Source organism: Barbus barbus (genome assembly GCF_936440315.1).
Source record: "Barbus barbus genome assembly, chromosome: 13".
Classification (NCBI taxonomy): Eukaryota; Metazoa; Chordata; class Actinopteri; order Cypriniformes; family Cyprinidae; genus Barbus; species Barbus barbus.
In genome coordinates this window covers 10,318,182-10,379,129 of record NC_136741.1, presented here as the reverse complement: position 1 = coordinate 10,379,129, position 60,948 = coordinate 10,318,182, and the positions used below count along the sequence as shown (strand labels likewise).

The window sequence follows — 60,948 nt, the reverse complement described above, 5'->3', positions numbered from 1 at the left end:
TACACGGATAAAAGAACAAATTATTCCTTATAAGACCATTGAACTCCACGGCGTGTGTATTTAGTAACACAACATCTTTCCACAAATCCTCGGTCCCTTGTTTTGAGATTATCCATTTTAACTAGCTGTTAGTCTTCCAAATTTACAACTGCAGCCTCTCAACGCCATCTCACGCTGCAAACTGCTGACTAGAGGAGTGAGCCACCTCCAAAAAACAAGGCTCTGCCTCTTTTTCTGTCTACGACAACAGTTGATCCAACGGCATATGCGCGTTTCTGTTTGTTACAGCGATTGACACATTTCTATCCTATAGTATAGCAGCGGGCGCGGGCTGGGGCTGGACTCCGCCCTCGTAACGAACCCCTGCTCCGCTGTGGAGGAAACCCTGTGTTATGGTTGTGTGTAGCTTCGCTGGGAGCCGCGGTCGGTGCCGGTGTAGAGAGGGGGATGGGCAATACTGCAAATGTAAAGGACATGAGATTGAATCACAGTCTTGAATCACCAAGTGCTGTACATACCCATATAAATACCGACTATAATTTTGTAAAATAACATTGTATATTGATGTATTCTTTAGCAACTCAACGTGAACATTTGAAGACCGCACAGTGTCTTAAATGGGAGAAAATGTGAAACTTTCAACTCTTGCGTAAGGGACACTGAGAAGTTTGGAAGACAGCCTGAGAGCCTCGCGGGTTACAGTTCACAGGAAACACCGAGGTTGCAAGAGAAGGCCTGCTGTTCTGCCTCGCATCGATGTTGGCTTTTTTAAGAACAGTAAATACCTTTAATAGGCATTTGAATTTCAATTACGCTGGAAGGACGCTATAGGTAAGACATTTTGTTATTTCCACGAAGGTTTTGATGGCAATAGCTTATGTTTTTTATCAACTAGGTAAAGTTGATGCAGAAGTTGGGAGCTCAGTTCATCAGCTCTTGTTTATCAACACGCATTGTAGCTTTTCAGCTTCAACTGTTCTTGGTTGATTGTTTCTGCTGTCACGTTAATGAATCAAATCAAATAATTTTAATGATGTAACACCGTGTGTTGGTTGATCTGCATGTTAGCTTGATGTAGCATAATCACAATCACACTTTGCCAAGAACCTCGTGCTAAGAACTGTTTTTTTCGCTGTAAACATTCAGTGATCGGCCTACTGTTATGTTGTCTGTCTTATAGTTTGCACATTTATCACGTTCATATCATTCGTGCCACTCAACATAAATGATCTATCAAAGTGAGCAAAGGTATCATTTTAGTTAGCCGTTAGCTTAGCCGAGAGAGGTTGTCTTAAAAGCTAGTACGGGTTAAAGTAATGCATTAAAATGTTAAAAATTGTTCTTCGCCAGTGATCTTAATTTGAAAATAAAAGGAGAATAAACTGATAAGTGTTTTGTGGCAGAAACTGTGACTCAGGGCATTTTAGTGTTAGTTTACTTGTGCTTGTGTTAATCAAGTTTCTATGTGAAAACAGACATGGCAGAGTTTGTATTTATAACATCCGTGCTTGTCAAATTTTATCAACCGCATTTTCAGAGAACAGGGAATGGTGTATGAAGGCGCTTAATTGTGTGGCTTGGCTTCGTTTAACTTTTATGTAACGTTAGGCACTTTGTTGGACTTACAAAGTGCATTTATTTTTTGTCTGCTCTAAAAGAGGATAGTTTGTCGGGATAAGCAGATATCCTGTTGAGCAGTGCTCTCTGCTCTGAAATGTATATCTCTGTTTTTGATATAGATTGCCTTCATCTTGTTGACTGTGATGAAACTTTATGATGTGCTTATAATTTCTTGATCTGGTCTGTGTTTTCTTTTGGAAGCGAAAATGATGCGAACCCCGAGAACCGTGACTTGCTTTTCTCATTCTTCACCTCCGCCTCCCCCATCAACCAACCCCCAACTCCATCCATGAGAAATGGGTGGTATTTCTAAGGGGAACTCGCCTTTCCTTTTTTAGCCTCCATTTTTATTTCAACAACAAGTGAGTGGAAACGACAAGGAAGAGAAGGCAACAGAGAGCGAGTGGAACTCGACATGATTCGCTCACGTTACTGCGGACAGCACACACACACATATATATATAAGTTATATGCGTATATAATGTGTGTATATATGTGTATGTGACAGTTTTCGAAACGCTGTAAAATAACGTGTTGTTCGTGCAAAATGAACCATGAGGAAACGCCTGCTGTTGCAGGGCCGCGTACTCCAGGGTTACTTTTACGTATACACACATTACATTATTTCAGAGGTCCTCTGGCAGCATACTGTTCTGTCTGTCTGTTCGTTGATAAAATTTGAGGTCATCAGGACCCGAAACAAAGACTGTCCATAACAGTGCCTGATATAATTCACACATTCTTGAAATGGTATCCACCTGCTATTTGCATGGACTGGGTCAGATAATACATCACTGTAGTGTAAATGAAACTGTTAAAGAATTTGTATAAGAATAATGTTTGTGGGGAAACTGGTGGACATGTCTTATGTTGTTGTAAATGCTGGTCGAATGGAAGTCAAATTATGACTGGCCATGTACATAAACATTTTTAATCTTAAAAACAGTCAAACAGCTGTGTGTGTGTGTGTGTTTGGATCTATAGAAAGGAAATGTCTTTTTTTGTAGTTCTTGAAGAGCTTGCTGGCAACTGCAATCATATGATTGGGCCTGTCCAACATTTTCCTTGTATGTTTTCGGGTTTTATTTTCGTCCGCCTTGAACTATGTGAAACCTGATCTTTCTGTGACTCACCCAACTGGTTATCTAAAGTCAATGTGTGTCTTTGTCCAGAGACAAAGGACAAGCTTAGAAAGTCGAAACTTTTTTTTTTTTTTTAAAGTTTAGCATGTATGAAAATAGATTAAATGAACTGAAGCTTTTTAGTGTCAAAATGTAGAAAGCGGCGGAGTTTTAACTGAATATGTAAATTCAGCAAAACTGTACCACAAATCAAGACATAATGGCAAACATGTAAAGCATTTTTTTTCACAACTGTTTTGTGAACTGGTTAAGAGAGGTGATCTTATTGAATACTTTTTGATCGTGAAGATGACAGCAATAGTTCCAATGTTTTTATGACCTACATTGGTTGTAAAAGAATATTATGCAATCTACTGTTGTGATGCTTTTTTTTTTTTACAACATAGAATCAATATGCTTTGGCCAAATGTTTGTCATTTGCAGTTTTAGTTAATTAGATATTTCTTTTATACATAAGCTCTGTTGTGCTTCATTTTAGAGGTGGTTTCTATTCCCGAACCCATGCATACACACATTGGAGCTCATTGTGATCAATGCATTTTAAAAGGAAAATATTTGTGTATTGTTTTTTTTGTTCTTGTTGTTGTTTGTTTTTAATCTAAATGTAGACAATACAGAGAGAAAATACCATTTGCTTCCGGTTTTCTGTGGCCTTTAGCTCTTGTGCTATTATATGTACTGAGACTAAAAAACAGTTGCCGAGATGCCTGCTCCTCTACTGTTTCCTGATTGGGTGGTTTCAGTGACCCTCAGCGAATCAGATGCGTTTGAGTGTTGTTGGTCTCTCTCTCTCTCTCTCTCTCTCTCTCTCTCTCTCTCTCTCTCTCTCTCTCTCTCTCTCTCTCTCTCTCTCTCTCTCTCTCTCGTTTTCCTCCTCCCTAACCAGTGTTTTGGAACATCTAGAAGCACAATCTTAAAACAGCTTTTAGTAGCATGAACAATGTTTTCTTACTGAAAGGCAGCTGAATACAATTTGTTATCCGTACACACTTTGCCATTCGAGGTTCTTTTGCCTCGTTTCTGTGAGCCCTGTGCAGCCATTTTAGCTCATATAGTTTTTTTTTTTTTTTTTCTTCTTTTTTTCTCCAAGGTATTTGGAAAGGGTGGGTCAGTCATCTTGAAAAAAAGCTGGCAGAGAGAATGTAGTTAAAATACCATTCACAAGTGTCTCTGATGATACTAATCACAAATGGGCAGCAATGTTTATAGATGTAGAAGAAGGGTTTGTTTTTGTTATTGAATCATTGAACAAAATTATTTTACCCCTACTCACCCTTTTTTGCCGTTGCGTAAAAAAAGCCTTTTTAACTTTGTTGGGTACATGTGGCTTAAAAAAATTAATAAAATCATTCTATTGATAGTTTTCACGTGACGTCACAGTCTTATAGGAACGAAGCTTTGCTCCACTGACCGCCAGTTATTTTTACGCAGATTGTATCAAGTAATAATGTAGTAATACGCAGATATTAAAAGGCGAATTTCAGTAAACACCTTATTGATGATACATTTTGTACAGGCAAGCAGATGAAGCCAGAATATAAACACAATTTGCAAAGTTTCACATTAAATGGCTTCCCATAGAAAACCAGTAGAAGGAAAACACTGAACCGGTAAGCAGATTGCGTTCATATTCCGGCCTCATCTGCTTGCCTGTGTAAACTATGCATTATTAATGTGGTGATTACTGAATTTGATCTTTTAATATCACTGTTTTAAATATATTACGGCACTTTGTGTTTTTGCAATGTTTTGTCGCACTGTTTATGATTGAAATATTGGTGCTTAATATGGACTGCAAATAGCCAAAACTTGTTTTATTCTTTTGAGAGGTGATCTAAATATTTGCGGCTGGGAAGCAGATGAAAAATTGACACGCTTGCAGCAGTTCTGTGGATGTTTTGCCCTCCAGGTCTTTGAGCCGGTCACGTGACTGAAAACTATGACTTGCATTGCAACAAGTCTGTATGCTTAAACATGATGTCATGGGAATGGAATATTTCCAGTATTCCTGATATCAGGGTATTTCCTGCATTAAAAGTTTTAGCCTATGCCAAATTTAGTCATGCTCTCATGTCTGGTTTTGTGAATTCATATGGGCTCCCTTGCTTTTTTGTTTTCCTGTTATTATTAAGGAAGCGACAAGTGGTCAGTGGATGTAAGAGCCAATATTATCTTCCAGGTGAGTTAGACTTTGTGCTGTAAAAGAAGGTGAAATTGAGTTTTCACAAAATGTAACAAGCACAGTTTTTAAAAATTAAATATGGCATAAGTGTGGTACTTGTTTTTTTCTTCTCAGTGCATAACTTACATTTTACACTTCCATCGATACCAATTACCAGTATCATGCACGGTGTGTCTACAGTGTTTGTGTCTAGACAAAGAAACACAGACAATAGAACAAACAGAGAACAATGGATATATCAGATTAAGGATGTCTATGAAGTAAATTAATCTAATATATATATTTATAAATCTAATATATCTAATTAATAGAATATTTAACCCATTCAATATTCATGCATCATGTATAGCTGCAGTGTAAGAGCTGATAAGTAAAGAAAGCTGAAAGACACAGACACGTCCTTCTCTCACAGACATTGCTGAAAAGTTTGGAGTTTGGTCAGATATGTCAGTAACAAAGAAAGCAAAAGGATGCAAATATTAGTAATATTACTTGATGGTAAAGAGAAGAAGAGAGAGAGAAGTGTGTATTTCTGTAGAATTATTTTCAGTGCTGATTGCTCACTTAGCACACATGTCATTTTAATTCAAACGTATGTATATATGTAAGAAAAAAACATTAGCTGTTTTGTGATTTATGTATAACCTGTGCTTCTCTAAATTATTACAGGGAAACATATGTCACACTGGAGCAGCTCTAAATGTGTGCTGTGCTATTAAATGAGAGATAAAATAGGATAAAATATGAGTGATAGAATGAACATTGAAAGGAATACATTTTAACTGGCATAATTAAGTGTAAAAATAACTAAAGGAAACATCTGTTTGCAAAACAAATTAAGCTAACTAACGATTCATAGTCTTTTTGTTTCTATACCCAATATTAAAAAAAATAAAAAATCAAATGCAATAAAAATACAGGTATCTGTATCGGCAAGTAACAAAAGGAAAAGTATTGTACTTGTATATTGAAAAAGTGTTATTGGTGCATTGCTATTTTGTATCCTTAGTGTTAATGTTAAAAAGTCATGTAATTATTTTTATTTTGCATAAAGGCTCATCCTGACAGCAATCGAGCCTTTGTTAAATTTCACAGAGTGCCGAACAAGAAAATTGATCTGCTCGGTAGTTTGCTTAAGATGTTTTTTGTTCTGGTGAGCCAAAAATTAAAATGGTTCCACAAAAAGTTGCCCAACTCTTTTTCATTATTAGCTGTCATTTCTGTTGCATATGAGAAAAATCAAATGGCAAACGCTCAAAGTGTTACAAAACAGGCTAGCAGCACTTGTTTGAACCGCATGGTCTTGGCCCAAAAGACCGCACAGAAGTTTGAATTCAATGCCGAATTCTCTGCTAGAAAAGCCAGATGTCTCCGATTTTTGAAACGCTATCATTCTTTGCAGCATTGACAGGGAAAATGGTATAAACATTATGCTATTAATGATCCAGTTAGAAGGCTTTATAGTCCACAAGACTTAATAATATAACAGCAGTGACTGCAGCCATGTTATTTTGGCAGGAATGGGGAAGAAAATCTACTATACAATTAAATGTTTCTTTTCATTTAATTTGAACAGACAGTAGTACAAACTACATTTTCTTTTTTCTACCTAGATGTGAAAATACTAAATATTATTACATTGTTATATAAAATTTGCAGTACACACACACATATATATTTAGCAGACGCTTTTATCCAAAGCAACTTACAAATGAGGACAACAGAAGCAATCAATTGTAGTATTAAAACAACTAAAAACAGATCCAAAACTAAAAGCTAAAACTTTATAAATACTACCTATACACATTTTAAAAATAAAGAAATTAAATAAAAATGACAAATGCATACAACAAAATTGCCAGACAGAGACAATGGTAGCTTTAGCATCATTGGCCTTATAGAGTGCCAAGAAGCTCTTTCAGAAAGGCAATTTGGAAAACAAACGCGTGGTACTTACTTTGTCTGGAGCTGAATTTCGCACGAAGTGTTGGCTTTGATCCCTACATGTATTGGGGACTTTACCGATTTTTTCCGGGACATTTCCTTAGACAATGAAACTTAACCACAGTGTTCACAGCGGCTCAGATGGAGGGAGTCTATGGAGACTCCTATGTTCATTAGTGCATCCCAAAACACAACACTTGAAATGACTCTTTGGCGCTGACATCGTATATCTCCAACAGCTACAGCAAGTAATCAGTGATGGCGGAGTCGGACTGCAGCTTCTCTCTCAGGGCGGTGTTTATGCTTATAGGGCAGCGTCACAAATGGGCGGGTCTTTTTCCCCTTGATGACGTGAACCGAAGGAGAAACCGATCATTCTGAGAGACTGTTTATGATTTTTTTTTATAGATTATAAAAAAATGAGTGGGTGGATTTTTACCATTATAGGCTGGTTGTTTTCACACACTGCGGCCACAACTGTGTTCAAACACCTTATAAAAGTGATTTTTGCATAATAGGTCCCCTTTAAAGTATATTCCCTTGTCAGTGAGAGATGCATTCAGAATCAGCACATGGTCACTTTCTAGTGGGCTTTGTTTTCAAGAAAGTGTGCAACTCATGGGATTCGTTGTTCTTCTGATGGCGGTTATCAAACAACGTTGCATTACTGCGGGGTGCCCCCTTCTGGATTGGGGGTGAATTGCCTGTATTCGTTGTAAGGCCTCATGCACCGAACCGAGATGTCCGTACGAATCGGTACGAATACATGTATCGTGCCACCCCTAAAATAAATAAATAAATAATATATATATATACACACACACACAACCCGAATTCCGGAAATGTTGGGACATTTTTTAAAATTTGAATGAAAAATAAAATAATTTCTAGTCACATGACCCAATATTTTATTCACAATAGATCATAGATAACATAACAAATGTTTAAACTGAGAAATTTTACAATTTTATGCACAAAATGAGCTCATTTCAAATTTGCCTACTACAGGTCTTAAAATAGTTGGGACGGGGGCATGTTTACCATGGTGTAGCATCTCGTCGTCTTTTCAAAACAGTTTGAAAACGTCTGGGCATCGAGGTTATGAGCTTCTGGAGTTTTGGTGTTGGAATTTGGTCCCATTCTTGCCTGATATAGGTTTCCGCTGAAGAGTTCGTGACTTTGATGTATTTTTTGTTTAATGATGCACCAAATGTTCTCTATAAGTGAAAGATCTGGACTGCAGGCAGGCCAATTCAGCACCTGGACTCTTCTGCTACGAAGCCATACTGTTGTAATAGCTGCAGTATGTGGTTTTGCATTGTCCTGCTGAAATACACAAGGCCTTCCCTGAAATAGCTGTTGTCTGGAGGGGAGCAAATGTTGCTCTAAAACCTTTTATATACCTTTCAGCATTCATAGTGCCTTCCAAAACATGCAAGCTGCCCATACCGTATGCACTTATGCACCCCAATACCATCAGAGATGCTGTCTTTTGAACTGGATGCTGATGACACGCTGGAAGCTCTCCCTCCTCTTTAGCCCAGCGTCCGTGATTTCCAACAAGGATGTCAAATTTGGACTCGTCTGACCATAGAACACTTCCACTTTGAAACAGTCCATTTTAAAGGCCTTGGCCCACAGGAAACGACGGCGCTTCTGGACCATGTTCACATATGGCTTCCTTTTTGCATGCTAGAGCTTTAGTTGGCATCTGCAGATGGCACGGCGGATTGTGTTGGGCATCCATGGGCATCCAACAAAGGTCTTCGGCCTTATCCCTTACGCACAGAGATCTCTCCAGTTTCTCTGAATCTTTTGATGTTATGCACTGTAGATGATATTAATTGCGCCATCAGTTGTTGCCTTCTCACCAAGCTGTTTGCCTATTGTCCCTTAGCCCATCCCAGCCTTGTGCAGGTCTACAATTTTGTCCCTAGTGTCCTTAGACAGCTCTTTGGTCTTACCCATAGTGGAGAGGTTGGAGTCTGATTGTGTGAACAGGTGTCTTTTATACAGGTAACGAGTTCAAACGGGTGCAATTAATACAGGTAATGAGTGGAGGATAGGAGGGCTTCTTAAAGACAAACTAACAGGTCTGTGAGAGCCAGAATTCTTGCTGGTTGGTAGGTGATCAAATACTTATTTCATGCAATAAAATGGAAGTTAATTATTTAAAAATCATACAATGTGATTTTCTCACTGGACAAAAACATTGGGTATTTTTTAGCTTTATAAAACATTAACCATTAAAACAAAAGCACAAATAGCAGCACCTGAGTTTTTAAAAGGAGCCTACTGCTTGATACACAAGCACCAAACGATTTACTAAACAAACAGTTTAAAGGTCACACCCAGTCTGAAATTTTTGCATGTTAAAAAATAAATGTGACCTCACGTAAGGCTATGTCAATCACGTTTACACACTGCCTCCAAAAGTTTCGTCCATCATAAAAAAAAATCAGATCAGGTTCGAGTTTCTGCGGTTTTGCATCCGTAGCATGCATTTTGATGGGAAAGGATGAGGAATATGAAAAATGGGAAAAATGCACGTGAAAATTTCGAACTCCGTGTGCAATGACCTTAACTGTTAACAAACAGTTTAAGTAGGCTAAATAAGCCAAAGCAATATATGAAATAACTTAAGTAAATAAACACATAGAACTTAGAAAAATAGGTTTGTCACAGAGGTGCCAGATTTATGTCCTTGTGCATAATATTTATCGCAACTTACGAAGTTGAACTTTTTCCCATTTTTTTTTTTTTTAGTGACAATTGAGAATTGTTTCCAGATGTTTGACTTGACTTGCCTTGCTTTGCTTTTGTCAAGTGAACAGCCGCTTTAATTTTCTTCTCAACTTAATGTGTTGACTCCATTTCTATTACACACCAAATCCCACCGTTCCCAGCTGGTCTCCCGTGAAATTTTGGGGAACCTGTGTAAATTGTAGTCTCAGTGTCCTGTTCTTTGCTGACAGGAGTGCTCTTCTGCATACCTCGGTTGTAAAGAGTGGTTGTTTGAGGTACTGTTGCCTTTCTATCAGCTTGAACTAGTCTGGCCATTCTCCTCTGACCCCTAGCATCAATTCATTTTCACCCACAGAGCTACCGATCACTCATATTTTATTTTTTTTGACCATTCGCTGTAAACCCAACAGATGGTTGTGCGTGAAAATCCCAGTTTATCAGCAGTTCCTGAAATACTCTTACCAGCCCCTCTGGTACCAACAACCATGCAATGTTCAAAGTCACATCACCTTCCTTCCCCGTTCTGATGCTCGGTGTGAACTTTAGAAGATGGTGAGTGTCTGATTAGATATCCACGATAATGATCAGTTGATCAGATGTACCTAGCCACATTTTTATTTTGTTGTTTGATTAGCCTAAAATTAACAACATAAGGTGACAGCAGTGTAATATACCATCTGCTATCTGCGATCTAATGGATTATATCGCAGCTGTTTTCTTACTGCTTAAGATGCAACTGATTGCATTTACCTAAATACTACCAATATGGCATTGAGACATTTTTGTGTATATTTGATCATTTAGGCACACACCCTATGTTAAGCCTAACGTACGCTTTTTTTAGAGTGTGTGAGAATGCGAGTACCAAATTGAGATTTCTTTCATGTCTTATTGTGCTTTTACTAACTCATTTAATAACTAGCTTGTCGAACAGCTTAGCAACACATTTATGGTGATCATATCCACTTAATACAAAACCAGTATGAGAAGGTATCTGATCTATTGTGTTTAAATGGAAAAAAGTTCATATGAATAAAGACCCCATAAAAATGAAAAATTAGGAAAAGTGAGGATTTGGGAAGATAAATCAAATATTCCAAGTGATGTCTAGTTGAATTCATGAGATATTGTTTAATTTGTAGAAGACAATAATTTAAATTTGTCTTTTGATATTGAATGTTTTGTTAAAGACTTAGATATATATTGCATATACATTTCCTAATTCACATTCGTCAGTAAATGATGATATATATTTTTTTGAATATTCTGTAATGGATTATGTACAGACATCTAAAGACAAATAATGATTGTTTGTTGCGCAGCCTCTGGGTTAAAACAATCAGGCAAAATGGTCTGACTCTGAATTCTCAATAATGTTATGCATCTTTCAGTCTAAATCAATTAGAACCCAGGGAAGCTATAGACCTAAAATCAATGTGAATGCCATGTAAAATTTTACACAGATGAAAACAAGACTGTGAGGGACTTTGTCTTTATAATGGCATGCATTGTATAAAGGTCCTAGATCACGTCATCTTCAAAACTCACAATTTTTAAAACTCTTATGGAGATTGACAACTGAAAATGTTTCATCAGCTGAACAACTGGCTTGTTGTTAAACTATGTAAACCATTGAATGCACTGTACTTCTATCCCTCACAGCCTCATTTTCATCCCAGTCTAAGATTGAATATGACGCTGCCCTGACTAAAATCTATTAGTCTGTATAGGACTCGAGACCAACAGAGAACCACTACTTCGCCTCATGTACTTAAAGGGGTCATCAGATGCAAAATTCTCTTCAAGTTGTTTGAACATAAATGTGTGTTGGAAGTGTGTACACATCCATCCTATAATGATAAAAATCCACAGTGTTTTTTATTTTTATTTTAAAATCCTCCTCAAATCAGGCTGTTCTGAGATTCCTGTCAGAATGACGTAATTCTGCACAGGCCGCTCCCACGATAGTTGATTGGCAAGGCCGTCTCACCTTAGACCCGCCCTGAGTGAGCTGAGAGCTGTCCGCCATTGTGTCGACTCCGGTGCAGGGGAAGATAAGAATGTCTCCAATTAAGCGATTGAGGTGTTTTGTTGTTGGATGTAATAATAAATATACCAGTCATCATTTACTCCTGACATTTGAGCCACTGAAGATGCAGAGGATTAACGTTACTTTTGCTTTGAAGCAGAGGTGGGGGACTCGAGTCACATGACTTGACTCGAGTCTGACTCGAGTCACAATTTTCAGGACTTGCGACTTGCTTGATTAAAGTATGAAAATGACTTGACTTCACTTTGACTTGATAGCAAGTGACTTGAGACTTGACTTAACTTGAAGTGGAAGACTCGACAATGACTTGAATTTATAATAAACAAACAGCAATAAAATTCGTTTTAAAAAATAACTATTGTGACGTCAGCACCAATCAGCGTCTGTGCCTTTAACGCTGCACAATTGAAACTGCGCCAAACAGTAGTCGAGCTCCACAAATAGTCTCGTTTGGCTATAAGGACTTTGAACTGGACCGTGCCAATAAAAAAAGATTTGCCAGATGCAGAGTATGCAACGCAAGAATATCCGACACGACAACCACAACGTCAAATTTTATCCGACATTTCAAGAACCACAAGGAAAGTAATTTATTTTTAGTCAGTAACGATTCATCTAATGAATTAATAATTTATTTTTGTCATAATTTGGCCTTGGTTGCATATTATGTTTTATTTTTTCTTATTAGATGTGATCATTATCATCATTGATACGTCTTGTAGATGTGGGGAATTTGACTATAACAGTGGCGTAGCCTGAATTTTAATGTTGAGGGGCATCTTAAAATGAGCGGGCATGTAACGTAGGCTATAATTCAATATTAAATGTGCGCATTTTCAAGTGTTTGTGTGGACTGCGTGTGGAAGCTGAATAGCAGTGCGCTTATAGCCTACTGCATGACAGGCTAACATGGAGGCGCATTGGGTAGATTATCGGGTAGATTAATGTGTGCTGTCTGGGTTGCACTTAAAAAGTTTTTTTTTTTGGACCTACAGACAAGAATAATTACATCGTTCGAATCTATTAAGTGTCTACTTTGTGTGTGTGTGTGTGTGTGTGTGTGTGTACACTCACAATAACAACAAAATGTTGTGCACTGTAAAATAATGAAGATAAATATATAGACATTTACATTTATTCATTTAGCTGACGCTTTTATCCAAAGCGACTTACAATTGCTATATATGTCAGAGGTCATATGCCTCTGGAGCAACTAGGGGTTAAGTGTCTTGCTCAGGGACACATTGGTGTCTCACAGTGGATTCGAACTCGGGTCTCTCACACCAAAGGCATGTGTCTTATCCACTGCGCCATCACCACCCGCGTGAAATAGAACGTGAAATATTTTTTATAATGAACCAGTTCAAATAGAAAACAAATATTCTCAGATTATATAATCAGTATGAAACGTGTATATTACGTGTCCATCGCAGAGATGACGATTAAGTGTCATAACTTCTTCGTGAATGGGCTATTAACATACATATTCTGCTGAAATGAACTAAATGACTCGAAAAAAGATCCTTTCATTTTGATTAACGAGATTCAAAGATGCGCGTCAGTAAAATGATCTGAGATTCCCATCACTAGATGTAAAAGAGTGGATAAATTACCTATGATGCCCTATAATGGACAGCGCATGTTTTACGGCCTTCATATAAAAAAAATAAAATAAAATGTATATATAGCTTAGTGCTAACATCTTGGCAAACCTTATTTTCTGTAAATGCAACACATTTTAGACTGTTTCAATTAAACTGAATTAGACAGATTGGATTATACATTTTAGACTGGATTTTAAAAGTTTTGTGTAAGCAACACAATTTTATTTTCAGATATTAATGTAGCACACATATGCATATAATTCATATGTAGCAAATGTATAATGAATAAGATACATAATATATGTATACAAGTTAATCTTTTCTGTGCAAAAATAAATATGTAACGAAAAAATTAACCTCTATTTATTTTAGTACTGTGACTTGACTTGACTTGAAACTTATCACGACTCGACTCGACTTGACTTGCTTAGGGTGAACCCTTGACTTGACTTGACTTGCTTGATTTGTCTGAACTGTGACTTGAGACTTGATGGTTAAGACTTGAGACTTGCTTGGACTTGACCATGTGTGACTTGTCCCCACCTCTGCTTTGAAGTGAATGCACCGATCCCCAATCTGCCTAAATGCGTCTATGTTCTCGCTAATCAGTCGTGATCTTTCCTAAAAATGTACTAGTTAGCCAGTTTCGCGGCTAAAGTAAACAGTACTGCTCATCACCCCATGTAAGAGAGGGGAGGGTTCAGCAGAGCTCATTAACATTTAAAGCAACATGGACTAAAAAACGGCTTGCTAAAAACAGAGCTGATTTTGACACGGTAAAAAAGGTGTTTTTTACACTACCATTGAGAAATTTTAATCAAAGTATGTTATAGACTTTTAATTAAGACCCTAAAGAATCATATCAGCTTGTGGAAAATAGGCATCCGATGACCCCTTTAAGCTTTGTGAGGCATTGTTCAACTTACTGGCTGTTCACATGACAGTCATTGTCCAAATTCTTGTGCCATCTTGTACTGAATTCAATAAGCTAATTTCTTCTTGACTCACAGATGTGTGGTATGAATGAATACAATATTGCAGCTTATTACACGGCTCTCTGGAATGCTTGATTCTGATTGGTCAGTTGAGACATTTGCAGGTTTGTTCTTTTCAAATAATAACCGCTCCAAAGTAATAACGCATAGCCGGTCCTACTTGTATGTTTAAAATCCCTCCGCGCCAACAAAGATTACCGTTTGGCGCCATCTTGTGACAAACACTGGACAACCACAATTAACAATGGAAAATTTCGACATTAATTTTAACATGTACGGTAAAAACAAAACGTTTGAACAGTGGATAGATTTGGACGATTCAAATGGCTCCCCAATTAAGACAAAAAAACGAAAATTGAACTACGAAGAACAAACAACGACAAGACACAGAGAGCTTACTGAGACTGAACTTGACAAAATAGAGCATGACAGCTACGAAGCAAACACACAAAAAAATACAGAATGGGCAATAAAACTTCTCAAAAGACTGGCTAAAAGAGAAAAAAATGGAGACAGACAAGTATGAAGCAGAGGATCTTAACGATCATTTTATGCATCTGTGCAAAGTGCGAACGGTCAGACTTATTCAATAGCCAGCTATATGGCCATCAGGACTGGCATTGCCAGATATTTTAAAAAGTTTGATATCCTGAAAAGTCCAACCTTCAACTCCAGCAATGCAGTTTTTAAATCTCGTCTGTCTTACTAACGTACATTCGTTTGAATGTTAGTCACGTGGTACTATATCGTTTCGCGGAAGGATAAAAACCACTAGGTGGCGGCAAGCCACTGCCTTAATGAGTGAGTCAGTCAGTCATTTAATCAATCGATTTGTTCCAAACAGATGATTCATTCAGAAAAAAAGTAAGCAACTGTTTTAATGAATGGGTCAGTGAATCATTTACTCACGCAAATTTATTCAGTAAACACCGCTGTGTGTTGCTGCAGAGCACAACAACATGCTTTGTTTGGAACCATTTCCTTAGCGAAATGTCTTTTTTTATTATCTTGTTTATTGAATTGTTGCCCTGACACGAAAAGTCTGCCACAGACCATGCTAACCCAACATTATAACCGCTCTGTGTGTGTGTGTGTCCTAAAGACTGTGCTGCGCAACCGTTAACTGTTAGATGTTCAAAATGTAACGTTAAATCAGACACAATTTAAAACCGAATAAGAAATATAATACTATGATTAAAAGTTACAGATACCTGAAGCTGTTGTATCTTGGCGTTCAAGTGTTGGCTGGTGTTTTACTTCCTTTTTTTGAAGAATTTTGAAATATCCATTTTATTTTTCAAATAAATTGATCTAGTAAAATACTACACGCCAACAAACCGCCTGGCTCCAAAAGATCTAATTTGATTGGCTGGATCGTACAGACGCTCATCGATGGTTGGCCAGTTTACATGTCAGTCAGAAGCACTAGACTCAGTGGGCGGTTTTTGTCGGGTGTGAATGACAACGCGTAAATTGACTGACACTGTAGACATGAGAGTCGAGAGATATTTATTTAAATTCTAATATAAATTACTTTATTGGACATTGATGAACATTGATTGAAACTCATTGATGGCATAGTAATAAAAACATTCGGGGCTCCAGCCCCCTTAGCCCACCCCTAACGCCGCCCCTGTCCAGGACCAATCCTAAAAAGGAACGAAACAACAGCAACAACAACAAAACCAACATATAATGCATTAAGTCATAGACGTAACACCCCCACCCTTAAAATTATAAATCATTAATTAAATGATTTACAATAAACAACTTGAATGGTAACAATGAAAACCATTCTTAACCCTCACGCTCACATGGGGCACGCGACAAAGCATCAGCGAGCACATTCTCACACCCCTTCTTGTGCCGGATTTCCAAATTAAAACCCTGTATCAAGAGAGACCAACGCATCAGTCTCTGGTTTGAATTTGACATCTGGAATAGGAAAACAAGGGGATTATGGTCCGTATACACCAGGATAGGGACATTACAAGCATCAAGGTAAATTTCGAAGTGCTGGAGTGCCAACAATAGCGCAAGGGCCTCTTTTTCGATTGTGCTATAATGTTGCTGCGACTTTGTAAATTTCTTGGAAAAATAACAAACAGGGTGATCAATTCCCTCCACATCCTCCTGAATAAGGACTGCACCTGCTCCCACCTCACTCGCATCCACCTCCAGTTTAAATGCTTGCGAAAAATTTGGAGCTGATAAGACTGGGGTACTACACAACAACATCTTAATAGCATCAAAAGCTACTTGACACTCTGCAGTCCAGTCAAAAACTTTAGATTGACTCAACAAGTTAGTGAGTGGGGCTGCAACATCAGCGAAATACTTGCAAAAAGCCCGGTAATATCCTGTCATTCCCAGAAACCGACGCAACTCCCGTTTCGTCTTTGGGGCGGGAAAACCAACAATACACTCAATTTTTGCGTTGACAGGACGCACTTGTCCTTGACCTACACACTTTCCCAAATATGTCACGACGGCCTTACCGAACTCACACTTGGCGAGATTTAGGGTAAGAGATGCATCACTTAAACGTTCAAACACAGAATACAGACTTATTAGATGTTGTTCCCAGTCACAGGAATAAACGACAATGTCATCCAGGTATGCCTCACAGTTTTCTAGCCCAGCCAACGTCATTAGACGTTGGAAGGTGGCGGGTGCATTCCGCATCCCGAAGGCCATCCTCTTGTATTGCAGGAAATGATCAGCTGTAACAAAGGCAGAGATTTCTGAAGCCCTGGCCGTCAAAGGTACCTGCCAGTAACCTTTTAACAGGTCTAGCTTAGTCACAAACTTCGCAGCCCCAACCCTGTCAATACAATCATCCATCCTCGGTAAAGGATAGGAATCAGGTTTCGTGACTGAATTTACCTTACGGTAATCTGTGCAAAATCGGAATTTCCCATCTGACTTAGGGACCAATAGACATGGCGAGCTCCATGAGCTAGAGCTTGGCACAGCAAAACCATGCTCCAACAGGTATGCCGTCTCCTCCTGCATTATTTTCCTTTTAATGGGATTTATCCGATAACAATTTTGCTTGATAGGGGAACACTCACCCACATCAATATCATGCTCCAACACTGTATTTTGACTAGGCACATCAGCAAAAAGAGAAAGGAACTTATTAATGAGAGTAATAATATCCCTCTGACACGCTTCACTTAAATAACACAAATGGGACTTTAAATCCAGTAAAAGCTTTGAATTGTCCAATCGGGCACACGACGCATCTAGCATCTTAAGCCCGTCCTCCTCAGGACAGTACACAGCCGTAACAGCAGAGATGGGAACAGCAATTTTAGGCATGCTCTGAGCTACAACCCTCTGGGCACCCTCCCTATTTACATAGGCTTTCAACATATTAATGTGACAGACTCTGGTCTTTCGTTTTCTGTCAGGGGTATTGATGACATAATCTGTGTCACTTAATCTTTGCTTGACAGTATAGGGACCAGAGAATTTGGCCTGTAACGGCGACCCAGGAAGAGGAAGAAAGACAAGCACCAAATCACCTTCCTGAAAACTTCGATAAACACTTTTTTTATCAAAGTGAGTCTTCATTTTAGTCTGCGTGCGGCCCAACTCCAAAAGTGCCACTTCACGAGCTCGGTGTAGACGATCACGAAAACAAACTCACATACTCAAGTACACTAGTCTGTGGTTTTGTCACCGACAACAACTGTTCACGAAATAATTTTAACAGGCCCCGCACAGTGTGCCCGAACACTAGTTCGGCAGGACTAAAACCTAAGGATTCCTGAGGGGTCTCTCGTACTGCAAACATGACCAAAGGGACTCCCTCATCCCAATCCTTCCCGGTTTCGAAGCAGTATGCACGCAACATACTTTTCAGAGTCTGATGAAAACGTTCGAGTGCTCCCTGTGACTCTGGATGGTAGGCACTAGAGAGATTATGCTTTACAGACAGGCAGCCCAAAACCTGAGAAGTAAAATTTGTACCCTGATCCGACTGTATAACTCGAGGAATACCAAATGTAGAGAAAAATTTGATCAATTCTTTAGTCACATTCTTAGCTCTAATTGTACGCATAGGAATCGCCTCGGGATACCGAGTAGCAGCACACATTAGCGTCAACAGGTACTGATAACCAGACTTTGTCTTGGGTAATGGACCAACACAATCAATAATAATTCTCTCAAATGGCTCTGACAGTACAGGAATAGGATGAAGAGGAGCAGTAGGAATTGCCCGATTAGGTTTCCCAGCCAGCTGGCACACATGACATGAACGACAGTACTCTGAAACGGCCGACTTCAAACCAGGCCAATAAAAATAGCGACTAATGCGATTGAACGTTTTATTTACACCCAAATGGCCAGAGAGAGCATGGTCATGAGCAAAACACAAAATCTGTTCACGATAGCTTTGAGGAACCACTACCTGAAACACTGTCTTCCAACTCAGATCCTTTTCTGATGGAGATGATCCTTTTCTTACGCATGAGCACTCCATCCTCCCAAACGTAAGCCACATCCTTGTCCACTGCTTCATCCTGTTGTACAGCCACAGCAAAACACTTGGCTAAAGATGTATCAGCTTTCTGCGCAGCTGCCAGCGATTCCCTCCCTGTCTCAAGCATAGTTTCAATTTGGACTGCCACCTCCTGGTCAAAACCACAGACATTAGGAGAAACATCCTGCACACATTCTTGTCTGTCAACTTCAGTCATAAATGTTTCAGACACATCTAAAACATCATCAGACTTCCTAGACTGAGCACGGGTTACCGCGCAAGCAGGAAAGACAGAAGGAAACTGTTGACCCACATCCACCAGGTCACACAGTCCAAATACATCCAGTTTATCCACAACAATGGGCTGAGGGAACACTTTACCACCAGCAATATCATTACCTAATATCAAATCTACTCCTTCTACAGGAAGCTGAGAACGTACCCCCAATTGCACGACTCCTGTGAATAAATCAGATTGAAGACAAACTGAATGCAAAGGCACTTTAATACAGCCAAGCTCAATGCCACGAATTAACACACTGGAGCCACAGTATGACTGCTCCGAAAACTGCAGTGCACTCTCCAGAATGAAAGATTGAACTGATCCTGTATCTCGCAAGATAGTAATCGGCTTCAAATTTTCCTGCTCACCTGAAAGAGATACCATACCATTCATCATAAACGGACAGTATAAATTGGTATGCAGATTAAAAGAGTCAGCCACCATGGGAGCAGTATGAACCAAAGCAACTCCCTTTGGTTTCTCAGAGACCTTACCCTGATTCCAGCGCTTACAATCTGCAATCAAATGTCCTGCCTCGCGACAGAAAAAACACACCCGTCTTTCCCCCTCACGAGACAAATTTGTATTACGGAACACATTCGAAACTGCCTCTCTATACTCCCGTTTTCCCTTGCCCCTGTTAAAAACTCTCGAACCGTTTTTCCCAGAAAATTCACCAGATGACCCAGATTTCTCTCTGTACACAAACGGAGTAAAAACTGTTTTGTGCGTAAGCACAAATTCATCTGCCAGAACAGCTGCATTAATCACAGACAATACCTTCTGTTCATTCAAATACACAACAATGTCCTCTGAAACACAACTCTTAAAATCTTCTAACAACACAAGTTCTCGTAATTGCTCAAACGTTGTAACTCTACTAGCTGCACACCATTTGTCAAACAACACCGTTTTCTCACGAACAAACTCACCAAAAGTTTGACTGGTAATTTTCTGATGGTTTCTGAATTTCTGGCGATAAACTTCAGGTACCAATTCGTACGCTCTTAACACTGCAGATTTAACGGTATCATAATTCAAACTTTGCTCAATAGGTAAGGCTGTGCACACTTCCTGAGCTTTACCCACTAATTTACACTGCAACAGTAACGACCACAACTCTTTTGGCCAACGTAATGTAACTGCAATGCGCTCAAAAGCGACGAAATAAGAGTCTACCTCTGTCTCTCTAAAAGGAGGAACAAGTGTAACGTATTTACTCACATCAAAACTGTTCACAAACTCACCACCAGATGAGGAGGTACTCTGAGATAACCCGGGTGGCGGACTTTGACCCGGTACCGATGAAACTGGTACATTCCCTGATGAACGAGGAGCTGGAAGTCTAGACCTGGGCACAGGCACAGGAATATTAGATGGCGATTTGGCTTGCAGTTCCAAACTATGTAATTTAAATCTATTATCAGCCTCTAACTCCAGAGTCCGAAAATGAAGAAGCTGCGCATCATAATCCTGTTTCTTTAACTGCAGATCCAACTCCTTTAATTTAATAGCTAGCATAGGATCAAAACGGGGATGACTAGGATCTATACTAGGAAAAGTAAACGTATCCTCATCCCCCGGAATTTCTGTTCTCATCCTCGCTAACCCTTCCACCGACTCATCCGGCAAGATTCCAGCCTCAACTAATTCGCTATACAACTCCTCTTTAATAACTTGTTTCGATCCCTCCCTAGGAACAAGGACATTAAAGAAATCTGCAATTAGCAATAAATCCGCTTTACGACACTTATTAAATTCCTCCGTCGTAGGAGACAACGTAAATGACGTTAAATCAAATTGCATACTTATCCATAAACTCGTCCCACACAACAAGAAAATTACCAGAACAAACGCGTGTTCAACTATACCAATTATCTTCATTTATATATAACTAATGGACGAGCCCCCAATTTATGTTACGATCTCTGGTCTAGGTCAGACTGTAACATAAATAACACTACCACTTCATCTGAGTTGATCATTTTATTTCTCTTTCCTTGTTTTCTTGTTCGTGTCTGTTGCAATAGTATCCGCCGTTCTCGGCTAAGATACACAAACAATATATTCAAAACATACGAAAACAATCAGAAGCGAAATCTTCAGGGGTGAGCTAATGCCAAAAATAATAAACAAACAGAAACTAACTTCCCCACAAAAGAACTACCTTCCCTACAGATCAAAATAAAAGAAACAAAACATACAATCAAATTCCCTATCTCCTTATCTGTCCAATAAACAGGAGAAAAAGTAATGGCCTAATGGCCTACAAAAGAAACAAGGCACTCACCCCCTACTGCTCCACAACACAGTGACAAATTTACAAACATGGTTCAACAAGACATCAATGTCCTACGATAAGGCTCACACAAGTCAATAAAGGCACTCGGCTGGAACAGACAACACAATCTGTCGCAACCACATAGTCACCAACTAGCACAGTATCACAACAATCTTGAGCAATCAATCAAAGAGGCAGAGAGCTCCCTCCAGTGGAATGCCAGGGAATTTATAGTCCTGGCCTCTTCTCCGGTCCAACCACCAGCAGACTCCCATTATGTCCAGGACCAATCCTAAAAAGGAACGAAGCAACAACAACAAAACCAACATATAATGCATTAAGTCATAGACGTAACACCATGCACCGTTAATGTTTGAACAAATCCATCATGACAACGAAATCCACTGTTTCAATGTTTATATTTAAACAACAAACAAGTAGAAATATAGTTATACCACATTTTTATTATAAAAACTGCCTTGTGTGCAATTTCAGTGTTTTTTGTTGACAAGTTACTTTAATAATCTACCAACTGACAGGGTTTTATTGTATAGTTGTATAGTTTATATTAATTGATGATTTATTTTTTTCTTGGAAAAAACATTGACATATGTACCGCATATGCCCAATTGAATCAAGATCTAAATGAAATCAAACCAAACTGAAAGCTTGTGAATCAAATTCAACTAGTAAAATTGTCACCGTACCCAGCCCTATTTATTACTGTCATTTTATTTTATTAGAGCCAATTGACTGTTTAGTACTTGATTTATTTGGGATAATGTTACTACTATTTGATAGTCACTATAAAAGTTGCATTTAAAAAAAAAAAGAGATGACTAAATTAAGTGCAACCTGATATAGAATCATGCATTTTCCTCATATAAAAATTCCTGTCTGTTAAATGATGTCTTTGGAAAAACTTTCATCGATTTTTGAAGGCAGCATTGGTGTATTCTTCACTGCCTATGATGTCCCACTATCCTGTGCGTTTAATTCTGTGACAGTTTAATCAAAAATTAAAAATAGCATCTGGAAGTTGCAGTTGGTGGTCAGTTTGTGTAAATGTAGGTTTTTGGATAACTTTCCATTTTTATGATTTTATATGAAATTGAAAAAGTAATTTAAATAACTTTTTCCATACCAGAAATGACATCAAAAATTGATATAGTATTGTAGTAATCAAATATGCATTAACAGTTTTGTTGTAGATCATTAAACCGTTGTTACCTCAGAAGTGCTTTAGCATAAGATGCAACATTAAAAAAATGTCAGAAAAGTAAAGGGGATTGAGTACTTTCTTAATATGATTGATTATTGTTGAATGAATGATGCTAAGGATCAAATTAATCTTTACTCCATATTTGTCTGTATGATCAGCAGTTATGTTACACTGCTTTCAAATTACAAATGTGAAATTTTCCTTTCACCCAGGGTTTTTTGATGGCCGTTTGATAGCAACTTTTTCTTGATTCTGGACATTCATAAGTTGGATGCATACAGAATGGACACATTTATGTAGATTGATATAATGCACACTTTAAAAAAGCTAATAACTTGATTAGCTGAAATCTGCTGAAGTCTATAGTATGTATTCAAAAACCTGTTTAAATTCTTCAAAAGTAGAAAAGAGAGTCAATATAACGAAAGTCAATGGGGTCCAATGTAATATTTTCAAACAGGACAATCCAAATATTTTGTGTGTGTGCTTCACAGAAGAAAGAAATCCATATGTTTAGAAATAGTATAAGAGTGTGCAAATAATTATGAAATTCATTTTTTTTTTATTTCCTTTACAATCCAAATTATCACAGTGTATTGAAGCTTATGTAATATAAGCCTGACGCATGATGCAACTGTTTTCCTTTTTTTACGCACTTTCTCTTGTACATTGAAGGGTTACTCCACACCATAATGGAAATATTGTCATTAATCACTTACCCCCATGTCGTTTCAAACCCGTAAAAGCTTTGTTCGTCTTCGGAACACAATTTAAGATATGTTGGATGAAAACCGGGAGGCTTGTGACTGTCCCGTTGACTGCCAAGTAAATGACACTGTCAAGGCCCAGAAAAGTATGAAAAGCATCATTAGAATAGGCCTGACACAGAACAGTGTACGCAGTTTGCGTCCATCGGATATTCTAAAGTTAGGCTCAACACTAACATTTTGCCTACAATACCAAGTTCTCGTAACTTGGTATAAATATTACAGTGATGCTGTAGGCAGCAAATAAACTGCATTGTATGCCTGATGAGAAGTCTGCTGCATAAAGCCTTGGCAATTGTTGCATGTTTTTCAAAAAATTATTATCAAGCGTTTCAGCATGAATAACACTTTTTGGCTTGAAGGTGCAACTTTTTTTCTATTTTTTTTTTTATAAAAAAATTTATAACATTTGACAACTATTATTTTAGAACATGCAGCTAAATGCAGTTTAACTAAAACGTTTCCTTACATGATTAGAGATATTGTATTTGCTTCGGAATATCAGCCTATGTAGCTTGCTGTGCAATTGTTGATCTCTGAATCTAAACTCGTATAATTCGAGGATGAGCAAAAGACGGATGTTTTGCGAGGTTTAAAGATTGGTTTTATTAGGTCTAGGTCTTGCCATTTTTGTTCTGTGTGTGCATAAAATAATTCAATATTCACTTCTACAGCACTGCTTTTTAGTAAATTGAGGGTGACATCAATTATTTTTTGCATTATCTGCTATTTCTGTAACTCAGCTGGCCCACTTTAACTTACACATTTTACACAATATTCAAAAAATGTATGGAATGAAGAAAACAATGAACTATACTTTGAGACTTTTAGTTTCAAAGACATTTCCCATTATATTATTCTTTCTCTTCTCTTGCTGATTTTCTTCAGTTAGCAGAGTAAAGAAGTACCAGCTGAACATTGCATGCACCAAGCAACAGATTTTTTTGTGGGTGCTACCAATTTTGCATGTTTTTAGGGCTGCATTTACACATGATATATACCTAATCCTATCTCCCTCTCTTTTTTGTGGTCTATGGTTTCAGGACTCCTGATGTGCGTGATGTGGTATAGCAGCGCCCCATCTGAGGAGTGCTTCACTGCTGCCATTAGGAGCCCTTGATTCTCCTCTTCCCTCCCCTCTCCCTCCCCTCACCCCCTCCCCACCCCCCATCCCCTTCCCTGCATTGCTGCGCTTGACGTCATGAGCATAGTAATCACACTGGGAGTCACCACACCTGAGACACCTTACACCGATATGGCCGCTGGATCAGAGTAAGTTTCTGTTCTGAGCCCTTTTTCCATCAACATGGTGCCTTTGCAAATTCCTGGTTGGTGCCTATTCTCAACCCAAGTCATGGGTTTCCACAGCAGAAAATTAGTTTCAAATTAGTTTACTTTGGACTATAGTCACATAACACACTGCAACAAAACCTGTTATGTCAAGTGCGTGGAAACGCAGAGTCAGTTTGAAACAGGCTTTAATCCACCCGGCTGAGCACTGGCCAAGAATGGGGTCTAGCACCAGAGTTGTTTATTTAGTGCATTTTTTTCTCCATGGTTAAGAGTATCTGTTACAGAGACAAATGTCAAATTTACAGTGGAATTCTGTGAAGGCAAATGAATTAGTTTAGACTGAGAAAAATAGACCTAATCATTTTGTTTTGCATGTTAGCCAGTATAGCTGGGCATACCTCATTTATTAAAAAAACATATATACTGAATCATTTGTTGACACTAAATGGCCAATCAATCAATCAGTGCTAGAAATTCACAGATGCCATGCCAAAACTCAAGATTTGATTTCTCTTTGTGTACTGTTAATACATACAATTTTTTTTCACCCCATTCTTTTCTGTTAAAAGGTTTCACAAACTTTTCCTACTCTCTATACCTTTTTACAATTTTTTACAACCTTTTATACATTTTTTTTTCTTTGCTGAAGGTCTTAGAATGTTTGGCTGATGTTCCCCCACACTATTTATTTTGGAGCACACATTTTTAATTTCACAACACATTTCAACATTTCACAATGTGATTGGTTTTATGTGATTGGCTGAGTTAAAAGATTAAAAGGACATATTTATCATCCAATCAATTTGAACATGGTTTCCACCACTTCTTTTCTTTTTATCGCTGTACTCTTTCATTCCCCTTGACTGTCAAAGGCAGTGCTAAGTAATAGTGGATCATTGTGGCACCAGCCAGATAAAATATGCCAGCAACTTCATGGTGAAATGTAGGGCTGTGTAAATAATCGAAAGCGATGATCATGCGCATCTCGTCATTTATGCCGGTTCTGTGATTAGTAGTAAATCTCCATCACGTGCTTTCAGATGGAGCAGAATTTACTACAGTGCCATAGTTTACTGACAAACTGTACAATATCGCGTTCATTATTGCAGGCGATACATCGCCGATTTTAAATCCATTATTTCTATCTTTTGCTGTAGTGTGTCGGTAGGAAATATCAGTTTACTAACTATTGGGGGGACTAGCCCCCCTCAATGTTTATGGTGGTTATCGCCCTGATCAGACATGAAAATGTTGTGGCACTATCGTGCAATAATATGACGTTAACAAACTTTAGCTTTTTTTTTTTTTTTTTTTTTTTGCAAACATTGCTTTGAATAACATGACCATAAATATGAACACACGATTGAATGTAATATAAAACAAATGATTACTTTTCATTAAAATCTTTATTAATGGCAAAAATGCTTACGTTTGTGTCTTTTTGTTCGCTTGGGCAACCATGTTGCCGCTGTAGCTGTTTTATGCTGATAATTATCATACTCCTTCATTTGAAGTGTGGTCCCGAAAAATCTTCGTTTCAAGGGCTATCTGGTCCTTTCCTCTACCCCTACACCTCCAACCAAAAGAGAATCAAGACACCCCTACCCCTTGACATGAACATGCGAATTGGAGGGGTAGGGTAAGGGGTAGAAATGGGATTTGGCCTATGTCTCTCACCCTGTTACATTGCTTTGGCAACCAGCATATTACAGCTCCTTGCTCAATTCTGGCTGATTTTGCTGCACAGAGTACTTCTACAGGTTATAGGGATACTGACTACTGCTTTACAGTGATTCTGCATTAGGGCTATGCAATTAATCGCATGCGATTCTTATGCGCATCTCGTCAGTAAAGCCGGCTCCGTGATTGGCGGTAAATCTCCATCCCCTGTTTTCAGATGGAATGGCAGTTAATACACAGAGCCGTAGTTCACTGACAAGCTACGCGATTTCGCGTTCATAATTGAATGCGATTCATCTGCGATATTGAACGCGATATTGCCTAGCTTGTCAGTGAACTACTGTGTATTAACTGCCGCTCCATCTGAAAACAGGGGATGGAGATTTACCGCCAATCACGGAGCCGGCTTTACTGACGAAATGCGCATGAGAATCACATGCGATTAATTGCACAGCCCTATTCTGCATGGCCTGCTCCAACTCAGGCTGCTGCAACACCAACACTTGCTTGTATTCATTCTTTTATTTTGTGAGCGAATGCGGGAGCCCGGAAATGCAAGATCATGTTTGGTAAACTCTGCCCTGCGAATTCATGTCACATGAAGACATTTGACCAAGAGAAGATTGATATGTCACTGGGTGATCTCTTAACTGCTTTGAAAGAATGCAAAGGAGCAGGATTGGATTTGTGCATTGATATTTGCAACAGTTGGAATTTCTGACAACAAGTGTCAGGCAATCAGGTAGTAGCTTCTTATTCCAGAAATCAGTTTCAAACAGGAGAATGGATGTTTTACTCATGCAGTGCACAGTTCACTGAGGCATGATCCATAGTTGCTTCTATTGCTCAGTCTTTTACCGGGTAATAAGTGGTAACTTCACCAAAGAAATTTAAATGGACGGCTGCCCCCCTCCCAACAACTTGAGATTCGCCCTTGTGTCCAACCTTCTTCTAGTACAGTGGTTCTCAACCCTGTTCCTGGAGCCCCCACCAATTGACCCAGGTCAAAGAGCCACTGTTCTAGTGGATTGTAAACCTGCTGTTGTTCACACCATTACTAGCACTAGGGCTACCTTACATGATTACACTATGCTTCAGGTTGGAATTTGTTTTTCAGATGCCACCAGTCTTGGACAGATCAGATGTTTGTTTGTTACAATGTGTATAAAGGTCCTCCCATGTTATAGCAGAGGCCATTTAGTGGATTGTGGAGGTTATCACTCTAGCCTACAGAAAGGGCCCAGTGGCTCATAGCCTGGTGGAATCACTTGTTATTCCACTAGAGCTGCCTCCTCATCTTGGGTTACATTTGCAAGGAGTTTCCTTAGTGGACTGTGCATAATTTTAGTTTTTATGTTTTAGCTTGTGAGTTGTGCTCTTCTGTGTATTCCAGATGATCATCATAGTTCTTAGTCACTCCGAATTCTCAGGTTATTTTGTGACCTTTTTTGTTGATATAGTCTCTGTCTATTTTACCTGACTGGCTCTGTGATGATCCACTACTGTTTATCACTGCCTCTGGTGGTCATCTGGAGTTTACAGAACCACATCTACATATATAACGAGCAGTTTATTTGCAAGCTTCTCAAATATCTTTCTTTCTCTCAGTCCTGAGTCAGTTGAAGCGAGCCCAGCAGTAAATGAGAAAAATTACTCAAGTCGCAGCTGTGGGAACACACAGAGTCATGGATATGGGGGACTTCCCTATGCTGTAAGTTGTTTTATTCTTGTTTTTATTTTTTACGAATTGATATTTATAGTCAGTGTGTAACCTAATAGCATCTAAATAATGCATGGTGCTGAATCATATTAAATAAACGTGTGCATGGTGATACATTTGTAATTGCAGTTCCACTAGCCTTCGTGCATAGAATAAAATTGAAGTGAATTTATCATGAACTAAATTAAGTTTATTGTAACACCCAAAACCACAGAGTCAAAATCTGACTTGAACAGAACTGCAAATCAACCTGGACATATGTTACATTTGCATTTAATCATTTAGTAGATGCTATTATCCAATGCACCTTTCAAATGAGGAACTTTATAAGCAGTTTGTCTTATGTGGTACTGTTTTAAAATTTTTAAACAATGTTTACTTAAATGAAGATTATTTAGATTTATGCTTACAGTTTAATTAAGATACTTTAGCTAAAACATTTTTAGCTACATTAAATATTGTTTACTTTTGAATGCCACGGTTTTTAGTTTTTCATTCCCGCCTCTTCTTTCTTCCTGCCCCTTTTCCCTGCTCCCCACCTTTCATTCTCTTCCCCCTCTCTCTTTCCTTTTTCCCTTTTGTTGTGCCTGAACACCGTTGTTTGAAGATGCAACAGTCTTCCGTTGTGTGTTGTCAGGATCATAACTATGGAGCTCCACCCCCTCCCACCCCTCCAGCCTCCCCACTCTCCCAGACTGTTTTCTCCCATTCGGAACGCAATGGCACTCTGGGACGATCGCGACCCTGTTTTCCCACCAATGAACCAGACAACTCTGCTGACAGTGAGAGCTCATCGGAGGAGGAGGAGGTGGTGGAAGGCGCAATTCCACCACCTTGGTGTCAATGCCGTCTAATGCAAGATGGCTTCCTCATTAAGTGTGAGAGCTGCAGGTGGGTGATTTGTATCTGAAATATCTCATTTCAGATTGTGCTGTGCTTTAGTTGTATCTAAATCACTAGCAGTTTTTCATCAAAACTATTCACCCTAATAATGACACTGCTTCGTTACTCTCTGAGAACAGTTTGCATACCCGAAGAAAAGTAAAATACACTCTGGTGATTTATATGCTTTAACCCCTTTAATGCTTTAATATCAGAAAAAAACTGATATTACTTGATTTATTGCCAAATACAGTCAATGTCTGAAATATAACCAATGATTACAGGAAATGTCAACATGTTCCCCCAAGCTTATATCTTATTGGCTGGTGAAGCTTTTATTTTTCACCTCTCAAACAAATAAATGGCTTATAAGCAGTGGTTCACCTTATTAAGAACCAATAGCTTTATTCCGAGTTATGGCAATTAGTTATTGCTGTAATGGATAGAAAATGTGTACTGAAGGAGAATTCTTGTTGCAGGGGTCTTGAGAAGAAGAAAGGGCTGGATGGGCAGCGCAGAAAAGCAGAGAATGTTTCAGGTAAAATTCTCTTAGATGATAATCAACATGACCTTCTCTGAATCACTTTGATTTTCAGATTTAGTTTCAAATAAACAAGGTACCAGTAAATGGCAATAAAACTATGTAATCAACAAAGTGCTTTAAACAATTCAGATTTCTTTAAAGCAGCTTCACAGTAACAAACAGGAAAATAACAAAATCAGTGTTACATACTTCAAATATGAGTGAAATCCAAATTTGATTCTGCTGGAAAGCAGCACTAACAACACAATAGTGTCCTTATTCCGCTCAAGTCATTTCAGCGTTTGTTCAGTTCAGTAACTGTGTAAAGTTAATCAATTATGAAACGTTGAATGTTCAATTCAGCTATAAGCAGTTGTACAGAAGAAAATATGCCTTTATTAAGCTAGAGTCAGTTTGATGTTGACTCAGTTCGGTTACATGCTTATAGGTAACCTTTGTCATGATAAACTGTCATGTTGGCTTGACAAAGCCTTGTCTCAAAGTTTAAAACAGTTTGGTGACAGAAAGGTGAAAGATAAACTCATTGTAAAAATTAAATATAATTGAGGTGCTGTTTGGATTCCTAAGATTGGAGCAGCGACTGAACCCTTTGGAGAACCTCTAAGCAAAAAACAAATTGGGATGGAAAGACTTCTCAACCATACACAATCCAGATAACATCTGTCCATTACTACTCAACACTGGCTGATTTCATGTGTGTTACTTTTCTTCCCAGTAATACCTGTATTTCATTTGTTGTATTTTCTGACAGAAATTATGCTTTTTTCTCAACCTTACCAGTGTCCGTGTTCTCTCATGTGCTGATGGTTAATCATGCTGGGTCTTGAGCTTGATTTATATCTGTCTTTACAGTGGGCGAGAGCAGCGCTACAGAGAGTGGAGATGAGGACTTGTCAGCTTCTGCTGTGTCGTACACGGCGACTCAACACACACCCACTAGCATCACTCTCACTGTCAAAAGAGTCAAACACAACAAAGTCAAGAAGAGAAAGAAGAGCACAGAGAAAACACGCACTACTCCTAAAGCCAAGAAGGTTAAGGTATAGCAACACATACATGCACAATCCATGCACATGACAAAGACAATGAATGTGAAACGCCTGAATTGTCATGGCAATTTGAATCATGTGTTTATGTCACTCGGTCTCACTTCTCAAATATCATATTATAATAAAATATATTTTCATTACAGGCTTACAGAGAGGGTTCCAGAAAATCCATGAGAATGAAGGTATGGACACAAAAATGCCACATTACCTAATTAGAAAAAAAAAGAAAAGAAAGATGATCCACCTCTTCTTCTTAGGAAATAAGCTTTAGTACTCTTCATTACCAAAGATGAAAATCAACCAGATGAATATTTAATCACACACACCCTCTGATTATTGTAGAATTCTGCATCTGAGGCTAGTGTTCTGGATGAGAATACAACAGAAGGATGGGAGACTCGAATTCAGCAGTGGACGGACCAGTATGAGGAAGCTCTGTCTAACCAGTACAGTGCTGACGTGCAGAACCTCCTCGAACACTACTGTGCCAATGGCAACTCGTCCCCCTCCCCATCTACTGTCGCCATGGACACCATTAACAGAACAGAACTAGCTTGCAACAACACTGTGTTGGGCTCGCAAATGCAGGTATAGATGGGTTTCACGGGTCTTCAAAGTCCTTAAATTTATTTTTAGACCTGTATCATGTTTTAAATATCATAGATTTTTTCATAAACGCTATGAAAATGTTTAATTAGTGTGTTGAGGGGCGGTGGGTACAACAGTGAAAATGATTCCAAACAAAGCCAAAGCATGAGCAACGCATGAGCTTTTAAAGACTGGTTGTCACCATCTAATGGTGTAACAATGTAACCTGCAGAAAGGGTCAGTGAAACATGACCACCACTAACATACAGACTGAAAGCTTATCTGGAACACAAACAATCAAAAGTACCAATGCTGTTGGACTGTGTGGATTTTTTAAACTTGCAAATAACACTGTTTTACTGATAAGTAAGAGGTAAGGCCACAAATGTGTGTGCCCGCTTGTTATTAATGATCTTTGAAAATAATCTGTGATAATTAGTTTAGATTTTTTTTTGTATGTATTCATTTTATTGACTTTAAAAATGGATGAAAACACTGTATAATGATTTTCTTTTACTAAACTGAAAACGGTTGTTCAAACATGCTGTTTTCATTTAATAATTATTTTTATTTACTACAATTACCAACAAGGATTTAATGTGTGTAGTTACAGCTGGGTCGTGTAACACGTGTGCAGAAACATAGGAAGATTCTCAGAGCTGCACGGAATTTGGACCCTGAAACACTCATCATTGAGTATAGAGGCAAAGTCATGCTCAGACAGCAGTTTGAAGTCAATGGACATTTTTTCAAAAAGTAAGTGTGTATGTGTGATTGCATCTGTGTGTATTGTTGAACATCTAGTTGATCTTATCTTAATTAGATTTGAATCGTGGTAAAATTAGTCAAATGTATGTTGTTTGTAAAACATATTGCAAATTTGAGAGTCTTTCCTAATTCCTTCTGTTGACTCCACTCCAGGCCATATCCATTTGTCCTATTCTACTCCAAGTTCAACGAAGTGGAGATGTGTGTGGATGCCCGAACATTTGGCAATGATGCACGGTTTATCAGAAGATCATGCACACCCAATGCTGAGGTGAGACTAATTTGTTGAATGCTAAACTGTTAACGTAAGGTTGCTTCACTTCGTTCCAGCCTGACTAAATTTGATTCATATTATATCACTTTTGTCCTGTACACTCTAACTCACAGGTGCGACACATGATAGCAGAGGGGATGATTCACCTGTGCATCTACGCTGTTGCTCAAATTTCAAAAGATTCTGAAGTCACAATCGGCTTTGACTACGAGTTTAGTTGCTGGTTAGTCACTCAAATATTTTCTTGACATCTATTATTAATTCTAAATAAACTGCGATATGATGTGTTTTGACACTTTTTCTCCAATTTTCCCAACAGTAATTATAAAGTGGATTGTGCATGTCATAAGGGCAATCAGGACTGTCCTGTGCAGAGACACAATCTCCGTCCCCTTCAACTGCTATCCCCCCAGTCTTCGAACTTTGCCCTGCCTGGAGCAGAAACCCGGAGAAGACGAGCCCGACGCAGAGAAATGGAAGGGGACAGGCTCGTAGCTGGTGTATCTGATGAGAGCAACCACCTGTTAGAAGATGCAAATGAGGCACAGGGAGTTAGCGATACAGAGGTATGTGTTCATGGAAAAACAATGGTAAATGCCTACTTGCTTTTTGCAACAGCTCTACCATTTAATGATAATGATGATTATCTCACATGATGATGAAACCAATCTTGTTTTGTGCTACAGGATGCTCTTATGGACAGAGTGAAGTTGGAGAATGGAGAGGAGGAGTTAGACGAGAATGGAGCACTAATACCAAACAGACGTGTAAGCTTTTATTAGAGGAGAACAGTAGGGTTAGGAGAACTGTTTAATTTATTTAAAAAAAAGAACAGGAATTGTTAGATTTTGACTTGATTACACTTTAAACATTAAGCTGTTAAAATTGTATGCCCTCATTTGATTACTTCCATTTTTTGATTATTTGTAATTTTTCTGGATTAATAAATACTACAGAATTTCTGAAAAAATGAAACATTTCTTAGGGCCCTATTACTGTAAAATCCATAAATGATGGATTAGACATGCTTTTTGATTACAATTTAATTGTATTAATCAAAAAGCATGTAAATTTTATTTTGGTAAAAAAAAAATAGTTTGAATTTATTATAATTTTGAATTTATTATCATTTTAATATAATTATAATAAAGTTTGATGATTTCAATTAAGCATGATTTTTGATTACAAAAATTTTATTTAGTCATTAAAACAAAAATTAAAATGCCTAAAAAGAAGAATCCAGAAAAATTTTAATGTGAAAAAACAGCATTTGTGGAAAAAATAAAATGGAATTTGGTGGGAAAAAACTATGGATTTTACAGGGCCCTATATTCACCACATCAACCCCTTATTCCGTTTGTCCCCCTCAGTCTCGTGAAGAACGCAAGGCAGAGGCCATAATGCACATGTTTGAGAACCTTGATAGGAGAAAGAAACGTGGTCAGGGCACAGCGCAGACTACACCTGAAGAAATCAAACTGGAAGCAGGGGAGGCAGAAGTCCCCTCACTTACAGCAGGAAACTGTGTTCCAAATACAGGAGCAGGTGGAGGAATCAGTACAAGGCGCACCTCCTTTGCTCCAGTGGTAGTTAATTCTTTCTCAACTTTAACTTGGTTGTGTCACATAATGGATGTGTGTTTTTACACACTTTCACTGTCTCTTCATTAGGAAACAACAGATATTGACTCTGAAAAGCCCCCTGCTACATCCAGTCCTGCCCCTAAAGCGCAACCTGCTCGCAGTTCCAAACCACGTCCTAAGAGCCGCATCTCCAGATACCGCTCCAGTTCAGCCCAGCGTGCTCGAAGACAGCGGCAGGCTCTTTCCCAGCAAGCAGCAGAGGGAGTTTTGGTGGGCAGTGAAGAAGGCAGTGCAGGGGCAGGCCTCAGGGAGCAGGGCCAGGCAGAGGGAGCTCCAAACTGTGGGAATCTCCAGGATGGAGAACCATGTGGAGCTGCCTCTTCAGGGATGGGTAATAAGACTAATGTCAGATACCCAAAAACCAAAAAGGTGAGTTCATCTTACACTGTTAATCCTACACAGGGTAATTGTCATGTTTTTCTTGCCATGAGTCATGAGGAGAACTGCAGTGTTCTGCGCTTAATACAATTCATTCATTCTGTCTCTTCTCCAAATGCATGTTCTGTGTAGGCTTGTTGGGATGCTGGATCCATTCCCAGTGTCTCGGGATTTAGGCAGGGAAACACAAAATCTTAATTTTTTTATTTGCCCGGCAAAGTTTTAACGTAGTAAAATAAGATGAGCCAGAGTGCAAGTACTATTTTAATACTGCTGATTAATGCCGGCATAAAATGGAAGTTGCGATTGATTTTTAGGGCAGTATTTAAATTTTGTCCATCAGGAATTGGTTGGATTGTTGTCATTTGCTATTGCTGTGATCTCATGCACCAGTCTACATGTAATCACAGAAGAGATGTCATTGCTAGAGGGCAATTTTACATGAATGTAAAAAAAAAAAGAAAGAATGTGCATGGATAAATTTGCATGGAATGTGCATGGATAAAAAAACAATGCAATATACAAAAAAAAGAATCGTCAATGTTGATTTCATTGTGACTCTAAAATCGGCATAAAAATGGAAGTTGTCTTTTTTTTTTTTTCCTGTTGTGATGTACTGTACAGGTCCTTCTCAAAAAATTAGCATATTGTGATAAAGTTCATTATTTTCTGTAATGTACTGATAAACATTAGACTTTCATATATTTTAGATTCATTACAACACAACTGAAGTAGTTCAAGCCTTTTATTGTTTTAATATTGATGATTTTGGCATACAGCTCATGAAAACCCAAAATTCCTATCTCAAAAAATTAGCATATCATGAAAAGGTTCTCTAAACGAGCTATTAACCTAATCATCTGAATCAACTAATTAACTCTAAACACCTGCAAAAGATTCCTGAGGCTTTTAAAAACTCCCAGCCTGGTTCATTACTCAAAACCGCAATCATGGGTAAGACTGCCGACCTGACTGCTGTCCAGAAGGCCATCATTGACACCCTCAAGCAAGAGGGTAAGACACAGAAAGAAATTTCTGAACGAATAGGCTGTTCCCAGAGTGCTGTATCAAGGCACCTCAGTGGGAAGTCTGTGGGAAGGAAAAAGTGTGGCAGAAAACGCAGCACAACGAGAAGAGGTGACCGGACCCTGAGGAAGATTGTGGAGAAGGACCGATTCCAGACCTTGGGGGACCTGCGGAAGCAGTGGACTGAGTCTGGAGTAGAAACATCCAGAGCCACCGTGTACAGGCGTGTGCAGGAAATGGGCTACAGGTGCCGCATTCCCCAGGTCAAGCCACTTTTGAACCAGAAACAGCGGCAGAAGCGCCTGACCTGGGCTACAGAGAAGCAGCACTGGACTGTTGCTCAGTGGTCCAAAGTACTTTTTTCGGATGAAAGCAAATTTTGCATGTCATTCGGAAATCAAGGTGCCAGAGTCTGGAGGAAGACTGGGGAGAGGGAAATGCCAAAATGCCTGAAGTCCAGTGTCAAGTACCCACAGTCAGTGATGCTGGTGTTGGTCCACTGTGTTTTATCAAGGGCAGGGTCAATGCAGCTAGCTATCAGGAGATTTTGGAGCACTTCATGCTTCCATCTGCTGAAAAGCTTTATGGAGATGAAGATTTCATTTTTCAGCACGACCTGGCACCTGCTCACAGTGCCAAAACCACTGGTAAATGGTTTACTGACCATGGTATTACTGTGCTCAATTGGCCTGCCAACTCTCCTGACCTGAACCCCATAGAGAATCTGTGGGATATTGTGAAGAGAAAGTTGAGAGACGCAAGACCCAACACTCTGGATGAGCTTAAGGCCGCTATCGAAGCATCCTGGGCCTCCATAACACCTCAGCAGTGCCACAGGCTGATTGCCTCCATGCCACGCCGCATTGAAGCAGTCATTTCTGCAAAAGGATTCCCGACCAAGTATTGAGTGCATAAATGAACATAATGGCCATTCTTTTATTGGTCGGATGAAATATGCTAATTTTTTGAGATAGGAATTTTGGGTTTTCATGAGCTGTATGCCAAAATCATCAATATTAAAACAATAAAAGGCTTGAACTACTTCAGTTGTGTTGTAATGAATCTAAAATATATGAAAGTCTAATGTTTATCAGTACATTACAGAAAATAATGAACTTTATGACAATATGCTAATTTTTTGAGAAGGACCTGTATATCCAAGTTAAGCAACTTTTCAAACAAGAAAAAATGTAGCTCGGGATTTTGTCCAACAGAAATTGATTGGATGGTTGGGTTGTCATTTGCTAACTGCTGCGATGTCATGTGAGTGACACGTTTCTTGAAGGGAGGGATTGTAGCCCAGTATTGAGCCAAGTGCACACTTCATCAGAGATGTTATTGCGGTGAGGAGGGCACTTTTTCTTTTTTTTTTTTTATAAAAAAAATGGCACGTAAATTAAAAATAATGTGCATGGATAAATCTTTTATAATTAACACTTAAATATTCCATTAAAAAATATTCCTCTTTGATTTTGTGGTGACTGAAAAAAATATTCATTTATACTCTTTATATTATTCTTGTTTAACACTGTAAAGCTGCTTTGGCGCAATCTGTACTGTATAAAGCACTTTCTCTCTCATTTCTCAGAGAGATAAAGCACTATATAAATATAAAGGTGACTTGACTGTGGTCGGCTATGTTTCAGAGCTGTAAATGTAGTAATGTATTATTTATGTCTTTTATTCTCTCTTTATAGTACCTGGTGACGGAGTGGTTAAATGACAAGGTTCCAGAGCGGGTGGAGGAGTCTGTGGAACGCCCTTTACGCATCACCACTGACCCTACAGTCCTGGCCACCACCCTCAACATGCTGCCAGGACTATCTCATTCACCTCTCATCTGTACTACCCCCAAACACTATGTTCGTTTTGGTTCACCCTTCAACCCAGAAAGACGCCGGCGACCCTGTATGATTGACCCTGCATATGGTTCTTGCAAGAAGGTTAGAATGAGTTACTGAATTAACCTAAATACACTGCCCTACAGCGGCATTCGAATTTCCCCAGAAAATAAATCTTTTGATTTCTCTTGTGTAGATTTATAAAAAAAAAATGTTAATTATGTAGATTAAATTGCTCAAAGACTTGTTTGTCTGAACTTAAATTTGTATTGGGGCTCATACTTGTTATTGTTGCTACATAGCATGTCTTTGTGTATGTCTGTCTGAGCAGAGGTGGATGAAACAAGCGCTGGATGAGAGCATGTTATCTGGCCTAATGGAAGATGGAACAGAGTCCAATTCTTCCCACAAAAGTAACACCAGCAGCACTAGCAGCTCTCAAACGTTCAAACCTGGTAATGACTCTTACTCCACCGTTTAGATGGCAGAATGTGAATTACAGCCTTGGTATCATAGATTTGGGGTTTTAACTAGTGTTTTTTGATGTTGCCCTTTGTTCAGAGCTGACAGGACCATTTAAGAAGAGGAAATTGAAGTGTTCATCAGAAACGGCAGCGCCACCTTCTGAACTCTTGTTACGACCATTGTCCCCCATCACCCCACCTCTGCCTTCTGAACTTCCCATGACGCCTCTTCATTCGCTCATGACTCCCTGCTCGCTTTATTTAGGAGGGGAAGTGGAGAAGCTGAATGCTACCTTGCTTTCTTACTCTCCTCTCACATCCCGACCTGCCAGCCGCTGCAATACACCTCTACAGTTTGAGGTGAACAAATGAACACACACACAAACACAAAATGGAGTTCTCTCTCAATATAGCAGCTTGTAGAGATTCGCTGTAGTAATAGAAAACATAAAAGCTGTATATTTGACTTGGTTCTTTTTCATAGAACATCTCTTCTCCTGAGGCCTCGCCTGTGCACAGATCAGAATCTCTGACTCCAGAAGTAAGTTCAAGTTCTCATGCACACATGTGAAAGTGTTATTGCTTGATTGTCATGTACACTGCAAAAAAAAGGCTTATCTTGCTTAGTATTTTTCTCTTGTTTCTAGTCAAAATATAAAAAAATTCTTAAATTAAGATGCATTTACTAGATAAGCAAATTGACTTAATATATTTAGTCTTGTTTCCAGGGGAGAAAACTCCTCTCCAAATTAAGTCATTTTTGCTCAAAACAAGTAAAATCTGCCAGTGGGGTTGCAACCAGAATATTTTACTTACCCCACTGGCAGATAATTTTAATAGTTTTTAGCAAAATGGCAGAAAAAACTCCATTTTTTTTTCTGAAAAAAATGGAGAAATTTTTTTTTTTTTTTTTTTTTTTCCCCCCCAGTTTGTTGAAGTTTGTTGAAGTTTGGATTGGAAGATGTGTTGATGTAGTTTGACTAAAATTAAGATAACTGCTAAATTCAATTTTGTACATTAAAACAGTGTGCCAATAAGCATGTGTTAATATTATTTGATGGATCTGAGCTAACATGATTAATAAAAACTGTAACAAATGTGTTGGTCATTGTTAGGTAATATTAATGTATTAACCAACAATAACTAATGGGACCTTATTGTAAAGCAGGGGTTCTCAAAGTCCACATTCAAAGGTCCAAATCTGAATTTTCATCAATATCAAAAGTCCAGAACAATTTGTTATTACAAAACTTGTTTTTAATAAACATGCATAAGAAATCAACAGTAATGTTTTGAAAATATAAAGTGCCTTTTGCATTCAAAATACATTAATAACAAGTGCAAAAGTGTCAAAGCAATTAAAGTGTCGGCAATAGAGGTCGACCGATATGCATTTTTCATCGGGCTGATGCCAATATTTAGAAATCAGGGCAGCGGATGGCCAATATATGATGTTGATTTTTTTTGGCTGCTATTTTTGGCCGATTTTCTTTATTTTTCCCCCTTCATCTCATAAAAGAGAGTATGAGTAAATCTTTATTGCAGGGCACAATAGTAATAGTAGAAGTAGTAGTAGCCTAATTCATAGTAATAATACAGGTACATCTAAAAAAAAAAATTGAATATCATGAAAAAGGTCAATATTTTTTGTTACTCATTTCAAAAAGTGAAACCCATATATTATATAGCTTCATTACACACAGAGTGAAATATTTCAAGCCTTTATTTCTTTAAATTTTCATGATTATGGCTTACAGATAATGAAAACCCAAAATTCAGTGTCTCAGAAAATGAGAATATTACATAAGATCAATTAAAAAAGGATATTTTAAACAGAAATGTTAGGCTTCTTAAAAGTATGTTAATTTCTATGCACTCAATACTTGACTGGGCCTCCTTTTGCATGCATTACTGCATCAATGCGGCGTGGCATGGAGGCAATCAGCCTGTGGGACTGCTCAGGTGTAATGGAAGCCTTTTGATAGCTGCCTTCAGGTCATCTGCATTGTTGGGTCTGGTGTCTCTCATCTTCCTCTTGACAATACCCCATAGACTATCTATGGGGTTCAGGTCAGGCGAGTTTGGCCAATCAAGCACAGTAACACCATGGTCATTGAACCAGCTGTTGGTACCTTTGGCAGTGTGGGCAGGTGCCAAGTCCTGCTGGAAAATGAAATCAGCATCTCCATAAAGCTTGTCAGCAGAAGGAAGCATGAAGTGCTCTAAAATTTCCTGGTAGATGGCTGCGTTGACTGTGGACTTCAGAAAACACAGTGGACCAACACCAGCAGATGACATGGCAGCAGATGAAACTTCACACTGGACTTCAAGCAACATGGATTCTGTGCCTCTCCACTCTTCCTCCAGACTCTGGGACCTTGATTTCCAAATGAAATGCAAAATTTACTTCCATCTGAAAAGAGGACTTTGGACTACTGAGCAACAGTCCAGTTCTTTTTCTCCTTAGCCCAGGAAAGACGCTTCTGATGTTGTCTCTGGTTCAGAAGTGGCTTGGTAGCCCTTTTCCTGAAGACGTCTGAGCGTGGTCACTCTTGATGCACTGACTCCAGCTTCAGTCCACTCCTTGTGAAGCTCTCCCAAGCATTTGAATCAGCTTTGCTTGACAGTATTCTCAAGCTTGCGGTCATCCCTGTTGCTTGTGCACCCTTTCCTACCCAGTTTCTTCCTTCCAGTCAACTTGTCATTTAATATGCCTTGATACAGCACTCTGTGAACAGCCACACCTTTCAGTAATGACCCTCTGTGACTTACCCTCTTTGTGGAGGGCGTCAATGTTCATCTTCTGGATCATTGCCAAGTCAGCAGTCTTCGCCATTATTGTGGTTTCAATGAACAATAGATACCCAGAGTTTATACTGTAGGGATGGTCATTAATTATAACTATTTTGAGATACTGATTTTTGACTTTCATGAGCTGTAAGCTCTAATCATCAAAATTAACACACAAAAACTTTTGAAATGTTTTACTTTACATGTAATGAATCTAAAATATATGAAAGTTTAACTTTTTGAAATAAGTTACAATAATTTTTTTTTCATGATATTCTACTTTTTTGAGATGTACCTGTACATGGCTCAAAACTTAAGCACCTTCTCAAAACAGTTCTCTGAAGCTTTTTTTTATGTTTTGTTGACAGACACCAGTGTTTCCCACAGACTTGCAAATGCAAATTCATTCTCTGCCAGCAGGAGGCGCTGTTGGAGCGGTAGATATAGAGTTTTCCTCGGTAACTGTTGTAATCAAATAAGCACTGCACCCTCAAATGCAACTTTGTATCAGGCATTACAGTAAAGATGAAATGAAAATTAAATCAAGCTTTTCTGAAGATTGTCAGTTCTTTTCAAAGATACATTCATATAAAAACACCCATGCCGAATTTTGATTTTGAAATGTGCAGTGCTCATGTCTAATCAACCAAGTAGAAGTCTTTTGGGAAATTTATTTGTGGCAGTCAGTTTTGATATTGTGATGGGGCGCCCAAAATAAATCAATGTATGGGAAACACTGGACACTCCTATAAGTCAAATGGCCATAATCTTAAGTGATAAAAAAAAATTTACTCATATTGAAGTGTCGCCCAATTACATCAAACGTCATACGCTCACTGGATGTCATGTCAAACGCAGGAAAACTTTAAATATCTCGTCCTTCGCTTTCATTTCAGACCATCTCCAAAAAGACATAAAAAAAACTAAACGAATGATTTACAAGTTTAACATGCGTTTATCAATGTTGGAAATATAATTAGTGCTCTTGAAATACAAAATGGAGGCAGGTCCGGATTAAATTCCCTCCGGATTCAGACCGGAGTCTGGACTTTGAGAAGTGCTGTTGAAAAGGGTTATCCTTAAATACTTTGAGTGTTCATCAGGAAAGTTGTTAATTCTGTTTTAATGATCATGCTTTTTTTTCTGTTCAGCCCTGTTTGCGACCAGACTTCGCTTCACGGGTCACTGCCTTCCCTGACTTTTCCACAAGCCGGGGAAGCCCAGCTCCTATGTCAGATGACTTCTCACTTGCTGCTCCAGACTCTCTGAATGGATCTGGTGGTGGGACTCCCCACAGCTCAGCTGTTGTGTCCAGTCTATGTGACTCTTCCTTGGTTTCACATGCCAGTGAGGCACAGGCCAGAGAACAGGCCTTTAGGACAGAATTTAACCTAATTTACACCTGCTCTCCCCTCAATGCTAATCTACCCACTGGTCCTGTAAGTGACAGACACTTCCCACAATCAGAGGGAAGCTTGTCCACGGCTGACTCTGACTTAAGCACAATGTGCAGCCAGGGGCTGCTGATGGAATCGGGGTCTAGCTCTGGCTCTCTCTCAATGTATCTGGACACACAGTTTGGAGGTGGATATTCAGAGTGCAGCACATCCCCCCACCCTAGCAATCCACCACAGAAGAAGAAGGCAAGTCCTATGGCCACATCAGTTTCTCCATTTACAAGTTGTTTTCCTTTAGTATGTGCAGGATGATGATAATGTATCATCCAATATAATTGTGTAAATAAAAAGAATTTGTTTAATTTAGTTCTTATGACACAACATAAAAATAGATATAAGGGGTACTACAGGGGTAAGATGACCCCCATGGGTACACTTATCCTAACTGGGGCATCTTCCTCCAAGGGTGTACTTTTAACTTGTCACTTCAGAATAAAACTTTCTCCAATACCATACGTATCTAAATTAAATCATCTGTTTGGAAATCGTAGTTTAATAAATCAACGTCCAACATTTAATAAATTCCAACATCACTGTTATCCAGTGACAATAAATTTGACTCTTATACTTCAAAACTGTTTAGATGAAATAAATATTGATGTTCAGTTTAATTATTTGTAGGGACATTTACTCTGTTACCCTACCAGTGTGCTTCTCCCTTAGCATCATCCCATCTTTACAAAGTAATTAACAGAGGATATTTCTTGACTTGATGTAATGTAAAGTAATAATTGCTGGACTATAAACTGAAACAGTTTATTCCAAAAGGACTATTCTAAAAGCTTAAAAAACCTAGGCGGTTTAACTCCTTTTTTTCCTATATACATTTAAATCGTGAAGGGTGGTCCTCTAACTTGCATGAAACTCTTGCTCTGTCTTTGATTTGCTCCCTGTTTCTCTCTTTCTCCTCTTTGCTCTTAAAACTTGCAAAATCTTTCTTTCCACCCTTTTCTCAAGGCAGAGGGTCATGGTGAGTGCTGGTAGTCAGCTGGCTGGCTTGTCTGGGTACCAGGCATTAGCTGTAAGGGGCCAGTTCAAGCCAGGGCAGAACATGGTGAATATCATATAAGTGGCCTCCATCTAGAAGTGTGCATGTCCATAACATTTGCATCTCCAGATGATGTACTCCTTCGTCTGTGTTGAGCAAACTGAGAGAAAAAAACAACTGCTGCTGCGTTAACTGCTGCAGAGCCGGTTGTATTCATTCAAAGACACCAATGCTTTAATTGTCTAATCTAAAAACAATTTTCATGGTGAATATGTCTGTATGTTTGTGTGGCTTTTTCTTTGCCGTTATTATGAAGTCTAGAATCCTAGTTTTAAAAACGTTTCTCATGGTCTGATGGTAGTTTTGCAAGTTGTTCTAGCTGGAAGAAAACACTTTTTCTTAATTTTATTAAACAGCTTTTGATTGGGTTAATACGGGCATTTAATGTGGTGTTGTTCTGAATAGCAGCGTTGGGTAATAATGCATGCTGTGTCTTTCTCATACCCATTGAAGTTATAGATGATATCATTCTACATCAATTGATCATGCATGAGTTGCTTCATGTGAACGTGAATGTTACGATGCATGAGTGTTCTAAGAAATTATACTGAAGGACAGAACTGCATGCCTATTCGTCATCCATGTGCATCTTTTAGTCATACTTATATACCTTCTTTCCATGTAGGTCTCTCTGCTGGAGTACAGGGAAAGAAAGAAAGGGCCACGGGACCCAGCACCTCACGTCACAAACCTCAGCTCCATTTGCCCTCGCACAGAGTCTCCAGGACAGTCGCGCACGCATTTTCCTCCTTCAGTCTCTCCGCACAATTCGTTCTCTCCAGAACCCCAAGCTTTCCCACAGATAGAGGAGGTCAGTCCTCCTAGCATCAGGTCTGGAAACCACACACAGACCACAGTGCTGGGCGGACCAGAGTCCAACCACTGGTGAGAAAAGAACAGTTCTGCTCAGTGTTATTTTATTATTTTCACACTGTTGTAGTTAAGATTTTGAATTAGTTTTTAATTTTATATTTTCAGTTTTATTTTATTCTAAATAAAAACATGAGAGCCCACACACAATATCTTTCAAGAAAAAAAATCTTCAAGGCTTTATTCATAGAGGCCATAAAAATTAGATCCAAAAATGCTCATATATGCAGAATCTTGCTTTGGATTGTAGGGCTGGATAATATGGCCAAAATTTATATCATGATATATTTCTTAATTTTGTTCGATACGATATACTTCCGATATTGATATGAACAATATTTTTAAAAGCCTCAAAATTACTGCCAAGAACGCCCACAACTGATGTCTATACAAACTTCTGAAAAATGAATTTGCCAAGTCAATGAAACCTCCTAAAACTAGATAATATTTTAGAACAAAATGGTACAAATAAATTAATGTTCACTGCATTTAGCCTTCATACAAACAAGAAATGTGAAATCACCATCAAATAATTATAAGACTTTCAGACTCTCCTTATTAATATTAATATCTTTAACTAAACTACAGTATAACATAGGCTGATTATTCTTATAGATTGAAACAAAAGTGCTTCAGCCAGGATAAAGAATATGAAAAGTGCATAGAGTTGCAAAAACATGCTGCTGGACATGGGGTTATTGAAAATACCAAATTCATTATCTGCCAATAGGGGGCACTTTTGGAGCTGCAGAAACATAATTTTCCCCGGTAATGGCTGTACACAAAGCAGCACTGCGCTCATGAATGCTACTTTATCACATAAAATAAAAATGCTATCAAAACTTTTTTTGAGCACAGTCGTTCCCTTTAGAGATACATTCATTTAAAACACCCGCGCTGCGTTTTTATTTTGAAATATGTAGCGCTCATGTTTATTCAAAGAAGTCAACCGCCACAAATGAATCAATGTAAAACAAACATTTTTTATACTGTTTGTTTTCTGTTCGATAACAGTCAAGTATGCTTTTAGCAGCAGAGTTTGACTAATTCTCTGTGTCTTGTGTCGTCTCTGTCTTGTCTACAAAATATATTGTCGAAACGTAATTTCCTGTAAAGCTGCTTTGGAACTATTTGTATCGTGAAAAGCGCTACACAAATAAATTGAATTGAACTGAAATGTATGGGAAACACTGGTAATGTATATTGAAATATTGGAAATTATATTACCGTTACTGAAAAAAATTACATTGCGAAATGTATTGATATTGAATTATTGTCCAGCCCTATTGGATCGTGATTAAAATGCAGTGGTTACCTCTAATTTTAAATGGCTACAGAAAAGTTTCTATTTACAAGATTGGTGCATCACTACTGGTTTTGACAGTTTGAACATTGATGTGTTTCCAAATCTTCTATCCAATGTTCAACTTTAAGAGAATTATTTCAGTAATTCAGTAACTTAACTAATTTTTTAGATTATTGTTAAATGTAGTACCAAGTACAGACTCAATTCAATACTCGCTGCTAGGTGTCTGCTTTCAAACGCTTCAGTGAATATTTATATCACTTTCTATGAACAGTGATTTGCAATGGCCAAATAGAGGTGTTTAAGTTAGTCAGAATCCACTCATTTTTCACTTGACCCTTTTAAAGCAACACTTAATTGAAAATTTTTGAAGGATACATGCCAATATTTTAAAATATCTTTCTTTAATATTATTGTTATAAATAATGAACTGATATAATTTATTTTTATTTTCAAATAGGTAAATACAATAATTTAATACTTCTAATATATTTAGTTTATTTTGATATGTTACTGAAATTGGTTCTGAAAATCATTTGTTGTAATGTATAATTAAGAGCTCATATTAAAGAGCTAATTTTATAGTTACAGTTGGGCAAAAAAGTATTTAGTCAGCCACCAATTGCAAGTTCTCCCACTTAAAAAGATGAGAGAGGCCTGTAATTTTCATCATAGGTACACTTCAACTATGGGAGACAGAATGGGGGGAAAGAATCCAGGAAATCACATTGGAGGATTTTTAAAGAATTTATTTGCAAATTATGGTGGAAAATAAGTATTTGGTCAATAACAAAAGTTCATCTCAATACTTTGTTATATACCTTTGTTGGCAATGACAGAGGTCAAACGTTTTCTGTAAGTCTTCACAAGGTTTTCACACACTGTTGCTGGTATTTTGGCCCATTCCTCCATACAGATCTCCTCTATAGCAGTGATGTTTTGGGGCTGTTGCTGGGCAAGACGGACTTTCAACTCCCTCCAAAGATTTTCTATGGGGTTGAGATCTGGAGACTGGCTAGGCCACTCCAGAACCTTGAAATGCTTCTTACGAAGCCACTCCTTCGTTGCCCGGGCGGTGTGTTTGGGATCATTGTCATGCTGAAAGACCCAGCCACGTTTCATCTTCAATGCCCTTGCTGATGGAAGGAGGTTTTCACTCAAAATCTCACGATACATGGCCCCATTCATTCTTTCCTTTACACGGATCAGTCGTCCTGGTCCCTTTGCAGAAAAACAGCCCCAAAGCATGATGTTTCCACCCCCATGCTTCACAGTAGGTATGGTGTTCTTTGGATGCAACTCAGCATTCTTTCTCCTCCAAACACGACGAGTTGAGTTTTTACCAAAAAATTCTATTTTGGTTTCATCTGACCATATGACATTCTCCCAATCCTCTTCTGGATCAAACTTCAGACGGGCCCGGACATGTACTGGCTTAAGCAGGGGGACACTGCAGGATTTGAGTCCCTGGCGGTGTAGTGTGTTACTGATGGTAGCCTTTGTTACTTTGGTCCCAGCTCTCTGCAGGTCATTCACTAGGTCCCCCCGTGTGGTTCTGGGATTTTTGCTCACCGTTCTTGTGATCATTTTGACCCCACGGGGTGAAATCTTGCGTGGAGCCCCAGATCGAGGGAGATTATAAGTGGTCTTGTATGTCTTCCATTTTCTAATAATTGCTCCCACAGTTGATTTCTTCACACCAAGCTGCTTGCCTATTGCAGATTCAGTCTTCCCAGCTTGGTGCAGGTCTACAATTTTGTTTCTGGTGTCCTTTGACAGCTCTATGGTCTTGGCCATAGTGGAGTTTGGAGTGTGACTGTTTGAGGTTGTGGACAGGTGTCTTTTATACTGATAACGAGTTCAAACAGGTGCCATTAATACAGGTAACAAGTGGAGGACAGAGGAGCCTCTTAAAGAAGTTACAGGTCTGTGAGAGCCAGAAATCTTGCTTGTTTGTAGGTGACCAAATACTTATTTTACCGAGGAATTTACTAATTAATTCATTAAAAATCCTACAATGTGATTTCCTGGATTCTTTCCCCCCATTCTGTCTCTCATAGTTGAAGTGGACCTATGATGAAAATTACAGGCCTCTCTCATCTTTTTAAGTGGGAGAACTTGCACAATTGGTGGCTGACTAAATAAAATTTTTGCCCAACTGTAAGTCATGGCTATAAACTGTATGTTTTTAAAGACTTCTCGAGAGAGGAATATATATTACTTTAGGGCATTCTCTTTGTCTTTTATTCCTGCCTTAATTAAAATAAAAATGTCCTGGAAAATGATCACCAAAAAAGAGTGGGTACCCTGTCGGTGTTTGGTGCTGTTGTTCACATTGCAGTTTTGTTTTTTGGTCAATTTTATGTGCATTTTTCATATTCATGTTTTAATTTTTTGTTTTATTTAGTTTTAATATATTTTTGTTTCAGTTTTTATTTATTTCTAGTTATTCAGGAGTTCAGTTTGTTTTTCATCAAATATTAATATTTTTGTTTTGTTTTATCTTTATTTCAATTAAGTTTTTTAATAAGTTTTAGTTAACAATAATAAACCTGCTCCTGTTAAATTCTAGTTCTTCATACACATTCTCACAGATTGCTAATGAACGGTTGTCATGAATGTGACCTGCTGTTACTTTCTGTGTGTGTCTAACAGGATTGTCCCTACATCAGTTGAGCGGTTGAGGGAGGGACAGGGTGCTCTGGAGCGTGTTCTGAGGGGTAATTTGAACATAGAGCGTGCCCTTAAAAGAGGAGATGCCGGAATTAATGACCAAATCAGCAGTCGTGACAAGAGCTGTGGTATGATTTTAATTTTTTTTATACTGTTTGTTTTCTGTTCGATAACAGTCAAGTATGCTTTTAGCAGCAGAGTTTGACTAATTCTCTGTCTTGTCAGATGCTGTTGAGATGGACAGGTTTGATCTTCAAAGCTCATCTCTGGCTTCTCCCTTAAAAAGTCCTTCGCTTCATCCACATCAGGTAGAATGTTCACGATGCACAATAGAGGAAAAAAGATTTAACGTGTATTCGAGAAAATGTCATGGAATTGAATTAAAAACAAACAAGAAAAAACAGTAATGTCATGAAATATTATTACAATTTAAATATATACTCTCTCTGTGTGTGTGTGTGTGTGTGTGTATATGAAAGTGAAAGTGTCGTGACATACGGCCAAATATGGTGACCTATACCCGGAATTTGTGCTCTGCATTTAATCCATCCAAAGTGCACACACACAGCAGTGAACACACACACCGTGAACACACACCTGGATATATATAAATGCAAAACAGAAAAAGTCTTAGATCTTAGAGTTCAACTCATGAAAAATGGGGGCAAAAACAAGTGTTGCGTTTATAATTTTGTTCAGTGTGTGTGTGTGTGTATGTATGTGTATATATGTATACGTATATATATATATATATATATATATATATATATATATATATATATATATGTATATATATGTGTATATGTGTATATATATATATATATATGTATATATATGTGTATATATATATGTGTATGTATATATATGTATATATATGTGTATGTGTATATATATGTGTATATATATGTATATATATGCATGTATACATATATGTATATGTATGTATATGTATGTATATATATATGTATGTGTATATATGTGTATATATATGTATGTGTATATATGTGTATATATATGTGTGTATATATATATATATGTATATATATGTGTATATATATATATATATATATATATATGTATATATATGTGTATATATATATGTGTATGTATATATATGTATATATATGTGTATGTGTATATATATGTGTATATATATGTATATATATGCATGTATACATATATGTATATATATGTATATGTATGTATATATATGTATATATATGTATGTGTATATATGTGTATATATGTGTATATATATGTATATATATGTATATGTGTATGTATATATGTTTATGTATATATATATATATGTATATATATGTATATACGTGTATGTGTGTATATATATATGTGTATATACGTGTATGTATATATATATATATGTGTATATACGTGTATGTGTGTGTATATATATATATATGTATGTATGTATATATATATATGTATATATGTATGTATATATGTATGTATATATGTATGTATATATATGTATGTATATATATATGTGTATATACGTGTATGTGTGTATATATATATATGTATATATGTATGTATATATATGTATATATGTATATATGTATGTATGTATATATATGTATGTATATGTATATGTGTATATATATATATATATATATATGTATATATATATATATATATATGTATATATATATATATATATATGTATATATATATATATATATATGTATATATATATATATATATATATATATATATATAGTCTCTCACAGAAGTGAGTACACCCCTCACATTTATTTTATATTTTATTACAGTATATCTTTTCATGTGACAACACTGAAGAAATGACACTTTGCTACAATGTAAAGTAGTGAGTGTACAGCTTGGCCAGTCCATCACCTTTACCCTCAGCTTCTTTAGCAAGGCAGTGGTCGTCTTGGAGGTGTGTTTGGGGTCGTTATCATGTTGGAATACTGCCCTGCGGGCCAGTCTCTGCTTCATTATGTCACAGTACATGTTGGCATTCATGGTTTCCTCAATGAACTGTAGCTCCCCAGTGCCGGCAGCACTCACACACGCTTGACACCATCTGAACCAAATAAGTTTATCTTGGTCTCATCAGACCACAGGACATGGCTCCAGTAATCAATGTTCGTAGTCTGCTTGTCTTCAGCAAACTGTTTGCGGGCTTTCTTGTGCATCATCTTTAGAAGAGGCTTCCTTCTGGGATGACAGCCATGCAGACCAATTTGATGCAGTGTGCGGTGTATGGTCTGAGCACTGACAGGCTGATGACCCCCCCTCCCCTCAGATCCTCAGAGAGTTCTTTGCCATGAAGTGCCAGGTTGAACTTCCAATGGCCAGTATGAGAGTGAGAGCGATATCACCAAATTTAACACACCTGCTCCCCATTCACACCTGAGACCTTGTAACACTAACGAGTCACATGACACCGGGGAGAGATAATGGCTAATTGTGCCCAATTTGGACATTTTCACTTAGGGGTGTACTCACTTTTGTGGCCAGCGGTTTAGACATTAATGGCTGTGTGTTGAGTTATTTTGAGGGGACAGCAAATTTATACAAGCTGTATACTCACTACATTACATTGTAGCAAAGTGTCATTTCTTCAGTGTTGTCACATGAAAAGATATAATAAAATATTTACAAAAATGTGAGGGATGTATTGTATTATAATAATATTTTATTTATTTATTTAAAATGTACTTTATTGCTGTAATTGTAAAGCTGAATTTTCTGCAGCCATTTCTCCAGACTGTAGTTTCACACAATTACCCTTTTTCACACTTCCGCATTTCTGGCTTCCGGATTGGCGCTTGCAGGGTAAACGTTTTTCTGGTGACAACAGCGGCCGTACTGAACAAGAATGAATTTGAGAATCAAAGTCTTTTTTTACAAATTAGATCCTATGAAAATGCTTGAACTGCCGGTACTGTACGTACTCTACATAGCAAACAATTAACTGTTTGGTCAGCTCGGGCCATCACAAATACAAATTAGTTTAATTCTAAATGGTGGCAGTTATAATTCAGTTAGCTTTGCCATTCTGTCCGTTTGGTGCTGGCTGTGCATTATGCCTCTCCACGTGATTTTTTTTTTCTCGCTATTATTATTATTATTAAAGTAATGTTGTATTTTCTATTTGCTCTCCTTTGCATTAATGTGATGGAGTAAATGTACATTGTATAATGTGCCCTGGGAAATACATATTAAACAATAGATGACTCGTATTCATGGCTTTGTTCCTATTCTATCAGGATTACGTTGTTGTGTTGAGTTTAAAATGCTTCAGCCGGACTGAGAATTGTTTAATATTCTTGGAAAAATGTGCATCTGGTCATAAATGTAAAAGAGTAAATTGAGAGAATACGCTCAAATGTACCGGAGATCAAAGACTGTTTAAAAAAGAGAATAGAAACCATTATCTCAGAGTCAGCGGTCTGAGTGGCCATATAAGTTACAAACAAATAAAATGTTATTTCTTTATAGATTATATAACAACAACTTGGAAAAAAGACAAACAGAAAAGGTAAGAAGCATTATTTGACAAAAGGGGACACTGATATAATAGGCGCAGACCTGTAACAGAACTGATTTTACCCTGCGCTGACGTAATTTCCGATTCTTGTGAAAAAGGCTAATTGTTCAGAAACATTCCAATATGCTGATCTGGTGCTCAAAAAAACATTTATTATTATTATTATTATTATGAATGCTGAAAATTGGTGTCCTGTTTAATAGTTTTTATGGAAACTGTAGACTAAATCTGTCTTTTAATGATCCAGCAGATGCTGCCTCTCCAGCCAGAATCCCATCAGCATTTGGAAAGCCCAGCCTACGACCAGCAGAGCTCCTCCTCTTCATTCTGTCCGTCTGTAAGCCCCTCCCCTCCCCGCTGCAGCTCTGGTGGGCCGGGTTACTATCCTTCAAAGCTGCCCACACACAGCCCGCTCACCCAAGAAAGCCCGTCCTCTTCTACAGTATCTATCTCCTCAGTGGACTCAACAATGTGTGCGCCACATCCTCACAGCAGCAGTGGAGGTGCAATGGACACCTCAAGCCATAAAGCCAAACTGTTGGACAGCTCCCTGTCCGCTGCTCTCTCTCTCCCCACCAGAGGCCACCTTAAAATGGACAGCGCTGCAGTACCACACACACAAGCTGCTCATGGCTCCAGATTGGCTCAGTCGTCCAGAGTGCACAGCCAGAGAACAGACAGACCCAGTCAGGCTAACTCGAGACATCTCACAGCTTCTGGAGCACAGCACTATCCACAACAAAATTTACAGGGTTCTGGGATATGGACAGAGTCGGGGACCTTTTAGGACACAGAGTGTGCGTGTATATGTTTGTGTGTGTGCGTGCGTGCGTGTGTCAGAAAGAGAAGAGTGTGACATCCTCCTTTTACCTGTGGAGAAGCTATGCGTTGTTAGAGGGAATGGATGTATTGAGTTCTGTATGGATGGTCTATTTTTGTCTTTACTTTCCCCAGTTCCTTTTATCTTTTTCCAAAAACTGAATTTCTGCAGTTACTTGTAACTTAGTGTGGACTTCATAACAATCAAATCAATGGAACGTTAAAGTAACTAGTTTGGAGTATATAACCAGATTTAAATGTATTTTGAAAAATTCACCCAAATGCTACAATGATGTGTTCACACTGAAGTGCAAGTATTTAAGAGTAAGAGGAAAATTACAGAGTCGAGCACCAGTGGTGAAACAAAACCGTTTCTCTAAAAGTAGGGTTCTCATGTTTAAGACTGATCTAAGAGTAAAAGTGATCATGCTGATCTTAGATGAGTTTTCAACTTTGATGTCTAATGAATGATATCATGACCGTATGAAATGGCACTCTTACTTTTAAGATGCTTTGCACGCTTGACTCGGGAGTGCACTCTCCTGTTTTCAGTTTTATCAGTAGTCGTCATCAGAACAGTCGTGTAGTGTGTTCATGGATGGCACGCTTGGAAAGTGTTTTTGAATGCACATGAGGGCAATTCTTAGTGAACAGCGAGTTATTTCCTCACCGAATCATTCCAGTGTCTAGCTGTCGTTAGGGTCCGACGGGCCTCTAGCCTCTGTTAGTGTCATAAAATCACTATTCACTTGATATATAATACTTGACAAGCAGATCTTATGGTGCTTCAGTTGGTCCAGTTGAATTGTTTATTTTGTTTCCCAGTGTGATCACGGTTGCCTCTTAAGGTAAAAACATGCAATTGTCAGTACAAACTTTTTAACTTGTTTCCAATGATTGTTAAAGACCCTCTCTGTGACTCTCAAAGCGCAGGACTTTGCTGAAAAGAATTTGCAGAAATGTTTTTGTTTATACTCCGTTAAAAATGTGTACCCTCCCAAGCCCTTTAATCCTAAGTGTATACTTCATTTCTCTCACTTCATTCTCTTCATTTGGTTTTCTCTCATTGACCAGTCCTTGCATTCCAGCCACCATTTTAGAAAGGAAGAGAGGAAAGAAATGCAATGGCCAAATGGTTTGATCAGTAAATAAGACAAAGCAACTGTGCTGCTGCTGTGGTCTCTTAAATGTAAGTGTTTCCCCCCTTTTTAATTACAAGAAGCTGCTCACAGGGACAGGCTTTTTAACAGAATAGGCATAGTGCTGTACCTCCCTTGGATGATACCTTTCTTAAACAGTAAGGTTACCAAGTCATGTGCCATGATGACCACAGTAGTGGGATATTTAAACCCCACTTCAATCAAAACCGATGCCCCTGTTGCATTTAGAGAATCAAAGTTGTCTGCTTGGTGGATTATTCTAGCGTGGTCCAACAATAGATAAGATTGTCTGTTTTTGTTCTGGCCTAGTGTGATCTTGAAATGATGACGGGTTAATGTGGTCAGCCTTCGCTCACTGGTTTATATGAATGTCTCTTGAAAAAAAAAAAAGACTATGTGATCTGAAATTTACCAGCACCTTAACTACATGATCATGTGTACTTGGGTGAAGTGTCATTCTGTTCTCAGAGAAATATAGTACACCAAATTTGCTGCATGATATTTCTTTTGTGTCATTGTAACAGTCTAGGGTTGGGTTTTTGGGATAAGGTTTTGGTTGAGACTCACCTCTTCTTAACCCCACAAACATTTGGCACTTTTCTAGTATCCATAGACATATTTTTGTTGTATTTTTTTATTTTATTTTTTACCTAATTTGAACCCTTCCCCTTTTCATGACATAAGATGCATCACATTTTGCTTTTTAAATAAAATGTTTGTGAACATTTTTAAAACTAGTTTTAGCATTTGCTGAACATTGGTTGCATGGAAAGAGAGCTCAGAGGGAGTGATAAACAATGGTTTGTTTCATTTTATAATATAACATTTAAAAAACACACCCTGTGGAGTAGCTGCAATATAAGGTCCATGGTGGGCTTTTAAAAAAACTGAAAAAATGGGCCTGATTGTACTCATTACCCTTTTTAAACTGGCTATAAAGATGTGAATTTGGGCAATCCTATCACAAGTGTACAATGCTCAATACATGTCTAAATTTGGTCCAGAATAGTCAGTTTGTCCACTTTCATTTGAACGTGGTAGAAAACACGTGACCACATGGCAATCACAGTATAAACGCTTATGGAGTCAGATGTGTTTGGACCGCAGTAAAGCTCCACCTTCTCACTCAAAACAGAGGCAAAAACTTGTTGGTTACGTGCAGATTTAACTGTTCAGTTGAAAAAAAAAACTAGACAAGTGAATGGCCTACACAAGACTAATTCAGTATGTTTGTTATCAACATGCATTGACAGTTCATGCATATCTGAAGTTGAATACAGGTAGTTTGCTAAAATAACTGACTGAGATGCATGCTACTAACAGGTCTTGGCATTTTAGATTGACCTTAACAGACAGAGGTAAAGGAATGTAATTCAGGATTCGTTATTGAGCTCAAATACAAAAGCCTATATAAGTATTTTGATTTGTGACCTCTAGAAGGCACTGTCTCAAAGCTGAAGGGATACACTTAGTATGGTGGTAATGACACCTACCCAAGGAGTCAAGGGCCTGTTATACCCACACTTGTAGTCTCTGCACTTGACCACTTAGTTGTCATATTTTCTGTATTTGGCTTGAGTGTTTAAGTGGACGTGAAAACCGCAAGTGTGTGTAGAACTTTGGGTTACCCCACTTACAACATAGTGTTTTAAAGATGCAAGTAAACTTTTTACAGGACTTTTACACATTTTGATTCTCAATACTTTGCACTTTAAAATAAACTTGTGATAAAACAGTTGCAAATGTTTTACAAAATGCACATACTCATCTCTGCACCAATAAAATATACAACATTGTTTTACTACCAAATGATATGGAATATCTAATTAATTTAACTTACTGGAAAGTTTTCTTTGGAATCTAAAGATCTCAGGAGATGCGAGTTCCAGAACATGGTGAATGATTGGATACGCTTATCCTGAAATACCTCTCTTACTCTGTATAATAATGTGGATTTAGGGTGCGTTAAGGGTACTGGGATTTTTTGGGCATTTTTCGTACTTTGGATAGTTTTGCACACTTACCGGTGATGTGCATGTGCACTCAAGTGGCAAAGACTGCAAATGTGGGTTTGGGTGTTTATCATAGGCTGCATCTGAAATCCGATAATTTCCTACCATACAGTAGCTGAAAAACAGTAAGTGATAAGAGGAGTATTCCAAATTCACAGTATTCATAAAACAGCAGGCGAAAAGTACTTCATCAAATGCACACTTCACAACCTCACTGGAAGTATTAAGTCATTTTATTGACACTTTACTGTCTCACAAGGCTCTCACAGAGGATTTGTGAAAGGCAGTTCAGTGACTCAACTGATGTTGATAGGTCACATGACACGGACATTATGGCACATTCAGATTACATTTGTACAACATGCATTTATACTATATAGAGTGCACTTTTCTTAACAGTCGCAAAGTAATTACTCAAACGAACTACCTACTCTGACCTCTTCCGGTCCCAGCAAAGGACTATCATGGCCTTTTGCTGATAGATGTCATAACTACGCCATCTTGGACTCAAAAGACATCTTTCTCCATTGGCAAACAATCCAAATTAGCCTGAATGTCAATGAATGTGGTGGAAAAAAAAAAGTGTAAGAGTGCGAGTAAAATGTGAAATTACTTTTTTCCTGTCACAGCACAGGATAGTTGTGTTGCCATCAGCCTATAAACATTGCGATTGTCATTCTTCTTGAGATCCACAGTGATTAGTGACACATTTTTAGCACCCACATTTTTAACTGCCATTGAGATAGACAGGTAATAGATAGCTTTCATTTGGTATCACAGAGTTCCTGCTTTTGTCTCAGCTGGCCAAAGCATTGTCAAGATCCTGATTTCCTTAAGATGTACCACAACACAAACTATAAAACCTCTCTGAACCTGGATCTGAGTTTGATTAGTCCAGGAGTATGTGCAGTGTGACATTTACAGCATTGAAAATTTGCTTAAATTACTCATATTTTCCTAATGAAAGCATCAATACAGTTTCTTCTCCGATGTTCAAGAGGATCACTGGAGTGTTCATGGGTAAGTGAATTACAGTCAGGTCCATAAATATTGGGACATCGACACAATTCTAACATTTTTGGCTCTATACACCACCACAATGGATTTCAAATGAAATGAAGAAGATGTGCTTTAACTGCAGACTGTCAGCTTTAATTTGAGTGTATTTACATCCAAATCAGGTGAACGGTGTAGGAATTACAACAGTTTGTATATGTGCCTCCCACTTGTTAAGGGACCAAAAGTAATGGGACAGAATAATAATCATAAATCAAACTTTCACTTTTTAATACTTGGTTGCAAATCCTTTGCAGTCAATTACAGCCTGAAGTCTGGAACGCATAGACCTCACCAGACGCTGGGTTTCATCCCTGTTGATGCTCTGCCAGGCCTCTACTGCAACCGTCTTCAGTTCCTGCTTGTTCTTGGGGCATTTTCCCTTCAGTTTTGTCTTCAGCAAGTGAAATGCATGCTCAATCGAATTCAGGTCAGGTGATTGACTTGGCCATTGCTAGACTTGTAGTCAAGACAGACCATGTCAAGACCAAGACCAAGTCGAGACCAAGACCGATACCAAGTCGAAACCGGAGAAAAAAAAAAACAGACTAGTGTTGAAGCTACGCAATAACTTGTATGAACAGCAGCATACTAGGGTTTACATTCAATACATATTAGACGGTATTACTTCAACTACAGGCAGAGCAATACAGAGACAGACCATGTCATGTGTGTGACTGAGCTCACTGTAAATGTTTTTTCAGACTGGGTGAGATCAACTATGTGTAGCAATTGTATGACGGCTGTTACTGCACTATTAGAGGATTGAGACTCCCTTAACTTTTGTATACTGTTGAGGACTGACATTACTGGTACTGACTGGTTCATCTGACAAAACATCAAACACCCCCAACACCATCTTGCTCCTCCAACAACTGTCTAAAGAATGAGAAATATGTAACCAATTGAAATTATACTTAATGTGTAGATGAAATTGTAACATCAAATTAAAGATACACAATTATAAACTTGGATGAGGCCTAATGTTTGACAGTCAATGTCATATGTCAATGTCAATGGCTGTCGCAAATAAATAAATAAATAAATAAATACATGCATGTGATTGGTTGCATTTGATTTGAAGGGCGCAAAATATTAATGTTGCATTATCAAACGTTGTGTTGTCGTGGATACCAAAGATTCTAGAGCGTGTAGTTTTTTTTTTTTTTTGAGCGTGTAGCAGTGATGCGCGGGTAAATAAACAACCCAATCCGTATATCATTCGTCCATTCGTTTTTTGATTTAGTATTGAAAGAAGAAACATGAGAAAATGGCTTTTGGAAAAGTGTGAAAGCCCTTAGTAGCGCAAACTGTTCTTTTTCTGAATGCTGATATAGGCTAGTGTTATGTAATATAATATATAAATGTAATAGGCTTGATTTATTCATTTATTTCGTTTCATTTTCTTAATTAAGATGCTGCATGTGTTTATCCAGTCTAATCGAAGTGTGCGGCTCTCCCCCCTTTCCCAACAAAAATCCCACCCCCTCTCAGAAAATACATAAAACTGACATTACTGAGCTATATGCGCTTAAAAGTAACCTATTAAAATTATACAATGGCATTGCTCAGTTCAACGTGTTGGGAAATCGGGAATTTTGTCCCGCGTCAGCATTTATTCAACAGTTAGTTGAATATAAATACTAGAACTATATAAACTACAAAGGTTTAATTGGCATCTTTATTTCAAACGACCGCGACCCGAATATCATTAAAAATATTTTTGGATGACTCGTGACCGCGGGCACCCGCTCATTTTGGATCAACCCGCGCATCACTGGCGTGTAGTACTGCTAAATCCCCGACCACTATGATGGTCTAAGACAGCGAGACTTGACAAGACCGAGAGGTCTGAGACCAAGACAAGACCAAGACCAAAGACCGTCAAGGCCGTGACAAGACCGAGACCACGTAAAAGTGGTCTCGAGACCAAGACCGGTCTCGAGACATACATCACTAGCCATTGCATAACAGTCCAGTTCTTTCCCTTCAAAAACTCTTTGGTTGCTTTTGCAGTATGCTTTGGGTCATTGTCCATCTGCACTGTGAAGCGCCGTCCAGTGAGTTCTGAAGCATTTGGCTGAATATGAGCAGATAATATTGGCCGAAACACTTCAGAATTCATCCTGCTGCTTTTGTCAGCAGTCACATCATCAATAAATACAAGAGAACCAGTTCCACTGGCAGCCATACATGCCCACGCCATGACACTACCACCACCATGCTTCACTGATGAGGTGGTATGCTTAGGATCATGAGCAGTTCCTTTCCTTCTCCATACTCTTCTCTTCCCATCACTCTGGTACAAGTTGATCTTGGTCTCATCTGTCCATAGGATGTTGTTCCAGAACTGTGAAGGCTTTTTTAGATGCCTTCCTGTTTTTGAGGCTCACCAATGGTTTACATCTTGTGGTGAACCCTCTGTATTCACTCTGGTGAAGTCTTCTCTTGATTGTTGACTTTGACACACATACACCTACCTCCTGGAGAGTGTTCTTGATCTGGCCAACTGTTGTGAAGGGTGTCTTCTTCACCAGGGAAAGAATTCTTCGGTCATCCACCACAGTTGTTTTCCGTGGTCTTCCGGGTCTTTTGGTGTTGCTGAGCTCACCGGTGCGTTCCTTCTTTTTAAGAATGTTCCAAACAGTTGTTTTGGCCACGCCTAATGTTTTTGCTATCTCTCTGATGGGTTTGTTTTGTTTTTTCAGCCTAATGATGGCTTGCTTCACTGATAGTGACAGCTCTTTGGATCTCATCTTGACAGTTGACAGCAACAGACTCCAAATGCAAATAGCACACTTGAAATTAACTCTGGACCTTTTATCTGCTCATTGTAATTGGGATAATGAGGGAATAACACACACCTGTCCGTGGAACAGCTGAGAAGCCAATTGTCCCATTACTTTTGGTCCCTTAACAAGTGGGAGGCACATATGCAAACTGTTGTAATTCCTACACCGTTCACCTGATTTGGATGTAAATACCCTCAAATTAAAGCTGACAGTCTGCAGTTAAAGCACATCTTGTTCGTTTCATTTGAAATCCATTGTGGTGGTGTATAGAGCCAAAAATGTTAGAATTGTGTCGATGTCCCAATATTTATGGACCTGACTGTATATACTATAGGTACTCATTAAAACTATGACTATGTAATCCATATGCTTATTATTTACCATGCAATGTTTTAATTGGTAATGAGACATTTAATGTCCTTTCTAACAATATCACAAATGTCTTTGGCATGCCAATGTTCTGTTACTAAGTAAAATGCTGTATATTGATGACATCTTTAACAGCTCTGCCAGCTGGGTGATCCAGGATAATGGGGTCAAATTCATTGGAGAAGCATTGGTATTCTGGTGGCACTCGCCTGTTTCTCAAACCCTTCCTGTCAGAATCTGCAGCGCAGCTACCAGTTATTGCCAATACCAAATGTAAGGATTTGATGCTGGCTTTCAGGACTCAATTCACTGCTTCATATGTACGCTCCCTCCTGTCAGCTCAGGCACTCAATGAGCAACGCTTTCTTTCTTTACAATGAGGAAGTCAATCGCCAAAACCTTCACCTTCTCTGTTCTCATTTTTGTCTCTGTTGCCAAGCTCCACCCGAAATGCTGAGACCATCACAACTTTTAAGAAGCAGCTGAAAACACTTATTCTGTAAGCACTTCCACAACCACTTAACCACCCCCTTTTCACTTTTGTAAGTCACTTTTGATAGAAGTGTCTCCTAAATGCATAACTGTAAATCTCAAAAAGGTCTTCAAGTCAAATAAAAAAAATATATATACACATTTTTATTTATTTTTAAAAATACAATTTTGGGTTAACATGTGAACACAGTACATCCACACTGGCTATAATGCGGCTAAAACAACTATAGGCAAATGAAGGGTATTTTTCAAAAATGTCTAAATAAGGGCAAGTTGTCTCTTAAATGTTTTAAATAAACACACATATGGCCATAACACTAATTTGATGCTTATGTATGCTACCTTGTAACCTTTTACATGTTTGTTACCTTTTACATTTATTTAGATTATTTAGATTTGTTTCATTTGTTCATATATTTTGCTGAAAAGTCTATAATAGGCTCCACAACAAACATATTTTCAAATGATGGTACCTTTTTTACAGGGCAAAGACTTTCAAAAATAAATCTACAGATATAAGCATGTGAAATGTAAGGTGTGACAACTAGCCCTGCAGGTAAATGACCAAAGAACACAATAAACACAACAAAATGTAAGAACCTTGTTACCTACTGATCTGCAAACAATATTTTGCCGAGGTTCCAGGCGTCACTCGCTGTAGAGTATGTTCAAACTAGTCCAAATGTCCAAATTTGAAGAAACACATCATACGGTGGGGCTGTGGAAGGAATCGAATCCTGGTTGTTACCCATTTATTTATATGGGGGAAATTTAAGCTTGTTTTGGTGGTTAGCATGGCTCAGTTAACCCCTGCTGGTAGACGCTGTAACTATACCATTCTTGGGAGAAAAAAAACTGACAGCCCTTGAACAGCCATGATTTTTGAAAGTATATGCATTCTGAGGAATTTTTTTGCAAGCCTCATATTTATCACTATATAATACTTCATTATACTATAGATGTAATATAATGTGTTTTTCCAGTGACAGATTGTTCTTTAAAGCCTCAAATGGACACATATTTCCATCTGCCATCACAGCTCAGGATAGAGAACAGGCCTATGTTACTGTGCACGTTGTTGCAGTTCACTTA

General features: G+C 38.2%; 1 protein-coding gene across 3 annotated transcripts; it reads left to right on the top strand.

Moving 5' to 3' along the window:
- The first annotated feature begins 387 nt into the window (after window positions 1-387).
- On the top strand, window positions 388-54,941 carry LOC306878742 (histone-lysine N-methyltransferase SETD5-like). 3 transcript variants are annotated; one of them, XM_079431249.1, is made up of 25 exons: window positions 388-465; window positions 578-831; window positions 24,371-24,599; window positions 27,909-28,011; window positions 28,658-28,911; window positions 29,382-29,440; window positions 30,299-30,486; window positions 30,639-30,677; window positions 30,838-31,083; window positions 31,691-31,839; window positions 32,005-32,122; window positions 32,239-32,348; window positions 32,445-32,691; window positions 32,812-32,892; window positions 33,496-33,711; window positions 33,796-34,137; window positions 36,870-37,115; window positions 37,345-37,468; window positions 37,575-37,837; window positions 37,962-38,018; window positions 41,419-41,910; window positions 43,398-43,657; window positions 47,604-47,749; window positions 47,847-47,929; window positions 51,404-54,934. In XM_079431249.1, the coding sequence occupies exons 3-25, from the start codon at window positions 24,529-24,531 to the stop codon at window positions 51,941-51,943; spliced, it is 4,434 nt and encodes a 1,477-aa protein (XP_079287375.1). In that variant the 5' UTR covers window positions 388-465; window positions 578-831; window positions 24,371-24,528; the 3' UTR covers window positions 51,944-54,934. The 3 variants fall into 3 exon arrangements, with proteins under 3 accessions (XP_079287375.1, XP_079287376.1, XP_079287374.1); XM_079431250.1 differs by having other exon boundaries at window positions 388-831; window positions 51,407-54,941; XM_079431248.1 differs by having other exon boundaries at window positions 423-831; window positions 28,628-28,911; window positions 51,407-54,941.
- The last annotated feature ends 6,007 nt before the right edge of the window (window positions 54,942-60,948 follow it).

Excerpts from the sequence above, each read along its gene's own strand:
- LOC306878742 (XM_079431248.1), top strand. The coding sequence starts at position 24,529 with ATGAGCATAGTAATCACACTGGGAGTCACCACACCTGAGACACCTTAC. Across the intron at positions 24,600-27,908 it reads GATATGGCCGCTGGATCAGA|TCCTGAGTCAGTTGAAGCGA; the intron begins GTAAGTTTCTGT and ends TCTTTCTCTCAG. Across the intron at positions 37,838-37,961 it reads ATACACCTCTACAGTTTGAG|AACATCTCTTCTCCTGAGGC; the intron begins GTGAACAAATGA and ends TCTTTTTCATAG.